Source organism: Neolamprologus multifasciatus, chromosome 6 (assembly GCF_963576455.1).
Source record: "Neolamprologus multifasciatus chromosome 6, fNeoMul1.2, whole genome shotgun sequence".
Classification (NCBI taxonomy): domain Eukaryota; kingdom Metazoa; phylum Chordata; class Actinopteri; order Cichliformes; family Cichlidae; genus Neolamprologus; species Neolamprologus multifasciatus.
The window spans coordinates 9,433,224-9,494,171 of NC_140444.1; the positions used below are offsets into that span (position 1 = coordinate 9,433,224).

The window sequence follows — 60,948 nt, forward strand, 5'->3', positions numbered from 1 at the left end:
TTTGGTGTATTACAATGGTTGCATGTATGTAGAAAGTATGAAAATGAGCAAACTTTCTTCATCTCAATCAACCTTAGAGATTACAAAAAAGTGTTTCTGTTATGCTGACTTGTATTTGCAAAAAATTAAATAACAAATTACACACCTGTAATCTATGTGATTTAACCTGCAATTAAAAATATAAATAAATACATAAGCGCGCAAACAGTCTGCAGACTTGTTCTAAACTAACTTTAAAAAGTTTTAATTTTTTGTGACTGGTATAAAAGTTGTGAATATTTGCATTTAAAAAAACTGTTTGTAATCATGCAGAATAATCCCTCTTATTCCATTTGCGTCTTAGCAATGAAACATAAGCTGCTATCATCTTTGTACAATCACAGATACAAAATGTTTTTATCTCAGAAATAAAATCAAAGACGCTTCTATCTTTATATAAAGTTGTAAATGGCAGTGAATTACAAGACTGCATGAATAATTTTTTTCAGTGGAGTATCTACATCTTCAGCAACGATTGTACACTCTGATGTTAAAAGGCTAAATAATGATTAGAAATAAACATTTTCCAAATATATTGGCGCAGCTGATTACTGCTGATCTGGCAAAGAAGATATAAATTTGGCTAGCTAAGTGTTGGGCGCGTGTTAGGCTATGTGGGTTTCAAAATGGGTAAAGTAAATCCTTCTTCAGCAGCTTATCTGAATATTCTTGAAATGAAAGCTATTCCAGTTTTCAAATGCTCAGCATTTTATATTAGTTTATGAATTACTGTGAACAAGTGCACATCGGAATCTCTAGTTAAAGTAAAAGGACACATCATTGCTCCTACTTTGGCAGCTTCTTTAATTAGTATCACAAAATAGTCCAACTTGTGTCACCAGTAAAGAGAAGCCTCCTGGACAATGGTGTTTTAGGCAGAATACATGTGAAACTGGCCAAAAAGCAAAAGAACACAGATATTGAAAAAGGGACAAAAAACAATGTGGAGAAAGGTGGTGTTTACGTGGGGAAAGGGACATTTGTGGATCACCGAACAAATTAAAATATACTGAGAGAGAGCATTCAAACATTGCTTTGGTAGTAAAGTGAGAAATTTGCTGAGAACAAAATGGAACAAGTGAGGCTATCACTCCATTTCGTAGCACCAACCCGTACCCTGTGGGTGCTGCGTGAGTAGAGCCAATTACTTCCTGCAACAGGACAATGACCCAAAGCACAGCCCCAATCTATGCACGAACTATTTAGAGAAGAAGCAGTCAGCTGGTATTCTGTCAGAAGTGGCAGTCAACCCATTTGAGCTGTTGTTGTAACAGCTTGACCATATGGTATGTAAGAAGTTCTCATCAAACAAGTCCAACCTGTGGATGGCGCTTCGGGAAGCATGGGGTGAAGTTTTTCCAGATTACCTCAACAAAATGACAGCGTGAATGCCAGGATAAAAAAAGTTTTTCAATTAAGAATCAGTGCTTCTTATCTTACCGGTGTCTTGACTACATGACCTATTAACTTTATTATTCAAACTTTTTAGCACAAGTGAGATGGATGTGTTTTTGCAGGGTTTTTTTTTCCCCAGCTAATGAAAAAAATAATTAGTTAAATTGCAGATTTAAGCAAGTAAATGAATCAAATGAACCACATTTCAGTGCTGTTTTGATTTTTTCTTACATAATTAAAACTGGCCGGGCAGATGTTAGCGAAACAGGTTTACACGACTAACTCTGGTATTTCCAGGGATTCATTAATGATAACGTGTTTTTTGTTACCATTTTGTCGTGTGTCTCTGTTATTGTGGAGGTTTGGCGTGACAGAGCCCACGCCCATGATGCAGCCTTTCCATTAGCCATTAGCCCATTAGCCCGTTAGCGCTCAGGCTGTTGGAACAGCTTGAATGTGTGATGCTAATGCTTCAGGGATCCAACCCAAACTGGAGCCTTGGCAAAGGGCCAAATAGGAGGAACGGTGCAACAATTTCCTGTACCTATTCTTCGCCTCGCTCTCAAATTATCAACTCACATTGTTGTTTCAGTGTTGTTGTGGGTTTTTTTCTTATTTGTCTGCTCTGAATTCTTTTAAGATGCAGGGTGCTTTAGCATCTTTAAGCTACACTTTTCATTGGAGGAGCAGCTCTTTTTCATCCCTGTGCCATATGTTAGTAAACAAGACTGATGAACATGTCTATCCAAATGTGGTGGAAACATTTTTCTCCTTCAATTCACTCGCCGTTGCCCACTGCAGTTTATCCCCGGTTTGTTTTCCAAGCATTTCTCATAAAAGTGATTTATCAAAAACACTTAATACCGAACTGCCGATGTTTCATCCTGAATGATTCCAAAGGCTGCTGAAGCTGGTGGTTTTTATGGCTCGGGCTGAAAAGGGTACCTCTCGGGGGCATGTTGTGTTAGCTTCTTGTAAAGTGGTAAGACACATACACACACATGCTCTCTAACACTATTGGTGTTGACTGGGGATGGGCGGTGGGGAAATGTCAGGAGGGATAGAGGTCATTGCCTTCCAAAGGGATAAACACACATTCCACATGGCTCCCTACTGCGTTATCATTTACTGCCCTATCGGACACATTTTGCCGCCTCTGAATGTATTTATATTTATAAACATATTCTTTATTTATTTTCTCTGAGGCCACTGTGCCGAGGAAATGATACTGAAATCTAACATTTGGAGAGCCATCGTGACTGCCAGAATGCAATTTGTGTTCTTTCTCCATGGAAAAAAGGGGGTCGTGATGCCCCGGGGCGGCCATTTCGTTCCCTGCAGTGACATTTTTAACAGGGTGCCTGCAGGACCCTGGGACGCAGCCTGAGCCACGTGCTCTCCGTCATGGCAGACGGCCTGCGCACTGTGGCGTGGACACACTCACTGTCTTTCCAGAGCTCTTTACCTGACTCAATATGTTGAACTGAGATTGGCTGCAAAAGGCTACGAATGCTGCAAAGAATCTCTATGAGAGGAAAGCATTCACAGGTCACTCTGTGTGCCGGTGCATTTTTGCTGGCGTTGAAAACTTTGGTAAGCGTGTAAAAGTATTGCATGAATGTCAAGCAAATGCTTCAATCGTAGAGGCAGGTCAAACACTCAGTGAATACACGACAAAAGAACACTCAGCTCAGGACGCCGCTCTTTGTCGCCTCACCGTGCTTTGCATCCGCAAAAGCAGACCTACAGCCGGGAAAACTTTAACGACTACAGTTGCTTCTTTTCATTAACAATGATGTATACCAGTTTTGTGTGAGCTCCCTGTTCCTGCCTATATTTATCAAAGCAACATTAGGAGTGTATCAGCATCAATTTGCCATCATGAAGCATGGAGGCTGCATACCACTCATGTGTGACCATTATACTAATGAGGTTAATGGTTCAGCTGTGCTTACCATAAGATGGATGCCCCCCAGTGGAACCTGCCCCTTTGTGTGTGTGTCTGTGTGCGTGTGTGCATCTGCGAGCTCGTTTATGTGAGCCCCTGCTTTTGCGGCGCACAGAACGAAGAAGCGAAGTGAAAAAGAAAAACTTCTTGTACTTTTTCCAACAAACAGGGTTTTGTCATGACATTTCATCTCCATCAACATTTCCTCACTCGCAAACGCACGCTTAGCTGGAGCCTCATTATCAGTCAGAGCTATGTATTGCTCTCTCTCTCCACCGTCCAGAATTATCTTTGAACTTTACAAACTAATGCGATGAACTGATGACTTCTTGTAGGCTATTACGAGAGGGCGAATTACTGGTGTCTATTTTTTGCTAATTACAAATGGTAAAACCAGTGAAGCCTTTTATAAGCTAGGATACTGTTTATGCCGTGCCACATGCTATTCAGTCTAAAAGTGAAACAACCCTCAGGATTGAGATTGCACCATTTCTTTAACAGATGGGAAGCCTCAGCCATCTGTATTGTTTTCTTTTCTTTCTTTTTTTTTTTTCATTGGGATTTAAATGTGTTTTAAGGTTGAGAAATACTCAAACTCCAGCAGTCTACCTGCTAACTCTTCTTCAGCAGCTTTAAAATAACACAGGGAGTTGAGAGATATGAGCCCCACAATTCAAACAAAGCGATTCAACTAATAAACATCCTCGTTATTGATTTTAACGCCTTCACGCAAACAATTATCTGGGTTCAGATTTGTTTGTTTTAGTGCATTTCTAATTTGAATTTCTACATCCACGCCGGTGTTGAGGGCCAATACTTGTTTGCACACAACCCCAAAACCACAGTATTGCTTCTTAATTAGATTTACAGGATATTAAAAACACAGTAGGTGCTCCTAAACGACGATCATTGGAGACAGTGCTGAAATAGCAGGCTATCATACATCTTTTTTTATATTGCTAGTCGAACCGTAACAATATCTGTTTTTGTTTTTATAAATGTATTCAATTACCGCCACCAATCTCAGAAAATATGAAGAATGTCAAATTAAGAGTGCAAATTTGGAAATACATGCTGCTGACTATTATCAATTTTATCATCTTCAGAATGGCGCTTTAATGAACAAATGAAGTTGGCCTCATTTACTGTTAATGCAGTCAAATGCTTTTTCTCAGTGGGTGCTACCCAATAAGCTGAGGAGAGGAAGGGCATCGGGTCTCTGGAGGGGTACAACTTTAATTGGATGATCTGAAAGTCCTTTTTTCCCAATTCCAAATGTAAACAAGGCATGTCATGGCACATCTAACACCAAATGAAGAAACCTCCTGAAAATGCCTCTCAGAAGTTTCACAGTTTTCTTCATGTTTAGTGTGTTTTTCTGTAGCTTTTTTTAAACTTTCTTTCATGGCATATAGGCAACAAACTGTAAATCAGAACGGCTGCGACTCAAGGCAACACCCAGGGCTCTGCACAGAGCCAAATATAACAACGAATCAGCCTTAAAGTAATCTAACTGTGTTATGTAATTATCTTTTGGCGATGAACCACTCAGTGAAGTAGATGAAAACGAAAAACTGCACAGAAATTAAGGATTATTATTGTTATTAAATAACTTGTAGGTTTTTGGAATTACTGAAAATTACTGGGAAAGGAAAACTGCAACTCTCCAGATCCCCAGCTAATGTACCAAGAGTGCTTATTTTGTCTGAACAACCAACATGTTTTATAAAAAGGAGCAAACTGTAAGCAAAAAATTACTTTGATTGACAACATGAGCATTAACGACAATACTAATTAGACATAATATGCACATTTAACCTTTATTGATTAAAAACAACAACAATATTATTAATAATAATATTAAAATAAAATTTGTACTTTATGCGCAGCTAAAAATTCCAGTTCCACTTCATGATTATCACAGTTTTTTAAAAAATCACAATGACAGCAAACTGTGGAAAAAAATGCTCATCTATAACTTTTATGTTCATTAAGCAAATTATAGTGATATTTGTTATTAAGATAAGAATGATATTTGGATATTGTGGCATTTTTGATTTCTATTCAAATAAATACATCATGACATCCATCCATGGTTATCATGACATTTATTGTTGCTATCTGTAATTCTCTCTCGCTATACATATATGTAGTTAATATGTGATATCAGCAATGGATGTCACGATCTTTTACTCTGTGGTCTTGATCCAAAGGTAAAATAGACATAAAGTAGCTCAATAAAATGCATGTGAAATTGTAAGGCTACAATCACTTGATGATTTTCATCTGTGTTCTACAAGGAGTCTAAATTTACTTTTAAAGAAACAAAACTGACAACATCTTATATTTATTAACTCGAGTTTCAGGCTTTTTCCTTCCATAAACGCTTCTCCAATTTAAAAGCAAATTGCACAGAAATGTATCTCAAGCACGAAAGAGAAAAACGTTTGTGCTTTGGGACCGTTTTATGGCCAAGACTACACGCCAGACTAATACGCATTTTGAGGAGTTCAATTTCTTCCCATGCAGATTATGAACTTGGAACAACAGCTAAGAATCGAATTGTTGTTCAAGGATGTAAATGCAGTGCTGTATCGTTGCGAAATTCAGAGGTCAGATTTGAAATCGGTGCGATCATCCAGCTTTACAAGCTGTTCTTTTCATTTTGAAGCTTGAAAAAGGAGGCATTACAGGTGAGCCAGTGTGACTGGATAAATAACTTACAACAGGCTTGAACCTTTAATATAGATAAACTTGAAATGGAAAAAAGACCAAAAATAAATAAATCCCTGGCTGAAGTACTACATTAGGTAAAATTATTACCTAATAATGGTACAGGGAAAGATCTGTCTGCAAAAAACACCAGTTACACTGAGGATACCAACAAATGTCTCCTATGCTGTTGTGTTGCACTCCTTGTCTACATATGGGTGATAATATTGGGCCTTTAAGTTTGTTTCCAAGTGCCTCAGCGAATGTGTTGAAGAACTGAGCTAAAGAGTGCTGAGGCAGTGAGTTAGCTTAGCCGACCCTTGGGCCTTTAAAGCTGCTGAGCACAGCACAGCACTTTGTGCACACATGCACACACACACACACACACACACACACATTCTCAGCCCTGATAGCACATAAAAAGTTTTCAACCCCTGAAAACACTCGTGTATGCACCGCTCCATCTCAGCTGAGTAATTTAACAAGACTTATATCAACGTCTCAAAGATGTGAAATATGCAATCGACAGACAACCAATTGTACAGGAAGAAAAGTGTTCCATAAAGTTCACGCTGGTGCCTGGTTTATTGGCTCTTTTAGGATCAGTGAAACTCATAGCCAATGGGAGAGCTGGAACACAGACGGCATATTAATTCATCGCTATTCGTTAGGACCGCCGCATGTGCTAAAGATGGTAATCTTAAGTAATTTGTTAGTGCTGCATCGGCGCTTTGACTTTTTAGAGAGCTACTTGACAGCAGCGTTAGCCCCTGGGCTCCAGTCTTGAAAAAAAAAGAAAAGAAACTATGCTCCAATTTGCAATTCATACACATTGGGGGAAATGTTTAATTCCATGGCCGTTATTCAACTCAGTTCATTAATTAAAGAAAAAACACTACCATTTTCTTCTCTGCTTTCCCGCCATCTTTTTGATGAGCTTTCTTCAGGAGTAATTGAGTCCGTTAATTAGACAGAATTAGGCTCTAATTATTCTAAAGGCCCAGTGCCGGAGGATAGAAGAAACCAAATGTGCCATATTTCACCGTCTTGCCACTCCAACTGCTCTCACTGAATCCCCTTTAACTCTCTTTGATGTCCCCTACACCGCCGGTTTCACAAGAAATGGATTAGATATCAGGCCTCTTAATTCTGCCGCTCTGCTCAACAGGAGAGCTCTTTTGACATTTGTGCTCACTTCTGCCTGATTTCAAGCCTGTGCTGCAGTAAATGCATTTCATTACAATGAGGTGTTTTATTTTCTCCAGCTCAGTCTTTATGTTATATTAAAAGGGACGGGCATCCGTCTTGTTTATGTCCTCCTTCAGCCTCTCAGTCAGTGGCAGTGCTTTGCCATATCACATTTTTACGGCCATACCTTTAAACGTTTCTTTGTCACGCTGAGTCTTGGGTTTAAAGACAATGAATTAATCTTTTGGAGCAGTGATTCAAAGGTAAGCTTTCTGTGCACATTACACATCACTGCTGGTGACTCTGTTTGACTTTTGTTTTGTGCTTTGAAAGAGTCACATGCCTGTGCAAATCACATACAAAGGCAAAAAAAATAAAAAATCAGGGATCTCCAGCTGACTTAATTGCATGTCTTGAAACATGTTTTCATTTTTCCTCTCAGTCGCACAAAATGAGACACCTCTCCGAGGCGATCTCTGTATTCATGGCCATTTCTGTCCAGAAACCATGAAATATCATCACACGGCCCTTACAGTCAGTCAGCCTTTGCTCATATGTAGTTATTGATTTCCAATATCATAAATCGCAACATATTAGAGAAAAACACAACACTGTGTTCCTCTACACTAAGCGCACCTCCCTTCCTCCTGTCGTAATACAAGCAATGCTTTATTAACGTTGTAATATTGTCTTTAGTTTGTATCCATTTACAGGCCACCAATACACGCATGACACACAAACACAGACACAGGAGCAGCCCCCCCCCCCCCCCCCCCCCGCCCCCCCCTACGCCCCCCCTACACAGCTGCTCTGCCGGAGTGTCTCATGCAGATGTTGAATTGGACAGACCACCCTGAAGCGTCGGGGCATACAGTGAGCTTCACTGCCGCCAAACCTGTCGTGATGGATCGGCCCACTCTAATGCCAACTACGACTTGCTACGAGATGGTTCACTCTCATTGGTCCAACTCCAAGCGTTAATGGCTGTTCCCAGATTGTAGCAAGAAAAGGCCCTTTAGCTGCTCTCATAAATATGGTAAAGAGGTAAAAAAAAAAAAAATGAACGAGAGAGAAAGACACTTGCACAAAAAAGCTCAGAATACAACCAGTTGTGATGATGTTCGAAAGAACACAGTAATCACGGTGCATAGCAGAGCCACTGTTTTATATTGTTAAGATTTTTGATTCAATATAACCTCAAGAATCACTAAAGCTTATATATCAGAGTGTTATAGCACTTCTCTGTGGTTCTCCAAGCTTTCTCTTATGTTCAAGGGTAAAACTGTCTCCCAGTATGAAAACAGCCATAAACCAAGCATTGTTCAGAGGTATTTTCTTCTATTTTCAGATGCCAGATGCTGCATGTTATATGAAATGCCCCCGTCGTATTTTTCACAGTGACAGCACCATAGCTTACTCTAAGGGGACTGGGGTTAGTTTATCCTCAACTGGTGTATTACTCTTTGAATGTCTCTAAGTTAAACTGCTGGTGACAGCTTATCAGTCAATGTAATGCACAATGCCTCTATGTGTGCGGAGCAGGGGAGTAATTCAATATCCCTATATGATTCAAGGCAAAAAGAGGGAAAAAGAGATTTATGCCTCCAACGGTGGCAAGGGACATTAATGTTGGTGGAGTCTGAACTTCCCGCAAGAAAAATCTAAGCCAGGCATCAGTCTTCCATTTGTAATTTATTCTAATATTAAATTGTGTTTGCGAGCAAAGACAAATGGAGAACTCAAACACATGCAAATCTGGGAGGGAGCCCGGATATGAAAATAAGGGCAGTAAATAATGTTAATATTTTTACTTTTTTTCCTCATGCTAGATGCAGTTCTTTTCTGTTTTGTCTTAGTTCTTAGTTTGTTGTATTTCAGGATTTTTCTTTACGGACAGACGGAACATACACTTTGTCATTTCTCTGTGATGTCGTTCCTGGTTATTCCTCTGTGTTTGTCCAGGGTTTCGATTTGGGATTCGCTTTGTTTTTGCACCTCTGCGAGGCCGCGCTCTCTCACAAGCGACCCGATCTCTGCCTTAGCCATCAAATCCCACTGCCGCGACCTCTGCCCCACAACTAAACCCTTTCTCCAACACCAGCCTTGATAATAAACATGGGTATCAGGGAGCAAATCACTGTGGAGTTCACGTGTGCTGATATGTGTGCATGCCTGCACAACTTCTCATTTCTTTGTGTGGATTTTCTCTGTTCTGCTGCATGTAATCTGAGTCGAAACTTTGCATGTGCATGCACCAAAAACTGACAACAGACTGAAATAGCACACGTAGGCCAATCGCACATACCGGCACATAGCACGCCAGACTTCTCCATCACTTCCAAACGTGGATGTCTGCCATTTTTTTTAATCCACAGCACTTTAGAGTTTATGAGCTGGGTCAAGACTGTTGGTCTCACAGGAACAACCTGGTCCCGTCTCACGATTTCGGAGTCAGAAGGAGAAGCACTTATAACATGCTGCACTCATTTGAAAAGCTGCACCTGTTCCACCACATGGATGAACATAAAGGCCTGGTTATCTATTTTTACATGCAACTCCCACACTAGTAGAATAGAGGTGCTGTTGTAAAACATGCAATTGGAGATTCTGTTGATTGGCTGGTAACTGCTTGTTGATAATAACCTCTTTGATCACTCTGTTTTTGTCATTTATTCACTCATCATTTAGTGAACTAAAATCCTTATGTAGTGTAAGTGGTTTCATAGAACCAGCTTCATGGTTATGGCTGTTTCTCCCTGCTTTATTAATGGTTAACAAATTTATTACAAAGATTTTTTTTTTTCTGGATACGTTCCAGAAATATCCGAATATATCTCCACAAACTGCTGGTTTTTGGAGAAGCTTTTAACAAAAATAACTTTGGGTTTGACTTTAGTAAGCTATTAATCTTCAAAATTGTGATATTTTGCTTTTTTCTAATTGTTAACAAATGACATCAACGTAATCCTAATAATATGTTTAATCTAAAGCATGTTACTAAAACCTGATCTTATATCTTATTCGTCATAACATACCATAGAACTATACTTTTGCTAAAGAAAATAGCTACGTGAGCATGGCAACATGCTCCCATAAATAAACAATCCAATAAACAGCCACACTGTAGTTTGAGTCAGCCCAACAGTTCTGCTGCCATAAATTTACTGTAAAGCTGCAGATGTGTATTAATCTGCAGCTGTAAATAGTTCCTGAACAAATGCACTTTATATTTTGGAGCAAGTAACGTGTTAAAAGATACAAGATATCCCAATATTGAGCAATCTGCACTGGAAGGAGATTTGGAAATGTGGAGCACTGGATGGAAGTACTGAAAGAGGTACTTGATGCCTCAGTTTGTGCTACACATGGCCTTATTTAGTGTAAGGCCATGTGTAGTTGTTGTATCATGTTCATTTTTCCATAGTTAAACTTTCTATAATGTCTAAAGTCACAGATCCAACATGTGACGCATGCAGATTGGCTGCAAGCTCTTACTGGCAATGCCCTAATTTATTATTGTATCAGAGTTCAAACTTTAAAATGCTGTCAGACATGTTTGAGCTGATTCAGATTATTCAAAAGATTTAAAAAACAAAAAACAAAAAAAAAAACTAAGCTTAAAATAACAAATGTGTATCTTTAGCTTTGGTGGTTGATCAACACACATACAGTGGTTAAAGATAATGCAACAAATTGCTGTCTGAAACGATTTAATGACACCTGTTAGGTGTTAGGACTGTTTCATGAATCTGCCGTTTTGTGTAAAGTAACATTCAATTTGCTGTGCTTTGAAAATTAATAAAAAGAAATCCAGTACCCACCTGTTTTATTAAATAATGTAGTGTTTGTTCAACTACTTAGTTATTGCTATAGGTAATATACTTGGAGCTGTGAAAAATGAGTGGTCACTTCTTCTTGTGGTCTTTGCTGATTAATTTAAAGACCAAATAAAATGATTTTTTTTTAATGTGAAAATTCACTCTTCACAGGTGAAGGATGTTTTCACAACCGGGCAGTTCAAAAGTTCCATAACAACGGACATTCATTTAAAGTTGAAAATATAAAACACTCCTAACCCAACAGCAGCAGACGGAGAGCAGAAAGAGGTACGAGATACTCTTGCAATAACTACTGCAACACACACTCATACTCCCGAATGGCCACACCAGTGGGTATGCAGGTGTTTGTAAGCACAGCAACACAAGCTGTGTGGTTCCTCGCAGCAGCTGATGAAACACAGCCAGCCTCCACCATTTAGTCAGCAATGAACTCCACATAATCAGATTAGCTAGTTTCCCTTATCTAAACATCTACAAGTGTTACTAACCTAACCTAATGCCACCTTATAGCCTGAGAAAAAAATCAGCACCCAGTTTCATGTTCTTTAAAGTGGCCATTGTCAGTTTACAGGCCATTTGAAATAATCGTGGTTAATACACATTGTTTCCAAAGGGCTTTTTCGAGAGCATGCCTGGAAGGAAAGCAGATACTCCCTTAATCCAACTGCCACTGAAGCATCATTAATTCCCTTAATGAATCTGTAACCTGAGAGCTGGTAACCTGTGAACTTGTCATCCTGGACACACATTTTGGAGCGAATCACAAAAAACAGGCTTATCTCTCATTTGTAAGGAACTGGCAGTGGAGGGCTTTGTTTTCTGGAGGGATATGAGCACGGTGCGGTCACGCCCATTAGTGAAGGCATTAGCAGAGTGGTGCGGCCAGGCCGTTTCCTGCCACACGGGGTTACGGTGTCACGCCTTGAGCTCTGATTGAGTTACAGTCCAGAGAGAGAAGGTCACGGTACCCCTCCAACACGTCTGCCACTCACATTTTACTCAGACTCTAGAGGTATGAAAACCCTCACATGACGAAATTACACACAAGTTACAGTCCCTGAAGAAAACCTCGGGTCATTTGAAACTAGCGAGTGCACAAGTTGTTTGTTCCAGGGTGTTTTGCAATTGTGCCATGTTTTATTAAGATTGGAGTTTAGTACAGCTAGGTATCAACCCTCAATGCGTTTTAATGCATCTGACGCAAAGTCTGTCAAACCTATGTTTGGATGATGAAATGCTTAAATCTGCGGACATGAAGGATAGCTCTAATGAGTTTGGTTCTACTTGATGAACAGTAGCTGCAGTGAGCCTGGATTCACAAAATTCATGATTGCAAACCAAAGTGGAAAAATAAACTGATTTAACACAGAACCTCCTTGAACTGTGTTTCTCCTCACAAACAGTGTGCTCAATTCTCATTCTTAGAATTATCTCTAGTGTTATGTTCACATCATGGCAAACTAATAACAAGTAGCGGAGTGGGAAAAACCATTCATGCCGGTTTCAAGTCTTGGATGAGTCTTTGATTTCTCCCTTTTGGCAAAAAGGTTTTGAACGTGTCAGCAAACTCTTGGCAAAATTTCAGTTACAGCTGAGTAAAATCAATTAAAATGTTATTAGCTTGTATTAATCTAGTTTGATTTCTACCAGATACCCACTGTACTCATGTGATTTAGAGTATTTATGGCTTCACATTTAAAGTAAGATGTGAACGCTCCCAGTGGGAGGTTTCCCATTTTGCCAACACTGCAACTATACTAAAATGTGAAACTTCAGTTTATAGTAGGTAAAGCTTTTGGCCTTTACTAATGTTCCTTGTGTGCAGTTATAAAAGTTAACAGAGGGTTTATGTAACCACTTAGATAAAGTAAGCATGGAAACTGAGAATATGCAGTTAATGCTGTAGCAATGGTTTTGACATTTGTTGATTATCCTTTTTACCATGAAAGAAAGTCAATAAAGTCAAGACTGTCATAGTCCTGAAAGCATGTACATTTTTAGAATATATATATATATATATATATATATATATATATATATATATATATATATATATATATATACACTGGTACACTGGACACTGGTACACCAGTGTCGATCTCAACATAACTGAAGTATGAGGGGGAATCAAAGATACTGTTGACTGACATATCTACTATACATGTGGGTTCCCTGCTGAACCAGAGCCTGAGACATCCACTAGTGACATGTTTTGTGTCAGGAAAAAAAGCCAAAATAAATGTATTTAACTTTTTTCCACAAATGAGGCAGATACACCAAAGGGCAGACTCTTGAGCTGAAAAATGATCTAACATGGAAAAAACAAACGCAGCAGTTCCTCTTGGTGCCACTTGAGACTGGTTCCAAAAGGTGCTCAATCCCCATAGACTCCAGTGTGAAAATGCCCAACTTTATAGTATGAGAAAGCATTTACAGCCTGATACAATGAATGCTTTTGGTCTCTATGGACCGTTTCATTTGACTGAATTTTTTAACTCATCCACTTGGATACTGGAGTTAGGGATGTGACTATTTTGGTTAAGTGTCTCAACAGAAGCAGGTTGAGCCAATTGGAGCCTGCCAGGTCTCATGTACCACCTCAAGTTATTAAATTGTTATTAAATTGGACCTCTTCACTGTATTTGTGCTACTGGTGCCTTTTGGAGCATTTTTAATGGATTATCTGATTAATGTCATTGCTTGTTTTGTTGCAGACATATGTGTGGTACCATCTAGTACTTTGTTCTCAAGTTTTGTTGAGTAAAATTCAATGTTTTAATTAGAGATGGACCGATCCGATATTACGTATCGGTATCGGTCCGATACTGACCCAAATTACTGGATCGGATATCGGCGAGAAATAAAAAATGTAATCCGATCCATTAAATATCAAAAAAGCACCTCACAAAACTTGCTATGCGGCATAACTCGGCTCATAACCGCAGCACGTAGCAGCAGTGTGCATCACGTGATAGAGTGGCTGTGTGTATTTGTAACCTTGCTAGCAAACCAGCATTTCATCTATGAGGAAGTTTTCCCAGAGAGAAGTAAAGCAAGTGTGTAAGTTCATCTCTGAATGTCTGTAAAGCATTCCCACGTTAAGCTTAACAACCATACCTGGAGCGACTGCCTCTCTCTCTCTCTCTCTCTCCTGCTGCTTCAATCCTGAAACAGCTTAATGATCAGCTGATCGGCTTTTCTGTCGCGAGTCCGTCTCTCTTCTTAGTTTTTGGCCCACTTCTCACCAGAAAGAGGAAACCAGCGGCTGAACAACAGCAGCACGTTTAAGCTTGATAAGCTGTTGTTAGAATTTATTTAATATTACTTTCTACACCAGGATCTTTTTCTACGTAGCTGACGGCTGGTAATTGTGCAGGGGCGGATCTAGCAAAGTTTAGCCAGGGGGGCCGATAGGGCATGAACAGGCAAAAGGGGGCACAAAGACATACTTTTCTTTCTTATTCTCATTTAAAATGTCAAGTTTTTAATAAATAATTATCTGACTCTTACACCCAAAGTTTTAATCTTGTGTAAAATATATAGAAGTCCATTACTGTATATAGTAACTGTTAAGTCTAATATACCCTAGTAAGCTATAGTACTTTTTCCTTTGGGAAGATACCATCTGTGCAGTCTGCAATTCTGTTGAAGAAAGATGTTGAATCTATTTAATTATTCTTGAAAAATAATTTATTTTTGTGCATTTTCCCCCTGCATCAAATTAAATTTGATTACATCGATTAAGCATCATGAGGTGGAGGGTGGTTCCCTATTTTTTTTTTTTTTTTGCTGGGAGTTTGCAACCCTATTAGTTAGGTTGCTTAAAATTTCTTCTAAGTACTCTTTAAAATACCAGAATAGGGAGGATGGAGCAGGTTTAACTTTATTAGATTGATCAGTGTTGCTGAACTATGACATATTTTGGACGCAGTGTATTTTTTACATACAGGTATAACAGAGTAGCTTTAGTGTTGTTATTTATTTAAACTTGAGTATAAACTTATACAAAATGCAGCAAGATATTAAAAAAACGTTTTGTTGATTAAAAAACACACTATATCGGATTCATATCGGTATCGGCAGCTATCCAAATTTATGATATCGGTATCGGTATCGGACATAAAAAAGTGGTATCATGCCATCTCTAGTTTTAATACACTGTTACTGGCACTAATGAACAGATTTGTGTATTTGCACTCCTACAGTTTATGAATGGAGCTTGCTAACAAGCTAGCTGGCTTGCTAACTTAGCACTTCACCCTTTCATCCAAATATGTCCATGTCTAGCTCCAAAAAAATCAACATGGGCATAGAAAAAATACTAACACTGAAGTCCTAAGTCAAAGAATGAAGTCATGGTGGTTAAGCCCTTCTGTCTATAGGATGCACTCATCACTAAGCTAATATAACCATTTCTTGTTTACCTGTGATCACAAAACATCTTTTAAGCAAAGAAAACCATATACGGCTGTCTAGTTTGAGGACCACATGTGAGTAAATACAGATACCAGCAAACAATCTACATCCACTTGCACAAAACATCACACAGAAAAGGAGTGTGCTAATTCTTGAATGTAGATGTACCTGCACACATGCACACACACACACTCACACACACACAATCAGATGATTGAGTTCTCTCCTCTTAATAAACCACTGATTCAGCATAAGTATAACCATTGATTGGTGACTTAATTCCCAATTCAAATTATCATCCTGGGTCCCTATCCAAGGTTGACATGAGCCTTGAGCTTCGGTGCGACTAAATTATACTCTGCTCCACTCCCTGTTAGCTACCCCCACCTCTCTCTTTCCCATACACACATACACACTCACACGCTCAGACTCCCAGTTCCCCCATCTTTCTCCCCTGTATACCTCTCTCTCAGTGCAGCCCAGGTGCTGATACAAGCAGAAATCCTCCACGCCCCATCACTCCCAGAACACATACGCACTTACAGACACACACAAACACACATACAAAGTAAGCACATACAAATACACCCCCACCCTGCTCACACACACACACACACACCTCCATTCCCTACACCTCCTCAGAAAAGCCGAGGGGAGGCAGCATTCGTCTCCTCTCTATTTGCTGTGTTAGCATGGACACGATATGAAGCACAGGATCACTGTAGTTTTTCTGCAGCATGCTGGTTGCAGTTTGTATGTGGAGGTGGGAGGCAGAAAATAAGAGATTATCAGTGTGATTCATTGGTGGCTGTAGTCTTAAGTCACCCAAGGTTGTGGCCCTTCTTCCTCAATGAGGATGTAGTGCCCAATAACAGCACTTTGTCAGAGAGAGAGCTGAAGGAGACAGAGGAGAAAAGACAAGCAGAGGAAGAGTGAAAAGTAGTAAACAAGATAAAGGAGGCAAAAGAGGAAGAGGAGGAGTGAATTGAGTCTGCTATTGTCTCTGCTTCATCAATATCCTCTTATATAAATGTCAGCTGTACCATTCCCTCATCACTGTTTCACCACCCCACTGGCTTTATCCTCTGGTACAAGGGGAGGGACATCGCTCTCTCTCATCTCTCTTTATCGCCTTTTCTCCCTCCCATCTCCCTAAATCGCTTTCCTCTTTCTCCCCTTTTACCCCTCTTTTCTTTCCCTCCTTTCTTTCTCTCCCTCTCCATGTGCCTCGTCTCTTTATCATTCTTCATCTCTCCTTCCCCTCCCTCCATCCTGTCTCTTTGCCTCTCATGGCGATGCGTCACTAGCCTGCCCCCATGAAACAAGTCAATTTTCTGCCAGCTCGGCGGATGAATAAATCTCCCTGGCTCTGCTCAGAGCGATGGGGATATTTATCTAAGTGGAGTGTGTCCTCCTCGGCTCAACGCCACCGACTTCTCATCTAAGCCCCCACCCTGTTCCCACCACCACCACTTCTTTTTTTTTACGGGAGGAGAAAAAAACTATGGAGAAAGCAATTGCTAAGGAGGAATGTGAAAGGTAAAAGAGGTAAATGAAAACACAAGAGAAAGGGAAGGAGAAGTAGATGGTGAGAGGACGGGAGCAAAGAGATCAAGGTGAGGAGAGATGGGGGAAAGAATTATGAGGTGAAAATATGAAGAAGATGGATAGAGGAGGAAATAAAGGAGCTGCTTCAAACAAAGCCTATAAAGCAGCAGCGTGGCGGAGATGTGAGGCAGGGGCATTAGTTGAGCCTGCTCGGGTTTAAACGGCAGGAACAGGCACAGATTTGGATGAATGGCAGTCCTACTCCTTCGGGCTATACTCATCTGTTCGGGAGAAAGAGAGAGCAGGTTATTGGACTCGCTGTGAACAATACCGAGATGAGAGCGAAGACAAAAACAGAGGCAGAGAATGAGCATTAGATTAAAAGTGATGATAGATAGTTGAGCATGTTGTGGTATTTTCCCTCCATTTGGATGAAAAATTATTAAAGGAGCCCGATAGGCAGCAACAGCAGATCCCAAATCCACTGATGCGTCCTGTGTTTGATTGGCAGGATAATCAGCACAAGGTGGATTAGGGTTCAACTTCTATCGCTTAAATTTTTAATGTGATATTGTATTTTGCAGTGTAACAAGTCCAAGGATTTAAAAAAGCTCTGGGCAGTAGCAGGGGCATTTGCAAGGAAAGAGGGGGGTCGCGCTTGTTACTTGCCACAGCATTAAAGCAAAGTAAATAGCTGTTGTGTCTCATTACCATTCATTTTTTAAAAGGGGACTGTTAGTATAATAAATGCCTGTACTATCTTCTTTGGGCCCTCCCCCTCTTTCAGTATTAGGAAGAGTAATACTATCATTCACGCTAGATAAAATGCAAGCAAATATTTCCTTCGCAATTAAAATGGTCAATTTTGCTTATGCACAACAGGCGCCATATAACACCAAGTTTTGGACTTAATTACCTACAATAACAGTGTGATATATTGGGTATATGGTTCTTTGCTGGGAGAGCATGATATGAAACAAGATGCTTTTAATAAAGTCATAAACACAAGCCTAGGCCCTGTGGAGCATATAATGTGTGAGTCTGCGTGGGAGTGTGCAGTCTTTAATTTGTTTGCACACAAAAAGACTTGGAGATGAAGACGAGCACGTACACGTGCAATCACGTGCACAGAAAGACACAAAAAGAGATCTCTGGTGATGAAACAAGCTCTTGGCCTTGAACTTGATATTTTTGTTGTAATTGTTGTGTGTGTTACATTAAAACAAACCATTTTCAATTGTGTAGCCTACAAATGCAGACTTGTTTTCCAATTATATTGGGGTTAAAGGTTGAGAACCTACCTCACCTTTGCTGCCTCAGGTTTTCTGTTGTTTATGTTCTTACTGATGGTTATTACCATTAACGGATTATAAAAGAGCCCATCAAAGCCTTTTTAAATAGGTCATATAATTAGTGCTGATTCTGAGGGATCTGTCTTAGCAATTATTTAATAAAGCTGTCATACATACTAAGAAACGTATACACTTTTAACCTTTAATGATTGATCATTTATTATTAGTAGTAGTAGGAAATTGTGCCATAAAAGTTGTTTCACGTGTCCAAGTTTTGCTATATATGTGAGAAAATTCTCTTAAACTTAAAAGGAAAGTGGTGCGAGAATTATTAAGGATTATATTTTTTAAATTTCCAGTAAAAACAGTTGACTAATTTTTCTGGATATTCAAAAGAATTTTTACTGGAACTCAACCAAAGAAGCACTTCCTGAAACTGACAGATTTATTGTTCGTCTTACTGACACCTAAACCATTAACTATCAATGGGAAGATTTTTTTTAATTATTATTATTTGGGTAAATTGACACTTTGTAATTATACGTTTAAATTACGTTAAATTGTTCTACTGCACATGCACAACCTGGCAACACATATGTTTCACATTTTAATGTACATGTTTGGCAAAGCGCTATAGGTTGCTACGCGTAATATTTCTGCTGTCACCACATTAGCATGACAAATGCAGGCACTTTTCATTAGAGACAAATGAAAGCTGTTCTGACACAATTATGGCAAAAACAATAACAGCGCCGTGTGAGCCACTCTATGATTGATAATACTGCAGGGGGGGATTCAGTGGTGTTGGACTTAACCAGGCTTTCCCTGAGGGGTTCTCCTTTGGCATTAATCAGACAAATCCCTTTGGCAACCTCTCCCCTCGCCATTTTTATTCATAAGCATTTGGCCCTAAGAAAGACATCACCAAGAATACAACAAGAGGTCAACATCATCTTTGCGCAATGTTAACCTCTGCATTGATGAAGCTAATTCACATTTCCTCAGTGCAGCCTACAGGGGTTCAGGAGAAGAGGGGGAGGAGGAGCAGAGGGAGGCACCAGGGTGTGTGTATGTTTACATGCATGTGTGTGCACGGGTGTGTGTGTCTGCTTGTGCCTCTGTGTGTGTCAGCAGCCACTTTGTAGTGAGACTCCCTCTTGACCTGGGCCCCTCCGCATGGGGTTTGTATTGATAGTGTTAGCTGAAAGGAGGCGAAAGTGAATGTTGTCCGAGCTCATTGGAATGACAAAGGGGGCATATGGTTGTGTGTGTGTTGGTGTATGGTCATGGCAGCCACCATATTCCTCTGTGCAGGGTTGCCAGGTGCTTCATGAACAGACCCACTGAGAGTCGACAAATCATGCACAAATCCAACAGACTGGCTCGTGGCTCTACTACCCAACAGGGGGTTATGTGTGGCTGTTTTTCTTCTTTTCCTTTCTTTTGCTGATTTTTCTTCTGAACAGAGTTATATAACAAGCCGCAAAAAAAAAGAAACCACACTAGAGATAAGTGTCAAACCGAGTCACTTGCTCATTATCTGTTAATCCTGCTAATCAGTAGCCCCCCCCCCCCCCCCTTTTTTTAAACACGGTAAAAACTCCACAGAGAACAAGAGAATAAAGATAACCTTATGTAGTAGCATTCCCTCCCACACAAAGCCACTTCTTCTGTCATGAATAGTCAGCTCCACCCTAATGACTATTCAATACAGTCTGCAGGCTGCAGATGAACGGCCAATCCACAGCAGCATCTGCTGCAGGCCTAAATCGCCAGACGCCAGCCTTGTAAGAGGGCCATTGCAGGCTAATTGAAAGACAGAGGCCATCACTCAAAGACAGTGTTTGTGTGTATATGTATGTGTGTGTTGAGAGGGAGACTTCACAGAGAGAACGGTGAAAGAGGAGAGAAAAGTGAAGAAAATAATTGACAATGGATGGAGTGAAGGAGGAATAGGGAATGAGGAGGAGAACGAAAGACATTCCTCCTCTCGGAAAGAACAGCTGACCTGTCAGCATTTGGTCTCGTGCGGCCATCTTGAAAAAGCCCCTGCGGGCATTGAATTAACACAACACAAACCCACTTTATGTAATGAGAGTGGCCCTGTGATCTTCTCATATTATAAATACGTGTTTGCATTATATAAGCTCCGGTGTTTATGCATCATTTATAAACCTCTCTTCAGTGGTTGAAGCTTGAGGTGATCAGATAACACTGATGATGAAGGATCACAGGTTAGAAAATGTGAAGCAGGTGATTGCAGCCAGCAACAAACAGTAAGTAACAAGTCATAAAAATCCAGTTTGATTTACAATGTTATATATGAGTAATCAACAGAAATGCAGCTGGTATTTACACTTGTGTATGTGACAAATTGGATTTTCGGTTGTTTTCCACCTCAAGGTCTCTTTATCCTCCTTTGCAAGTCTTTGCATCAAATAAGTATAAAAAGGGGAAAAAAAACAGCCTCCACAAACAAAAACTACAGGATTGTTGTCATAATTCTCCCCAGTTCTCCTCTGGCAGTTTTTATTACCAAAGGCTTTGAATAATCTTTTCCACCCTGCCCATTCCAAATAACACAATCCTTCAGCATCACTGCTTACTGTGTTTTATGGTGAAGTGTAGATGAGAAAGAAGGAACATTCAAATGAAGCACTATCTGCTGCCGGTCTATGGCATCCATAGTGGAGCGGAGGGATTCATCAGCCGCCCGAGAATCTGGGAGCGAGTGAAATAAGCGTGTGAAAACGTTTGCTGTAAAAGTATAAAACTAGCTGTCTTAAAATAAAAAGGAACAGATTGTGAAAGGAAGAATAAAAATGAGGTGAGACATGTTTTCAGTGAGGTTTAATGGTCAAAACTGGCATGGCATGGACGGTTTGTGATGGTCGCATATGTGCAGTTTCAGAATGTGCCTTCTGTAAATGAGGAAATGCTTATGTTCAGGCTGCGCCAACAACAAGTGTACAGGCCCCAAACCACACCAGCACGATCAGGAGCATGCAGCCATTCTGTAACTGGCTGGCAGAGCAGTGTGAGATGAGCAACTGTTCCACCAGGTAGGACACAATAAACAGATCTTATGGCCCCAGGTACAGTTGTTATTGTCATCCTAAGTAAACAAATAATCCTGGCACACCCGACACCAGCTAATATTCGGTATTACTACAGCCAGAGACCCCTAAGAAGGTTTCTTCTAGAAGAGAAGAAGGAAATAACTCAGCATTATGCACCCCACATGGGGTAACTTTTGTGCTTCTTGTATTTCTTGGGCGACTGTGCACCTGTTTTTTCTTTTCGTGCCTCGGGGATAATGCCATGACTTGTAATTTATCGACTGTTGTGTCTGTCCCCATTTTATGTTCCTTTTTATTTATTTGTGCAGGTTGTGTGTTGATAATCTGTCATTTTTAAAGGGACCGTTGACCCATTTTTTTTTAATTGGAATATTGACCAGTAGAGAGGAGTAACTTTATATTACTGGCATAAGTTTGAGGGCATTTGCTGAAATTTGCACTTTTTCTACTTTCCAGAGATAAATCATTTTTATTTTTTCATATTTATTAGACAGACACATTAGCATTTATGGACAAAATGTTATTAAATAGCAAATGAAATATTTCAGAAAAAAATGATTCTTTTGCCCCTTTTAATGTCCAACGAATTTTAATCACAAAATTATGTTTTACATGTCATACACAATATTTCCATAATTAACATTTTGAATGCACAATTTTAAATTATTGTGAACGGTTTTTGCATTATGGTATTTATGCTTACACTAAAGTTTTGTAGTGGTGGTGTTGGGGGGGGGGATCTAATCTCTTTTTCACAGTTTTTGAAATGTGTTTGTGGATTTTCTGCTGCCCCCCATTAGGTGGAGATAAACTGAATTTCAACTCAAAGTAGAACTCAAAGCTTACATTTATTTTGTTTTTAACAACAACATATTTTTTCTAATGACAGCACCTGACCCTTTGTTTTTTATACATAAGAAGTTGTTCCATTGTTATACCGAGATGCCACTGATAACAATAATGATGAATTTTGGAATTTTATGTTACACAAACATATAAAACTCTTATCTGATTTGTTAAGGTTATCCATTGTAATTGGTCATATTAGGCCATCCGAGCTTTTCGCGCCAAACGTGCACTCAGCACTCACTCTGCTTTGTACATTTAGATTTTATTCAGATTTTTAAAAAATATGTGTTATTATCACACTCTGAAGTATTTTTTGTTGCACTTTACCCATCCATGTGTCACTACTGTATTGTTTGTTTTTTTGTTGCTGCTGTTTTTTTTTATATTTTGCACACTGCAATAGATATATGTGTTAAATATCTGAAAATCTTGACACTTGAAAGCTAGACTAGCTAAATATCACTGGTGATTCGGGAGACCTTACCCTTAAATAGAATTCACGTGAAACTCAACAGTCTGCTGAGTGACACGGTGCGGTATCATAGTGATAATGGTGCTGCTTAAGATCCACTGTTGCTGTTCCAGCAGCACTGGCACTGCACTGTGAGGCAGGAAAAGCCGGGCCATTGGGGATTTGTCAGAGGCCTGTTATTACATCTCTAGTCACATAAAATATGGCTGCCTCTCTAGAGATCCAGCTGCCAGATAAATCCACTCTCCTCCAACCAGACTGGCCCTGGCGATGAAACCATCCAATAGGGTACCTCAGCGAGTGACCTCTGGTAATGACGTGTGATTTATACAGTACATGCTTTAAACAGAGAGACACATTTGAGCCAGGTTATCTCGCCCTCTCTCTATGTATCTATATCTGGTGTCATGTGAGATAACTGGCAGGCCTTTGGGAGACGAGGGAGACATGACACTCGTCTTTGGGGTCTCACAAAATGGCTACAATGTGGACAGTTTCCCCTGCAGCTGTCTAATCGCAGCCTAAGCCTGCAGTGAGCACTGTGTCTCCTCCTGCATGAGGTCACTAACACATATTGCAGGGTGGCACTTTAAGCTAACAGACCGCAGTGTGGATGGCCTAAATCAACACCTGGTTGGGAAGTAACAGAGCTATTGTATTCTGTATGCATTCATACATGTCAAGGAGCAGTAGATGAAAATATTCAGAGTGCATTAAACTAATACTGCTGGATTACAGTAAACCAATGTTTTCAGTGTTTATTACAGATAGAAATTCAATAACCATTTATTCCAATCTAATCAAAATTATAAAGCCAACATTAAGCTTTGGCTAATAAGAACAAAAAGTGTGGATAGAGTAATTTTTAGGACAGTCACTGATGCAGTTTGTACTGCCAAGAAATGTCCACTGCACAGTCTAGTAACTTAAGAGATTAAGTTCTCCGGCTAAAGGAGAGCCGAGAGGCAGGACATGTCATTGACCTTGGCAAGCAAGACACTGCAATGATGACACACCACTGCAAATATCTGTCTTTAATAAACAGGAGGGCATAGCACTGAACCAACACCATGATCCACCACAGCTTAGCTGGATAGAAAGAGACACATGTGAGGTAAAGTGGAAAAATTAAGGTGACTATATATTTTCCTTAATTATATAATTTCCTACAAATTCACCAGAATGTTTAAACATGTTTCATTTCATTCATTAATGGTTTTTTGGTCATATTTTTAGTAATAATAAAACTATCTAATGTTAATTATTTTTGGCTGGGTTATTGCAACATTGTCTGTTTGTTAGCAGTGGCTAATGTCCCTTCATATTACACACATCAATCAAACTCTGGTTTAAAAGCATTTAAGTTCATGTAATTATTATTTTTACGCTGCCAATGTTTTATTGTTTTTTTTATCTATTGGTCTCTCTATAATATTTACGTTTAAATAAAAGAAACTGGAAGAAAATGTGTTCAAAAATAGCTCCTTAAATTTCAACAAGCATCTAAAGAACAGTGACCACTGAAATTAGATCTTACCCCCCACCAGCAGCAAATATAAACTGTCTGCCTGATTTTTATTTCTTTTCTTTTTCTTTTTACAATCTGGTGAAGTTAAACAGGTCACATCATTGAAAGTCTTTTGCAAACTAACATTGTTTTTCTTTTTTCTTTTTTTAAGTCTCTTAATCTTTAAAAAATTAATAAATCTTAAATGCACAATTTGTTAAGAACAAATATTTTATTTTAATATAAATATAATAGATAAGGAAGGGAGCAGGCTCATTTAAAAAATATATTTCACATCCAATTTCTTTTTCTTTTTCCTTCTGCTCATCGTGGTTTACATTTTGTCTTCACCGCCATATATAAATGATATAAATGATAACCTGAATATACCGTTATGGGCAATACAAGCTGCCTAAATAGAAAAATAAGGTAATTTTAGAAAACACAGTCACCTAAGGATTTAATAAAACAGCTGAAAATAAAAATCCAAATATAAAAAACATCAATCTTGTACTGATTTTCTTTCTAATAATTCTAGATATGATCATAATTTGCTTTAAGTAATTTACAGGGACTTCCATCACCGAAATCTATAATCACCACGATACTGATTTGCTGCATCTTCGTTTGCTGTTAAAGTAAATAAATGCTCTTTATTGTAACAAACATGATACGCAATTAATAGCGACAGAACTAATAGACTTAAAATCCCCCTATCCGCAATGTATTTGTAATTAACTTAACTTTGTTCATTTAAAGGACTAAAGGAGAAGTTAAACAGACTATTGTGAAACAAAAAAAACTATTTTTTTTTTACCTTTTAAAACCACATCTTTAAAATCTGAAGTTTAATTCTAAATTAAAACAAACACTTTGCCGCACTATGCAAAATACCCTGCCGTCGATCTGTGTCCAGTGCCAAAATAAACCCATTCTGTCAAACCTGGAGGATGCGAGGAGATTTGAGAGGAAATGAAATATTTCTCGGAAGATATAAAAGGAGCCTTTTCGCCTGAGTTATGGCCCGGATTTGGCGTTGCTGAGAGGGATGCATGCTGCTCCTTCTATCTCGCCCCAGAGGAGGTATCATCAGAGCTGATATATAGCCCAGCTCTACATTACCTTTACAAAACAAAGGATCATCCACGCTTTGGGAGGAACGTATTCTTCTGACTAAAGCTGCGGAATCTGTAACTGAGTCGACTTGTTTTTTTGTTGTTTTTTAACCATCCAAATAGTCCAAATACTTTAAACAAACCTGCTGCTGAACTTAACTTTTAAAGCGTTAAAATTGGCTAAAGATTCGGATGTCTCTCAACCCTTCTTCCTTTTTCTTCCTCTCCCTCTCTCTGAGCTTCCCCTTATTTATCCCATATACCTATTCTGGTATCTCACCACACGACTAAATTAGACCAAAGATGATAAGAGCACAAAGCATTATAATTCCGCCCGGCTCCTCCTCCTTCCAGCCATGCGTCCTAATTAATGGGACACCCCCAGTTGCAAAAAGCCCTGCACTGGACTGCAACATAGTCAAAGAGTGAAAGGGAAGAGGGCGAAAGTGCCACTGGAGATAATTGATTACCCACCAATCAATGATAACTTGTTAGTAATCGTCAACTCTTTGGACCTCGCCATTTTCAGGGAGGCATCTCACTCCTGCGGACTTGCTGCTCGCGAGGATCGACACTTTGAACGCATCCCATTTTGGAATAAGATTTTCTTTCCCTCAATCTCCCCTCCTTATCTTTGTTTTTTTTTTCTACCTCCAAACTGTTATGTGACTTTTTTACCCTCGATACGTTCGCTCGTTTGTAACTGCTTAATACTTCAACCAAGTCCTATAAACTCTGCGTACAACCAATGATGACATCCAAAGAAGTCGCCAAATGTGATGCAGTGGAAAACAGGAGGCGAAGTCCGCTGGACCACTTGCCGCCTCCTGCAAACTCCAACAAGCCGCTGACCCCATTCAGCATTGAGGACATCCTGAACAAACCATCTGTGAAACGAAGTTATACAATTTGCGGCACAGCTCATCTAATTTCGTCTTCTGAGAAACATCGTCCCTCCAGCATCCCTCTGTCCAACCGGGGACTCCTCACCCAAACCTCCCCGCTCTGCGCGCTGGAGGAGCTGGCCAGCAAGACCTTCAAGGGGCTGGAAGTCAGCGTTTTGCAGGCTGCCGAAGGTAAATCTACAAGATGAAAAAAAGCACGACAAACATGTTTTGACTAATACGCCTGGAACTAGATTTTTAAACAACAAAAATTCGCTCAAACGTGTTTATTCAATAGCTCGAGACACTCTTTTCCAATTTAAGTGCGCATATTTTCCTTTTCACATATATATCTAAAAAAGGTGCGTTATTTTTTTTCCTCGGCCGCTCTTATCACCAGAGCCCTTTCTTTAATTTTATGGCCTCGTGTAAAGAGGAAGACCAATTGTCTGGTGTTCAGTATTTCCCAGTGGTGTCTGTGTAATATTGTTGTAACTGTCTACCTATTCCCACAAGGACTGAGAGGCATTTCTGTTTCAAAGACAGCATCATTTTCGTTGTTATGTCTGCGTTATGGGTACTTTTACGCGCATACTGCAGCAGTGCAGAAAACGCCCTGCACCTGTATCTATCAATGATTTTCACTCAGCCTCTCCTCTCCCTCACAGGCCGGGATGGGATGACTCTGTTCGGCCAGCGAACTACCCCGAAGAAGCGTCGGAAGTCTCGGACGGCTTTCACCAATCACCAAATCTATGAACTGGAAAAGCGCTTCCTGTATCAAAAGTACCTGTCCCCAGCCGACCGGGACCAGATCGCTCAGCAGCTGGGCCTGACAAACGCGCAGGTGATCACGTGGTTTCAGAACCGGAGGGCCAAGCTAAAACGGGATCTGGAGGAGATGAAGGCCGACGTGGAGTCGGCCAAGGCCATCGGCCAGGTCCCACTGGACAAGCTCGCCAAACTGGCGGACCTGGAAAAATGCGCCAATGGCACGCTGGGCCACCCGCGAGCCGAGTCCCCCGCGCGGGGAGGCCAGCAGGAGCACGAGCTCTCTCAGAAACTGAGGACGTCGCCGCTGTCTCCATTCTCAGACCACACAACTAGTAAAGAGTGCTCAGAGGACGAGGACGTGGAGATTGATGTGGATGACTGATGGCGCATCGAGGAGCTTGAAGGTCAAGAAACACAAAAAGACGATAAAATAATCCCGCGGAGGACTTGTAACTTACTGCTTATATTGTATACCATATCTCGGAACATGTACCAAAATGTAATGACTTTTATATTGGCACAGATACTATTCATAGTGAAGCATGAACACAGAACAAGAATTATGCAGTGATATTTTACAATGTATTCATTAGCAAACTGTTACTTCTTTCGATCAAAGCAATATGGTCTGAAATGACACGAGTAACTTATTTTTTTACAGTATAAACCAACACACACACACACACACACACACACACACACACACACACACACATTGTTTTATTGCTTTTCCCGATAGCCCCACGCATCACAGTGAAGTGCTCCAGTTTTCCATATTTTTGCATGTAAATGCATGATTTGATTTGTGATCATTATCTATTTATTTTTACTTTTTTAATTTAATTGCTTTTGTATTTTCTGAGAGCCAAATCGCGATTCAGTCACTTTGTCACTGCCGGCTCTTCTCCTCTCCATTATCATTATCATTTGACTGTAACCCCTGGCTTCAGTTCATATTCTGCGTCCCGATGCTGCAGTGCATGATGAAGATGATGATGACGGTCGGAAAGGCAAAACTCGGACACTCACAGTTACAACGCGTTTTGTGGAAATGCTCGAGCGATGGCGAGAAACAGCGGTTGATATTGCGGTGATTTTGACAAGCTACTTTTTAGATTTATTGTTTGGATACAATAGATTTACAGTTATAAATTTGTTATGTTTTGTACACCTGTAAGTGCCTTTCTGAAATCAGGACATTATTTGAAAACCAATGCACAGACTGTAATGTATATAGGCTACTATGGGAATAAAATGGCTTTTCTGAATAATTCTTTTATGTTGCAGTTCTTGAAATATTGTTTAGGTTTTTGTTGTGGATATAATAGCCCCTTTTAATTTATTTATTGAGGGCAGAAAAAATGATTTTAGAAACGGCTCCCCTTGCCAAATCTGGGCGTGTAAGCTCGTCAACAGCGGCCTATTTAGAGTTACTATTTTGTTCCTTTGTGTCCTTTTCTACTAAGATGCTCTAAACATTTTGTGGCCCGGAATCTCACATCCCCTTTCACATCCTAAATGCGTATCGTGGCTTCTTGACCCTTAGACGTGTTTCTCCATTCGTGGCAAAAATTTATGTGAGAAACACAAATCTGGTGCCGGAGAAAAAAAGACGAGGAAGCCACAAAAACACAAAGTTTTGGGCCAGTTTCCCCGGGCCTTTATAGACCTTTTTTGTTCTGCGGGACTGGGCCGTAATTTTGAGCGTAAAGCATGAAAAGTGGGGACAAATGAGCAGCGTTCCCTGATGGGACGAGCCACAAAGGAGCAGGGCCGGTCCCCCGCAGGCAGCAATACTGAGACAAGTGTGTCCCACCGCACAAAAAGGACGCAAACGTTTGGAAGCCATATGGTTTTTGAAATTTCCTCACAATTTCAGACAATTTGATGGATTGAGTTAACCCTCCTTTTAAACAGTTTAACTGGGTGCGAACAAAGGCCATAATGCCTACATAGACTCTCCCTTCATGAGGGCATCTGCGGCTATTAATGTCTAGCCCCTTTCTTTGCTTGGCGTTTTGAACAAGTCAATGAATTACAATGAAACTGCCCCTTTTTTGAGAGCCGCTTGTCTTTCTGCGCTTTTTAGCTTTGGAATAATATGTTTGACTTCTGTCCAAGAACGTTTTCTAAACAAGAAATGGATTTTTGTTGGAAGTGTTTTTAATGTTAAGTAGGGAGCCATAAAGAGTTTGGGCTGTGACATTTATGCCAAAGTCTGGTTAGGGAGTCCTTTGTTTGTTTTCTTCTCATCTCTTTTTTCTTGGTCTGCCTTTTTATTTCTTTTGTCTTTAAGGAGTTTAATGAAGCTGAAAACATGGTGATGTGAGAAAGAAAGAGTGTCCAGAAGAGAAGCTCAAAAGGCAAACTCCCATTTAACCCTCTTTGTTAACAGAAACGATAAGTAGAGCTGTCTTCTTGTTAGATGTTTTATAGAGGTTGCTTTTTTATATTTTACTTTTATTTTAACCAAGTCAACCTAAATAAGCTAAATAAGTTTATAGGCCTGGGAGATGTTAATGTGACCAAAGCTTTTGTAAATTCTCTGTAGATAAATTAGAATCTTTAAAAAAAAAATCATTAGCCTAAAATTTGCTTTAATGCCCTTATACTGCATTTATAAATAGTACGGTTTATAACAGGGAGCAAATACAAGTGTTTATTAGTATAACAGCTCAAGTGGACTAACTGGAAGCTGATATATAAACTGATATTAATTTGCAGCCTAATAAACATGCTGATGATAACACAGAATATGCACAAAAGAAGAAATTTTAATTGCTGGCAAATATTGTACTGTAAAATTCACGGAATATTATTACAACTGCATTATATTGTTTTATAAATTATTTATAAAATGATTATGTGCACTTTATACATGCAAAATAAGGCGGTAAGGTGGTGTACATAGTATTCATCAAGGTTTAAATTCTAGATAACACTTCAATTGAAAAGTACCTCCAAAAGAAAAAAATCAATTCAGTTCAATTATTCTGAAAATTGATCTGCAAATATGAACATGTCAGTCTTTAATTTATTTTGTGTGTGTATGTGTGTGTGTGTGTGTGGTGGGAGGGTGGCGGGTGCCTATGTGCGTGCTCTGGAGCCTATTCTGAATCAAGCATATTTATGAAGGGAGAGAGTGTTAAGGCAGGTAAGTTTATGGATTTCACTTGCTTATTTTATGAGGGGTTGTCAGGCGGGCCCGGTGATAAGTAATACTACAGTCTGAGGGACCACTTCGTGGTAATTAATCTGGAGGTCTTAAGTGTATTTCAGTATTTCACTTCAAGATAGAAAAAATCACTACTTCAATCGTCCGGAAAATTGAAGTTTGATGCATGAGTCCCTACTGAAACAATAGTACAGCCCTCTCTCTTTTCATCTCTTCCCCTCCCCTTTTTATACTCTCTCCTTTATTATTTGCACCTTGTGGAAAACAGTGTCAGGGGCAAAGTGTACACTCATATTTGAGGCAATAGTCAGGTGACAGCAAAGAGAGCACTGAAATTAAATTGTTTAATGTTTACTACCTTGTTCTCCTTTTAAAAATATGACACTAACTTAGAAGAAAAAGGTTTTTTAATCTATTGTTTGATTATTTAAATTCATTATTTGAATCCATAGGCTTCAAATAATCCTTGAATGCATTATTATTACTATTATTGTTATTATTATTATTATTATTATTGTTGTTGTTGTTGTTGTTGTTGTTGTTGATGATGAATAAGTATTAAAAAGGAGATCTGTAAATGACCTGATATTTGGCTCGAATTAAATGACTCTATATATCTAAATAGAGCCAAAATGTAGAGTTTTAATCATAGCCTTCCTGTGGAGCCAGTTAATACTTCAAACTTCAATTTTACGGGCGATTGAACTAAGCATGTTCCTGACAGAATTGATGTATGTATTAATTTCCTTTAACTGTTGATTAATTAGGCTGCGCTGAAGGCTCAAATGGAACGGTTTGTTCAGAAATTTGCATATTAATCAAATTCTAGTTGATCATTCAAATAATCAAGGCTGTGTGAAATCGGGGATGTAGCAAGAAAACATCAACTATATTTGGTCTGACTTAGCTTCTGCTGTTTGTCCACTGTACTATAATCAGATAGAAAGAGTCAGTCGGCTTATTTGGACTAAATTGCTAATCCAGAGTTTTGCAACAAATGTACAGATACATTAAAACTCAAAGTGGAAAAAAAAGAAAAACCTTTGCGCTGCTGTGCTTTATAAATAAACGAGAATGGGAGAAGTGGGTGGCAGAGAAGAAAAGTGTTGCATCAAGTACTGCATTTTATACATTTTGGATTCTTAAAATTAGAATAAAATTAGAATAATAAAGATTTTTACATATTGCTGGGTTTTCAGAAGGGTGCTTCAGATCACAGGTGAATGATTTATGGAGGAGAAAGGATAGTTTCAAAAATGTTTTGCAATTATAGTTAAGCGCTGTGACTCATCTAAAAGGTAATCAGAAGTCTGCAGGTAGATAAATTATAAACCATGTAGACCGCTTTACCTGAAAAAAATGTAGGAGTTATTAAATTCAATGATTCATGAACTGTTTACTTTGGAGCATTTCTTCAACTAGCGATGGCGGTGGTTGAAGTCTAAAATTAATATAGATTATGTTCCAACAGCATCTACTTATACTATTTAGAAAGTATTTTTTAAGCAGAAACAATGCTGTAAAGAAACTCCTCTACACATTAAAAATAATGTGTAGAGGAGTCCATGATGTGCTGCTAAAATCCATTAGCAGCACATGAATATATGTCCCTGAAGGAAAGATGAAGGATAAAGTAAAGAAAATGTTAGATCTGTGGCCTCAGGTGGGAGTTATTTAGCACATATATTGATGATTTCTATGTGGTGCATTTTCACTAAAGTCATCTGGAAGCTCATCCAATTGTAAATATCTCATCATTTAATCATATGAGGTCAAAATACATTTGGGTGAACAAAAAGGAAAACAAAAGCAAAACAAACAAACTTACTATCCATAACGTTACATACCAATTTAAGCCATCTTTTTAAAAAAAAAAAAAAAGTGTAGCTGATGACAAGCTACAAGCTGCAGCCAGCTCCAGCTTAGCTTCTGAGACAAACAGAGACACCTGCTGGTGTCAACGGGATAGTGACCTGCACTTCACTGAGCAGCAAACCAGCCATGCTGTGTGTAATGTGTCTCTGTGTGTATGAAAGAGTGTGTGTATGAGAGTGGTTGTATATTATAAAGCTGCAATTGAATTATCAAATATGATACATATTTTTAGATTGCTTTATTTGAACGATCAAAATCAGGCTGGTGGAACAGTTCATACAAGACTTGTAATGAAAACATAAAATTAGAGGTGGAATGTAATCGTAATGGTAAACAGTATCTAAAAAGACATAAAGCAAGATTTAAAAGGAAGCAGATATTGAGTATGTAACCTCCATCGTCCTTAAGAAAATTGTGTTGTTGTTTTTTTTAATAAAAATAAAATAAATAACCAATAACATAAAAAATAGTAATTTCTACTATAGTATAGTATAGTATGAATTTAATAACTTGATTCCTACATCTTATTTCTCTAAGCCTTTCTTTCAGTGAATATCTCTTATCAGACTTACTGAAGAGCTAATGATGCCATATTGAGGATAATAACAGATTTCTTATTTTACTTCGTACACTTGCATGAAATCATCCTCATTTCCTGCAGTCTTACTACATCTTCACCTTGTAAAAATCCATCTAATGAGTTTCTACCCTGACATGCTCTTGGAATAATGAATGATATTAATACTAAACACACGCCTTGCGTGTTGAAAGAACGATTGTTGATCTTTTAATATTTTCAAAATAGAAATACCTCAGGTATGAGTCATTCTTTCAAATGCATACATAAAGTGAAAATCCACAAGTGTAGCACTCAAGTATAACAAGTATGGTTGTGGGTTAATAAATGGTATTTGTACTAATTGGGCAGGTCAAGCGGTGCTTAAGTAAAAGTCAAGATATGAACCTATGAAAAGTGCTAACTGTCATATTTAAATTGTATAATACTGGATATTTTATGTAGTGTGAACTTGGGTATTTTAGACCACGTACAATAATTCAACATTGCATGTGAATAACATTAAACCTTTGGTTTCATCAAAAATGTAACAATCACCTCATCCTCTCACTACACACAGACTCTATTTCTTGGCCTTTCACAACCAGACATGCTTTCTGTTGTTTTCTTGTTAATATGCTGTAATGACTAGTTTCACGCTACTTTACCTCGGCATTTTTCACATTTATCACTTCTTTATCACCATTTCTTTTTCACCCTCTCTCTTTTCAGTGTCTGTGATCTGATGTGTATGACTATTTTCATGTGTACATGTTAGTTAGTGTTTGTATGCATTCTTGTGCCGATGAAAAGAGCCTACTAACATGCACATAAGAACATAATCGAGCACATGTGAACACACATCACATATATAAACACATTTAGAATAATGAAAAATATATTTACTATATATGAAATAAATAAAAATATTAAAATAGTATTAAATATATTAATAATATAAACACATTTATTAAGCGGAACCATTAGAATATCTGATAAACACCTGTTCTAACGTATATAGGTAAGTTTGGCAGTTAGAGTAACTAAAAATGCTTTTTCATAAACATTTAGTTTATTTTTCAATATGACAGCATTTTATCTGACATTAGAACAGAGATTATAAATGATTAGTCATATATATATATATATATATATATATATATATATATATATATATATATATATATACATATATTCTCATTGACTTGACAACCTTATTGTTGACAAGTAAAATTTCACATGTCAGGCCTGTTACCGTGCAGTTTTATGAACCATATTCAACATCAGGTACTGCCATTGCCCATCTTAGCAATCTCTATATACTCATTATGAACAAATGCTAAACATCAACTCCTGAATCAAGAGTTCTGAGACAATCAGCACTTTAACAGCCCATTGTATCGAACGGTCTAATCAGTTTTTTCTGAGTTGATCCTACATAATCGTGTCAGCGTCCCAGTGGCAATTTGATGTTGTCACTGAGAAGGAGTTAATAAAATAAGTAAGCAATAAATAAGCGTCTATCTAATTTTTTTCCCTCTAAAATATGTGGCCCTCCTTTGGGACACGTTTAATCAATAATTATCCATTTTTTTATTTATTTGAATTCGTCATTATTCAATACTTTGTTTTTTAACTAATTTGACCATATAATTTATTTTTGCTTTGGTTGATAGTCAGTAGGGTTTAGACTTTTTATGTATTTCTTTCTATTAAAGAGGGAAAAACAGCCCCTCGGTGTTCATGGCTCTGTAAAGATGTTTCAGTACTTACCCTTGCTTTTATGTGGGAAAACGGATACCTGGTGGGATCTAAAACTATGCAAAAACTCGTTTACAAACGTTTTAACAAGCTTGCGCATTTTAGCGCAACAATGGCGCTCACCAACATCCTCTCTGTCGCGGATGATACGTCATCAAAGTTGGCGGTATTTTGAAAAGCGAGTAGCGTCTAGTGTTGTGGTCCGTGAAGTAGGGAACTGTTGTTAAACATGGTAAGACTGATCGTCGTCTAAATAAACTCTCGTCATTTACACGTGCTTAATATAACACACGATATTATATAATGTTTACATGCCTTGCTAACGTGCGTTTACGTACATTCAACTTTTCACCTTAGCCTGTAGCTAACAAGCTCTAGAAGAAATTGTACCTACTTGCACCGCTCCAGTTTTTCTTTAGATTAAAACGTACACAAATCTGCGTCTTTGTTGTTTACGTGTTCAGGCAGACGGCCGGGCCGCAGCGCAGCTGTCAGAAGCCGCCGAGTCTGAGCTGCTGGACATTTGTGAGGAGCAGTTTGCGCAGCTGGAAAAGGTACATGTGAATCCAGTGTATCCAAAAACTTTTTGTCTTACCATACATATTGTTTTGGGGGGATTGGGATAGTATGGAGCCACTGCAACAAGTGGGGTGACCAGGAGGTGGTACAACGTGAGAAATATATTACTGAAGTTGATATGATTTTTTGCCACTTTTATTTTCACACAAATGTTTCTACATAAGATTCAAAAAGTTGATTCTGTTCTTGAAGAAGTCACTTAGATTAGTGATGAAACAGTTCTTCTGCTGAAAACTACATTTTCTTAACTGGTTGACTGAGCATACATCAAGATATGCACGTTAAGGTTTTGGCAAAATTTGTTCAGAGTTACTACATTATAATTCAGTACAGTTTTCCACTTTCTTGTATAATTAGAAAAATACTATGAATAGAAACTAAATGTTTTTTTCCATAGTCTTATTTGATATGCCTATACTCTGTTGTTTAGCTGTTAACACTCTTACCTGTTATGTTTTTTTATCTTAGATTTGGTTCTTTCAGGTAATCATCATTAGGTTTCAGTATCGATGCATTCAGAGATCTGCAACTTTTCTTGAACCACATTTCTTTTGAGAATCAAAATAGTTGACTAGGCTAGTAAACTAGAACCAACCAAAATCTGACCACATCACATATGTAAATATGTTTTTAAAATGTGTAGATAATTTATCTCTAGTCCCTTGTCACATACTTTGTTATATAAGACCATATTAAACTTCACTAAATGGGTAAAATGATAAACTGTGTTTCTGTCTTACAGCTTCAGAATGAGATCATACTGTGTGAGCCAGATTTTTGTGAGAATCCTCAAGAACAGGTGAGATGATTGTTTCCAAATGTTCACTTGTTCATTGCTTTCGCTGCTTTAACCTCCTAAGACCCAACCTCTTTCTCTTTGCTATTTGGGCTGATTGGGACCTGATGAATGTAAAAACAAAGAATTATCTTTTTACCTGATTTTCTGTACAAGGACCTGATATCCACATATGAGGACGTTCAAATTAAATTTCAATAGAACGGTGGCAATATAATGTCCTCGTAAGTGGATATCAGGCCCTTGTAGAGCAAATTTAAGAATTGTGGTCTAGACAACCCAAAATGTGATGTCCACATATGTGGACGCCAGGTCCTAGGAGGTTAATGTTACAGAAAAAATGTGGAAATCCATAATTTTATATATCTGAGAAAATTCATATCTTTTTTTAACATGGTTTTCATTTGTCAGTTTTTTTAATGTAAAAAAATAACTGTAAGAAAAAAAAAAGTATATACTCCACCACAGACCCAATATGTGAGTAATTCCAGTTTGTTACCTGAATAATGCATAAACATTACAATTTTCACCAGATAAACCATGCTAATCTCCATAGTAATACTCTTGCCTACTTTATTTAGACTCCAGTAGCTTCTGATTCTTCTAATAGCCTGATACCCACGTATTAGGAACAATTAGGAGCTTTTGTCTCGTAGTTTGTATTGTAAATTGGAACTGTGATAAAGTATTGCAAACTCTCTTTTGTTGCGGTTTTGGTCTGACTTTCAAAATTGTTACACCTCTGACATTTCTTTACGTGTGTGCTGATTAATTGGATGATGGTTGCGTCAATGGGTTCCTTTGGCCTATCAGCAAATAAAATATCTTAATCAATTGCAGCCATTACATTACAGCATCAAATTTGTCTTTGTACTTGATCATTCAAAGAGGTTTCTTTATTTTCCCAACACAAACGAGAAAATGAACAACAAAAACTAAATAATAGAAAATGCCAACAAAACATTGGATTAATCATCAACCATACTGCAAATTTCAAGCAGCTACCAGCCCAGCATTTCACAATCTTTGCATCATTAATATTAACATCTTTTACATGTATCATGGGTACAGGACATATGAATTTTGCATAAAATGACTTAATGAGGAGGCCAAGATGGCACCTTTGGTTTCCAGTGAAGCAGTAATCATAAATATGTTCTATGTGAAAGGTGTTTACAGAGGCGAGATACGTTACAAAAAGAGCAATTAGTTTTAGTAGTTTGTATAGTCATAAACAGCTCATTAGTGCTATTCAAGCAGTAAAAAATGTAAACATTGTGAGCATCAGCAGTGGCAACACTAAAAGGAACAGCTGAGTGTGCTTTAAATGGTGAGGTTAGAGACTCCAGCTGGCAATAACATAGCATTTCATGCCTGGTCAAATGCACCCTTGGCTCCATAGTGTAGTGGTTTACACATTTGCTTAACAAGCAAAAAAATCCCATGCTTGATCCCAGGAGGAGATGCACATCTCTTTGGAGTTGCGTCAGGATGGGCATCCAGTGTAAAAACCTGCCAGATTAAATATTTGTAGAGCTTCCTGCTGTGCCGACTCCTTGTAAATCAGGGAGCAACCAAGAGTAGCTGCTGATAAAGTGAGTTTTGTGTTTGTTTTATTTGATGTCAGACAGCTTCACTGTGGCTCATCATTGTAATTTGTATTCCTCGTGACTTTTTTTCCTCCTATAGTCAGTAAAAAGACTGATTGCAACAGAAGCTGAGCTGAAGCAGTGGTCGACAATGGAACCACAATGTAAGTTATCAGTTCTGGTCAACTGGTGATTTCAGGTTTCTAAAAAGAAAATAAAGAAATAAATCATAAATGTTGTGTACTTTATCTTTTAATACAATTGACCTTTTTTATTTTTCATGCAGTGCTGGCAGAAAATCCAGAGATTTTGCTCGAAGCAGGAAAAGAAGAGGTGTGGTTAAGTTAAACAGTGAACTATTGCCTTTGCTCATTTACATGCATCACTCACTTTATGTAATCTTTACTTTTTCCATAGATGCACAAGCTGTGCTCGGAACTTGAGATGGTTGCTTCCTGTTATGAAGCCAAAAGAGACAAACTGAAAGAGACTAAGGAACTGTATGTAACCCTTTTGTTACACTGTACATATTACATTACTTACTGTCCTTCTTCTGGTTTTATGGATGCTTTTCAGGATTGAATGAAGGAGACCATCCAGAGACTTTCCCTTTGCTATACTTTGTGTATAGTTGTGAAAATGTGATGCTTGTGTGTTTTAGTGAGCTAAAATGGCTGGAGGAGAAGAAACAGGTGCTGGCTGCCGCCAGTGGTCACAGTAAACGACTTCAAATTGAAAAGGAGAAGTTGTCAGAACATACGTGAGTAGGATTGCAGCGTCACACTAAACCAAAAGGGGTCAGGTGTTTATTTACACAGAATAGAGCAGAAAACAGAAATGCTTCAAGGGTAATATAAGTTAATTCAGTTGAATTCAATTTTATTTATACAGCGCCAAATCACAACAGCAGTCGCCTCAAAGTGCTTTGTATTGTAAGGTAGACCCTACACTAATACATACAGAGAAAAACCCAACAATCGTATGACCCCCTATGAGCAAGCACTTTGGCGACAGTGGGAAGGAAAAACTCCCTTTTAACAGGAAGAAAAATCCGGCAGAACCAGGCTCAGGGAGGGGCGGGGCCATCTGCTGCAGCTGGTTGGGGTGAGTGAAGGAAAACAGGAAAAAAAAGACATGCTGTGGAAGAGAGACAGAGATTAATAACAAGTATGATTCATTGCAGAGAGGTCTATTAACACATAGTGAGTGAGAAAGGTGACTGAAAAGGAAATACTCAATGCATCATGGGAATCTCCCAGCATCCTACGTCTATTGCAGCATAACTAAGAGAGGATTCAGGATCACCTGATCCAGCCCTAACTATATGCTTTAGCAAAAAGGAAAGTTTTAAGCCTAATCTTAAAAGTAGAAAAGTAAATCTTATAAACTTAGAAGAAGAGTAAAATGTTGATGCATGTGCATGCATTCTACAGGATACTGCAGGACATCAAGGAAAAGATACAGAAAATGAAGGTCTACCAGGAAAGGCTGATGGAGAGCTTGGGGTACATCCTGGAGAAGCACGTTCCTCTCCCTCAGGAGGATTCCAGTATAAACAAGAAGAAGAAGGTGTAGATTATGGCTTTGCATGTGAAAAGTGCCTTATTATGAATTCATTGCACCTTACAGTCTTTTATCTTAATTTTCAGAACGTTCCTCATGAGATTCATGAAAACTTGATTTCACTCAATGAAATTCTGGAGGTGAGTTTTCTCATACAAAAAAAACCGAACTGTTTAACTCGAGTTTTTTTATGTAATTGAAAAAAATCTCAGTCTTTGGCTTTGGACATGTAGGTGAATGAAACAGGTGATGAGGTTTGATATTGAGGAGAGAAATGTGAAAGGAAAGATGGACTGCATAGAGGCCCCCTGTGTTGGTGTCACGGGAGAATGTAGCTTGGCAGCATTGGATGGTAGTCTGTATGATGACTTTGGGCATGAAGAAGAGGAAGCGGGTGAAGGGAAGTTGAAGTTGAAGAAGGAAGAATGTTGTGGAGAGTGCAGGAAGGGGTTGAGGCAGGCTGTCAGTGGTACGGAAGTGTTGCCAGATGGCTGGCAAAGTAGAGCTAATGTTCTGGGGGAAACTGCCCAAAGGGTATCCTCTGGACAGAAGAAAAAAGACAAGGACACTTGGTTTTGGAAGGAGGAAGTAAAAAAAAATCTGTTCAAATGCAGAGGTTAGCAAAGAAAAAGTGGGTTAGTCAGGGAGATGAAGAAAATGGATGAGTGCTGGGAGGTTAGCAATGAGAGAAGTGGCAAAGTACAAGGCTTGAGTTATATGTGAGGTTGGACACTAAGAAAGGTGAAAATGACTTGTGTGAAGCATGTGATGTGATATGTAAGATGTTATCACAGAAATGGAAATGTGCTAGCAAGTGAAGAGAGTGTAGTGAGCGCCTGAAGGAGCTCATGAATGAAGAAAATGAGAAAACACAATCCTGAAGAGTAAGAGGATCCCTGAGGAATGGAGTACAGATTTTCAAGTACAAGGGTGATGTGCATCTCTGTAGCAATTATAGAGGGATAAAGTTGATGAGGCATACCTTGAAGATATGGGAAAGTGTTTTCGAAACTAGGTTGAGAAGAGAGGAGATGATTGGTGAGCAGCAGCATGGCTCCTTGACCAGAAATAGCACTACAGAGTCAATGTTTGCTTTTATAGTATTAATGGAGAAATATCGAAGGTCGAAAGGAGTTGTACTGTGTGTTTGTATATCTACAAACAGGGTATGATAGGGTGCCAAGAGAGGAAGTGTGGTACAGCATGAGGAAGTCATGTGAGGCTGGTGCCAGACATGTACGATAACAGCCAGACTTTGGTGGGGTGTGCGGTAGGAGTGAAAGATGAGTTCAAGGTGGGGTGAATTACATTAGGGAATGGAGTAGTAAAACATTAGGCAGGGGAAAAAAAACTAAATTTTCATCCCAATATTTGAAATACTTCTGTTTTGAAGATAGCTTCACACATAGTGTTTCTTTTTTTCACATCAACCACCGACACTTTTGTATGTGACTGAAAAGTATCCTGGATATTGAGATAAATGATAGATTTTGCTGAAGATAATTTAATTATCTCCGATAAACCCCCCCAGTTATCAACCTCGAGGAAAGAGCTGGCACTCCACCAACTTTTATGGAAAACATATCCTAGGAGATGTGGTTCTTTAGCTATGAGTCATTTCTTAATGGCTACTTTTCTTGGGACAATGCTTGATGATAGCATCAGTGTTGTTAACTCTGTTCAGGTGGATGCTTTTGAGGTATGCACATAGGAGAGGCATTTAACAAAACAGATATTTGATCTATTATAGCAGAATAAATATGTGTTTAATTATTAACAGCTGCATATTTCTTATGTCAACAAGTCACATGTAAATTAGCCCTACGTTTGTTGGCTGTGGTGGAACTGGAAATTATAAAAACCCATTTTTAATGTTACATTTTCTATAGAGATGCTGTTTAAGGCCCTATTTTAACCACACAAGTGCAAAGAAAGCAGCAGGTCTGACGCATGTGGACTGTGTGGGTGTGTCATGTTGCTTTTGTTTATCAAAGTAAGGACAAAAAGGCTGACGTAAGTGCTATAAAAGCGAGAGTGTAGTGATTAATCGATTCACAGTAATGATCACCCATGGCAGCAAAAGCTGTTGTGTACCAAAAGGCATGATATCAACTTAAGCTTTAGACCTGAGGGCAGCTTTTATGATTTTCTTTTTTTTTCTTTTTAACTTGTTCTGTGATTGAATGTTTCTGTTCTTGATAATCATGTAAATATCCTATATTTTTGTTAGTGGCCATTACCTATTCCTTCAATAAGTAAAGGAAGTAAAGGCAAAATAAAACTCCAAACTTATAAAACTGTTTAAACTTGTACCTTTACTGCAAATATGCTTCAGCCTGGTTTTCATCTCCCTTTTTATAAACCTGCAGATTCTCATGAACAAGACTCTGAACACACCGCACGACCCCTATGTGGCGATAGATGACACATTCTGGCCACCGTATGTAGAAATGCTGCTCCGTTATGGAATTGCAGTGAGACACCATGAGAATAACTTTAAGATCCGCTTGGAAACCTTTTTCTGAAGCACTGGTGCATTAAAAATCTAAAGCACTGTGCTGAAACTGAGTCTGCTTGTGCAGGGAAATCATTATGCATGTTTTTGTAAGCTAGTGGGAAGTCTATGGTGGAGAAACAGTGATGCTAGGGCGTTCCTGAATTTACTATATGCATGTGTAACATTTCTATGTACATACTTTTTTATGGTTGTCTATTTAGACTTCTTAAATACTGTTTAGTTAAAATGTCTTGTAAGCGTACCTATTTTTCTAGTTCTATTTTTACATATTCAAATGTTATTCAAATGTATGAGTGTTTTATCCAAAGTATGTGTTTCTAGAAATCCCATGTGTATGTCTGTTTTTCATGAGAATTTATATTTATCAGCATAAATTTAAATTAATCTTAATTTTGGTTTCATTTAACAGTTTTCTATTATGTTTGAAAATTAGGAAAAGATGTTCAGTAATGGGGTGTGTGTATTTTGTTTGTGTTTATACATTTTCTTGTCCATGTTTAATAAATTTGGAAACTTTAGATGTGGTGTTGCTATGTAATTATATTTCTGAAGAAATTATCTCTGGGTATCTTCATACTGTTGTACAAAAACAACTAGCATAATGTAAATGTTTTAGTGAGGTAATCATTTCTTCGTGAAAATGTTTAAAACTATGTTTGTACTTACAAACAATGTAAAGAAAATAAAATACGAATTGACAAAGTGAAATCGTGAAGATATTCCACACAATATATGCAATGATCGATGGTTTCAGCTACCAAGTACTTAAAATACTTAGACGGTTTTTTGTGTTTATTTTTTATTTTTTATTTTTTGTAATTGCAGAGATTTGTTTAGGGCTTTGCTTTTAAGGCTAAGCTTCCAGTTTCTTGGCGGAAATGTTAAAATTATTTCGTCAGAAACGTTTTGCGTCATTCAACGTCACGCCTCCCATCCAATCCGGTGAGGCCGCCGCGTCAGCTATAGAATACCTGTGGGCGGAGAAGCGATTCCGGTTCCGGGTGTTTTCATATCCCAGTCGGAGGCGATCATACCTCTGATTATGCTATTTTATCGGAAACTTTTCTCGATTGACCACTGAATAAATTAGAATTCTTTTAATTAAGATTGCCCGATCAAAGCCGACACCATGGCGACACGCTCGGAGAGAGAGAAGGCCCAAAAACTCAACGAACAGCACCAGGCCATCCTGTCCAAAATGCTGAGAGAGGAAGACAACAAGTACTGCGCCGACTGCGAGGCGAAAGGTGCGGTGTTCGTTTTGTCGGCGATTTTATTGTTTAACTGTACAAAGTTAGCAATTTCACTCAGAATCAAACAGTAACGGTAACTAACAGTATAACATCCGCGCTTCTTAGCTTAGCTTAGCTAACTGGCCCAAGCTAGTCACCTGACATTCTTCCCTTTAAGCTAAACTAAGTGGTTAACCAGCATGCTAACTTCTCTAAAGCTACATAAGCTCCCCACAGGGCTTCTCCCTCGTCGCCGTATGCTTAGTTACCGGAATTTGCAAGCAGTAAACAAACTGTGTCAGGTCTTTCTAAGAAACTTCAGCCAACTTTTTTTTAATTAGATCATTGACAAAGAATGTAGAACTTGCATCCTACGTTTCAAGTCACAACAAAGACTAGCATGTTTGAGTGTTTCTTCCGGCGTTTTTGTATCTTCACCTCCCAAACTGGGTTGAACTGTCATTAACAGGTCCAAGATGGGCATCCTGGAATCTGGGGGTATTTATCTGCATCCGATGTGCTGGCATCCACAGGAACCTGGGAGTGCACATATCCAGAGTGAAATCAGTCAACCTGGACCAATGGACAACAGAACAAATCCAGGTACTGATTTCTTGTTTTTGCACTTTTCCTGTGTGCATTACTGAACTGACCTACCGGGCAGTAGCCCTGGGGGCTGAGAGGTCAAGGGACTCTGGGTCTAAGTCCCTCTTTGGACTGATTTGCTTACTGGCACAACATGAATACAAAAAATGCAAAACAGCTTAAAGGTGTACCATAACGTCTCTACACTGAAAATAAAGAAGAAAATGTAAATGAATACAAGAACTGAATGCATTTCTCCTTTTTTAAATGTGACATTTAAATGTCTTTGCCAAGTATTCCGTTATTGGCTCTCTAATCCTTTTATATGTACAGTAAGCATAAATATGGTTAGAAACTGTGAAATGTTTTTTGGATTGGGCATATGTGTTCTCCACTAAATGTAACCTTCCTCGATGGTTTAGAGCTGTTACAATATTGCTGATTTGTCATTTGCACTTCAGTAAACTTGGCCAGACACAAAAACAGGAAATTCTGTTCAGTGGCTAAAGACATCATTTGTTGTCCGTAATGTGAGTCAAGCTTTAATTTTCATTATGCACTGTCATCACGACTATCAATACCCTTCATTTATGTCATTTAGAATTTACCTTAATAACCACGTTTTAAACTGCAAATTACTGTACAAGTGAACTTGCTGTCATACTAACAACTAGTTGACATTTTAATGACAGCTTCAAAATACCCAGGCTTGTGTTGTTAAATACTTAATTGCCAGGAATATTGAAGAAATATTGGTGTCAAACATCAGTCAATGACTAAAACCAAAACTGATTGCAGTATTTTTAACCGTAACAATATAAACTATTCAGTCAAACTACATAAGTTGGCTTATCACCTGGGGGCTATTTTCTCATATCTGAAAAGTGCCACATAAGGTATTGTACACCCATTTTTATCCCTTGTGCCATATTTGTTATGAGCGAACCTATCATGTGTTTAGTCAATTGATTGCCCCAATGAAACACTGTATCCTAACATTATCCATTTCGTTTACATCTTTGTCTTCTCTTTAGAGTATACAGGACATGGGTAATACCAAGGCCAGGCGGCTTTATGAGGCCAACCTTCCAGATAGCTTTAGAAGACCTCAAACAGACCAGTATCCTTCGCTTAGAGCAAATCCACAAATGTAACAAAAAAGTGCCATGCAGCATATGTTTAACCATTTTTTCCCTTTTCTTGGAGTTACATTTTTTTCTTAACCTTGACCTCAGAGCAGTGGAATTCTTCATCAGGGATAAATATGAGAAGAAGAAATACTACAGCAAGAATGTGACCAATGGCACCAGTGTATGTATCGACGAAACATTTCATGAAATTATTCATTTATTGTACTATTTTCTAAGTTTAGTCTGTTCTTGGAGCAAATGTAACCCACATAATTTCCTTAGTTAATAATAAAGTATTCTGATTCTGATTTAGATCTTCATAATGTTTTGTACTCACTCATTCTTCTTTCTTTTATTCTTTTTTTTTATCAGCCAAAAGATAGTAAGAAAGAAAGGGAGCCCGACAGAGGAAGTAAGGTGTCATCTTACACCAAGGTAAGTCTCGCATGTATTCCAGTAATAATAAAGCTGTCTCAATATGCCCTTTAGCATTGTTTTCCTATCCACACTAAGTTTGTTCTGCTTTTGAATTTTACAACCATTTCATTTTTTTAAAGAGTGAAGAGTCCAAGCCAGTTCCCAAAATCAGCCCTGCTAAGACTGCAGAACCCTCTGTGAACCTACTAGGCCTTGGTGAGTGTGAAAATGATTCAAGTTTAGCACCACTGCCAGAGGTCATCCTTATTGGGGGATTTAGTGAGAGTAGAATGTGCTGTGGAAAAGTTCTGACTAATATATTGTGTGCAGAATTAGGATAATTAATATGTCTGAGTTTATTTGTTTTTATTTTTAAGTATAGATAAGTTTCCAAGGTGATATCTGCATGTAGTACATGACATCTAGCAATCAAAATACACTGTAATTTACACTGTAAAATCACTGTTTATGTGATGGTGGTTACCTCTACACTTTGCTCAGCTCTGCATCTTGATGCTGTGGTGTTACCTGAGATTGTTTACGTTTTGGTTCAGCGTTAAAGATTGTCTCCACCCTTAGCTGTACCATCTTCAATCATGTGGCTCTGCATGTGTTTACCAAACAATGGAGGAGAGAGAAAGTACCATATTTAAAGGGTTTGGTTGCGTCACCTATCAGCATATCTGTAACACAGCAACTAAACCATCTCACTTGTAAATGATAGATAGCAACACCACTTGGTCTTCTCCGCTGTCTGTATCAACATTGCGCTGACGTCTTTTCAACACGCTGCTGTTACGTGTGGCTGTGATGTTATTTCTGTTGCTTTCAATTTAAAAAACCACTGAAAGGTTTTTTGAGTTGAAAAGAGGAAGTGCTTCGGCTGCTGCAGCAGACATGTAACTTCTTGTTTCTACTTTAAATCTTGATGTTTATCTAGAGTATGAATTTTGTTGGATCAGTATTAAGTAAGTGTAGCAGGAAATGGTAACATTAGTTTCAAGTTTCAAGTTTTATTTGTCATATGCAAGTTAGCACAGGGTCAGCATTGCAATGAAATGTGTTTGACGAGCAGCAGTCACTCAGCAGCATGATACAGTACAGAAAATATAATAAAATAAAATATAAAAATAGTAAGGAGCTAAATATTAGAGAGACATGGTAAAAGAGAAAAGATGACTAAATATATATGTATCTATAAATATAAATATATGTACACTAGTGATTAAATAAGAAAATCTTGAAAAGAAATATGACGGGAGGGCAGATGGGATATTGCACAGGAATGAGCAGCAGAAAATTACAGTATTGCACTTTAAATATAAATATCAATGACAATAAAGTGAAGTAAATGCTGTTAGGAGAAGGGGCAACACTGGATTGCACAACATATCTCTGCCATCCTTGCACCAAGTATAGGTTTTCTTTTCGCTTGATTGCTAGATCACTTAAAGTCGGTCTTTAGTACATGCAAGGTTTTCTGGCATGGATAGATTTTAGCATCTTCTTCCAAAGCGCTATTAACTAAAGCACTTTTTTTTTCTTGTGTAGAATTTTTTTTCATTTATTAATGCGCTTTTGACATCTTTGATTTCTCAAATGGTCAGAAATAAAGGAGAATGCATAAACACATACATGTTTCCTTTACAGTATGAGGACAAGCTCTGTTTGCATAAATAGTCACTCCCCAAAAGCTCGTTCTGAGCCAAGAGGAACTCAGATGTGAATGGAAATGGAAGTTATGTAGATTTTTCTGTCTTAATGTTCAGTTGTTTTGTTTGAACAGTGTGCGCCTTTGTCATCAAATTGTGAAATCTTCACATTAGTTCTTGCTTTTAAATTTCTGTACTTTATTTTTTTTTTCAGCATTATAGCTATGATCGGTTTTTGGTTCATAGGAATAATTCATTTTATTAAAGAGGCTTCCTTTATTTACAGTTAAAAGAAGATGCTGTTGTGTTTTTGACTGGCTTAAGGGTTGCTTGCATTATTTGGATATCATGTTTACTGTTATTTTTCTTCTGTGGCTAGTGAGCTAAATGGGCTAAGCTGATTAATTTTTTATTGCGTTAGCTGTTGTTCTCCCTGCGTGGGCAGCTTTGTAGCTGTGGGAGGTTTTTACAGTTCAATATTTAAAAAAGAAAAGAAAACACAATTTTATGAAAGCAGTTCTGTTCACTTTTAACACCCTTTCTATGTCAATTAGCCTGTTCTATAAGGATTATATTCCTGAACTTTAAATAAAGATCTTTTAATTAATGCAGACCACAATCAGGAAATGGTCAGTGGGTAGTGGGAACTATTATTTCCTGATGTATTTTTAAAGTTCCACCTGTAAAACTAATTTTTCCTTTTTTCTGTCACAGACGCACCAGCAGCTGCATCAGCTAACAACGGTAGCACGAGCACAAGCCAGAACAATGACCTGGATATATTCGGCCCCATGGTCTCCAATCCCCTGCCCTCATCCACATCCACAGCTCAGTTTTCTCAGGTAAAATTGAGAAAGCATTTCCCAGTTCAGATTTAAATCCAAATTCCGATTATTGCTCAGCGGGGCTTAACAGTCACTGTTGCCTGGTTGTAAAACTGAAATTAAATGTGCAGTAAAAAATAAAAAGGCAAATGATAACCATCAGCGTCAATAGCCCACATGACAGCATCACCAGTACTGAGAGACGGTGAGTTTAAATGAAAGAGAGGCAGAAACACACTTCAGAATATGAATGCAGTAAATCAGGCACTCTTGACTTAACATTGAAATGGGGCTTAATGCAGTGTTTACTTTTATTATCACCGCATTCATTAATTTTGGTTAATCAAAGAATTTATCAGTTAGGTATAAAATTTAAATATATTAATACTTAGTCAATTTACTCAATAATTATCTTTTGTTTCCTATATTATAGAGACAAACCCTTCAGGGGGTGTCGGCTACTAACATCTCACTAATAGATCACAGCTGAATTATTCAGAGTAATCATGCAGGATAGGCCCATTTTGTATTTATGATCTACATTTATACATAGCTAAAAGAGGCCCCCCAACAAGACCGCCCAAACAGTACTGTTATTGATAGATCTACTGCTGTTTGGTAATGATAGTTGTCTGCTAATTTGTAAATTTTATTTAGTTGCGTTTGTACAGCACACAATAAAACCGTGTGAGCCATAGATTTGTCACAAAAATGGGTGCTTTTTTTGTCATCGGACCTTAAATCTTCTAAACATCTCAATCTCTTTCCTGCCTCCAGGTGAGCTCCAATAACTCGGCAAGCACTCCGACACAAGCTCCAGCAGCTGGAGTGTCAGGAGGAGTAGCCAACTCAGGGTCATTACAGGGAGACCTCGACCTGTTTAGTGAGAGCAGTAGCACCACTAAAGCTGATGACGCAGCCAAGAAGCCCCTGTCCAAGGACTCCATCTTGTCTCTGTATGGAACTAACAGCATGTCCCAGCAGCCCCCCACCGGTAAGGATTTACACACAAACTGAAATAACACCAGTGCCATATTGTAAATTCAACCCTGTTACGAAGAAAAATCAATTTTACGTAGAAACAGTCATGCTTAAAACTTTAACCACAACTCTTTTTGACCTATGAGTCCTTTTTAGTTTTTATTGGATTAATTTAGATTTTTCGTGTATTTGTTTGTTCAGATTGACTACATTAGTCTACATTAACAGCTTTAGTTTTGTCACCTAATAGATGCAATTCTTTCCCTGCCATTGATGAGCTAGAAGATGCAGAAACCCTGGATTCTTATTTGTTATTTAAATGCAATGCAGTATTTTCAGGTCATTGATCCACTGAATTGAAAATAAACAGTTTCTTTTTTTGTAAACTGCCTCCTTTTCCCTGCAGTACCTTAGCAACACACCAGAGGGCCACAGCCCACACTTTGGGAACCGCTGCCCTTGACTAGTACTTTGCTTGTTAAAGTAATGCAAATGTGGTGACATCACATGATCCACAAGGAACAAGTAGATACCTGTATTTTGCAACTCAGTCTCACAGAGCTTTGCTGACTTATCTTCCTGCTTAACTAACAGACTCCTTAAAACACACAAGCAAGTTTTCAAAACAGACCCATACCTCAAAAACTAACTTGTCTTTTTTATGTTCTTGCCTCCTCTCAGCTGGTATGTTCATGGGCCCCTCTCAGATGCAGTTTCCTGTCCAGGCAGCAGCTGGTTACCAGGCCTTCCCTGGTATGGGTACAGCCATGCCACCCACTACTGTCATGGGTGCCATGATGGCTCAGAGCGGTGCACCCATGATGGGGCCCAGTCCAGGAATGATGGTTGGGATGACGATGCCTAATGGCTTCATGGGGAACGCGCAAGCCGCCGGTATGATGGGCATGGCCCCCAGGATGATGGGACCACAGGGTGGTGCAATGCCTACAGGGATGATGCCTGCTCAGGGCATGTATGCCATCCAGCCTGGCCAGCAGGCTCAGTGGAACATGGGGCAGGTAAGGAAATAGCTTAGCTGTACTGCAGCATTGTGTGAGGTTATTTAACAAGAGACCTCATGTTAAGACTTGTGCTACTGGTTTCAAGTATGTCACAGTGACAGGAGACTTTTTCTTTCTCAAATGTGACCACACCCAGAAGAGTTGGTGCATTGCACAATAGTCCATTGTGAAGCCCTCTACTGTACAGTTTGTAGAGATAGAGCATCCAGTATTCACTAGATGGCAGCACAAGCATGCAGCAGATTTGTAACTATGCACCAAATCCCTAATATATACTGTAAGTAGTTTAGTTGTAAGTGTGGACACTCAAACTGAAGATAAACTCAAAGCAATCTGTACACATGCTATAAAAATTGCATGCTGTCTGTATACAATTATTTCCCATAATGCAGTGTACGCAGAAATTGTAGGAGCTGCTCACAGCTGTAAAGACTAATCTATTATTAGCATAAAACATTACATTATTTAGAGTTTTATTACAGTTAGCACGCAGGGTGGAATTGGGACACAGTCAGAACTTCAGTAATGAACTACTAGCGGGTGGATGGGTAGTAGTATAATGTTGTCCCAGTTAATCTTCAGTGATTATTTCTAATCCAGGCAAGGCGTGGTAATAAGTCAGATGTAGGTGATCCTGCTCTAGTGTTATTCACACTAACCTCTGTAACATCCCCAGGTGAACCAGCAGATGTCAGGGCTGACTCTGAATGGTGCGGGTGGTCAGATGGCCTTTGGTCAACCTCCGTCAGCTATGGGCGGGTGGGCTCCCGCCGGTTCTGGCCAGACTCTGAGCACACAGCTATGGAAGTGAGCCTTCATGCGGGTCGGTGGTTGGGCAGAGTAAAAGTCGAGGTTGCAGGATGTGCTTCTCCGTACCTCACTATGAACTGATGCCCATTTCAATCACGGACCAGCCTTCAGAACATGAAAATTGTATCTCTTTTTTTTTTCTCTCTCTCCTTCTCCCTTTTCTGTCTCTCTTTCTCTCTATTGTGTGAGTGAATTGGGAGTCATACAGGATTACAGCCTGGCAGTTTCTGCCTGTCGTATGGTTTTTGATCATAACTTTTATTTTCCTTTTTTGGAAAAAATGACAAGGAAACAACAGTCCCATCATCAACATCGACATATCAGAAAAGCTGCAGGACCAGTTAAACAAGCTTTTATTGTATCACTGTATCATTATAAGATTATAGAACATTTAAATGAATAGTATTTAAAGGGAGAAGGGTATGACTATGAGGTCAGTTGACACTGCTCCCAGATGTACAGCGCTGTATAACCTTCTTTTAAAGTACTTGTGGTTCCCCTATAAAATTAAAGTGATAATAAATAATTTCCTTTTACGTGTGTTCTGTAAAACAGATGTCAACATTTTTTTTTTATGTCTCAAATTGGTGAAATGTAATTGTTGCATTTGTTCCACTTTTATTTCTCACATTTGTCTAACATTCGATCTAGTTCTGCTGTGGCCCTAAAAATAAACACAGTGAACTTAATAATCTTCGCAACATGTACCCTGGATGCATTCTTGTTAGCGGACTCACACAAAGCACTTTGGCCTTGTACATAGATGAAGCACGAGACTCCCTCTTCACAAATCCACTAGTCTGCATTCCTATAGTGCTTCTCGATCCTGGGCCAAGCATTCAGGCCCAAAGTTCATAAAATCATGAACTAAACTGAAGTTCCTGATTTGATGTGTTTTTGTTACTTAGTCCTTACAATTTTAGGACACAGGTTACATTTATGAATTGTTTTCATGGAGGCAGTTGTTCAAAAAGTGTTGGTTTTTCACACTTGGGTGGGGTTACTGATTACATGCAAACTATTCCTGAGACTAACTGAACCACACCCAGAGCCACCCCTTCAAAATAGACAGTGGGTACTTTGCAAACCAAGAACATCCTCACGTGAGGTGGTTATAATTCAGAACCAGTAATGTACACTTCCATCTTCTTATTGAAGCAATACTTATTGAATCCCTTTTGGGAGTTTCTTCAAACTTGGCACAATCAGTTTTCTCATGAGTTGCTATGACCACGAGTCACTTGAACTCATGGTCACTGTGTCTTGAATCTAATTTTTAATAACCATAATTCAATATTTCAAAACGATGACTAAACTAATTATATCCAAAAGGTCATGTATCACAGCTTGACATCACATTGTTCTGCAAAAACATCTTTCATAACATTATCCAGAACCTGAAATTGGGAATAGGATAGAAGGAATTTACCATATTTTACATTTGAAGTCATGATACTACCTACCTACACACGAGTAAACTCGAATTTTACTGCTTGGTAGAGACATGTAGCCTCTGGTTGCTATTCTAATTCCCAACATCGAGAGTATCTGACATTTAGCACAGCACAGCTCTCTAAAAGACTATGCTGCTGCTGTCCTCTAGATGACAGTGTTGAGACAGTGGAAAGTTTTAGCTGGACAGAAGTATTTCACAGCGACTTTAAAAAAAAAAAGGGATTTAAGACCCAAACTACACTGCACCATAGTGTGGACCGCGAGTCCCTTTGTGAACCAAAGGCGTTTTTCTGCTATGAGTCACTCCTCCTCTTGTAGAACAGAGTGGAAGAGGTTCGCTGGACTGTGGTCACATTATTTCAGTAACTTGTTCTCTGTGCACTGCTAGTAATGCCAACACATGGTAGCCCTTCACTTGAGCTAGAGGCTTTTATTTAACAATAGAGCTCTGTATAGCAGCACAATGAATCTAAACCAACACACAAAGCATCTTCAAGTAAGTCAAGTTAGAGCTTGTCTGCTGAACACTGATGGATATTCACTTCAGCAACACAATGTAGATGTGACTATGCCATGCTCAGTTATACTGTATTACTGTTATAAAGTTTAAGTTAGGTGCATGAGAGTAAGTCTCTCAGTAAAGAAGCAACTTCTTACTTACAAAGTGTGGTGGTAACAAGCAACTGGTGGCAGTGTAACATTAATCTTTGTAATAGAAGGCCGAGTTATATGATAAGTCTTTGCCCCAAATCTCCTGTCTTACTATGATAAGCTGTGTGCTTACTATTCTGCGGATATACGCTCATGGTGTAATGTGTATTTACGTATTTGATTTTATTTATAGGGGATTTAACTTGGTAACTTGCTGAGTTTTCTCCCTTCCTAACATTGCTTGTGCAGTATTACATACAGTATATAAATTTTTTATATAGCTGGTGCAGTGAATGCTCTTTTGTTGAAGTTAATTTGTGGGCCTTGCAGGAGCTGGAAAATCATAGTCAGACTATGTGTTTACAGCCAGTACCAGTTTTGTGGGGAAAATATGCTTCAGTCTGCCCCAGAGTAGTTTTGATCAAGTGGTTTTTGTCTTTTTCATCCGGTAGTTATTCCGAGTTTTGTGTTTGTTAAATGGTATTTTAATTGTGTTATTTTCAGTACACAAGACATGTCTTTTGTTTCTCCACCTATTGCATGCTAGGATATGTTCCTCTACACATCCACCCAGCTTATGGGAAACTTTTAAAAGTGGATGTGGTTTGAAAAATCAGTTTTACAGTCATTGGAGAAAAATGCTACAGGATCAAAGCTATTCTTTGGCATAAGCTCCCTCTTTCATAGTAGTAAACATGGTTGTAAGCACAGCTTTGCCTAAATAGGTGCATACTGGTCTTCACGCTGTGGCTTATCAAACCAGCTCTACCTGTTAAACAGCCACCATTCAGTTAAGTCGGAAGGATATGTGTCCCTGAAAGGTGTTCAGTGGTGAGAATGTGCTGGAAGCGAATACTCTGCTTGCACAGGATGATCAAAACACTTACAGAGGCTTGAAAAATAACATGTAGCTCATGCTTGGCAGGGCTTGAAAGCCCCTTGAATTTGTTTGGCCTTGTTCCACTCTATATCTCAACTGTTTCTGCGCCCTGCTGCAACTCCAACCCAGTTTGAAAACTTTCACAGTAAGGTCTGATGCCATGAAGCGTTTGAGACCTTTAGCAAAGAGGTTAGGCATTCCTCTCAGCTTGTGTGGCAAACTGTTCCAATGCTCCAGAATAGAGTCCGCCATCCGAGTGAAGAATGTTCCGGCTTTCACCAGCCCCTTAATGGACTTTTTGACCCTGAACCATTAACAGTGCTGCCAATTAGTACATCAGGCTGTTTCAGACATCTTTAATACTTAACTAAACATTTTTCTGATAGGAAAGGTTAATGTACTTTAGTTAAATTCTACATTGATATACAGCAGGCCTAGTGAAGTGTTGAATAAACTCTGTTTTCTTAATGTAATCTTGTTATCAATTGGGTCAAGAAGTAGTTTTGAAAGGGTGCAGTAAAGCTTCTGTACTATGTCTGTGCTAATGGCCTGCTAGCAGCCAGCTAACTTAGCTAAGCACAAAGACTGGAAACTGCTAGCCTGCTAGTCAGGAAGAAAGCAAAGTGTTTTGTCCAGTGTGATGAATTGCTGTTGACTGTGGAAATTCAAAACTGTGCCAATAGATAAGCTGTTATTAAAAAGAATTATGACTACAACTAAAGGTTACCGTTGCAGTTTATGTTAAATGTTACATGCAAGGTATTGTGTGAAGGTTTCTTGTATGGATTAACACACTAATCGTGATAACGCTGTTCTACCTTCTAGCTAATGTATGATGAAGGGTAAGTTACCGCCTGGATGGGGCACATCTGACTATGAAGCCAAGAGACACTTCATGCTCATACTTTGACTTGTTACTCATGAAGTAGGCCTGCAGTAAACAACTTTTCTTTATGATCCTATTTTTTATTTTTTTTATCCTAATAGGGACCAGCATGGACTTCTTTTTAAAACCAAAGTAATATTTCCCTTGTAGCAAGTAGAAAACATACGGGTTTAAGATGCTTCCAGATGTCTTCACTTTTCCCTTGAATTAACTTGAATGTTCATCTTTTATATACAGTCTGTGATTCCGCGGATGGTGAAACTAGCTTAGCCTTGGCACTCAGCACCACCTAAAAGCTGGGATGTCCTTTTCTGTCTAAGTTAAATATTATAACAGATAAGTTGTTAAAACAAGTAGTGAAGACAGCCAGAGATTAGTGATACTATTGCAGTGATACTGCAATAGTATCACTGCACATCCCACCACTGTAGGATGTGGAAAGGTTTCTTTTACACAAAGAGCAAAACCACTAAAGTATTCAGCCAATGCTGACTTTAACAATCAGTTCATTATTAGTTTGATTGAGCAGAATTTCTGTTATATGCCAAGTGTCTTCTTCTTTTACTCTACAAGCCCCAGGCTAGCCTTGAATGGCAAGCAGCCACAGCGAGAAATGCAGAAATCCCTGTTTGCAACTTGGCAGCGCTTTTTATGGGGTTCCTTTATGCAGCCACGTGCAGGCAGTTATTAACCTGTTCATGCTGCACATGACATGACAGCTATTTATTGTAACATTCATTGTAAGGTGAGGCTCCTCTACAAATTAAACCAAATTGCTTAAACACTTCCTCTTCCAGTTATGTGGGAAAGTCAGTGGTTTATAAATCTTTCATAAAATTGCAGTAATAATATATAATGTTTGGTCCTCTGTTATAAAGTAATTGATTGTAAAGATTTCGGTCAATGTCATGGCCCACTTGTCCCAGATTATGGAGGAAACTTATATAGACTGAGGGTGATTTAAATTTTTGCAATTCAGCCAACAGTGGATGTCTTCATTACAGCCTACAGCCTCTAGGATGGCACATCCATACATGCCATTTCCAAAAGGTTTTCCTCCGTCACCCAACACAGTTTCAAGACTAAGAAGCACTGCCACAACCATACAAAATGACCTGCAGTCAGAGACCATTGTTTGGTCTGTTGCCAGAATTGGCAGGTACATCCCTGAGCACATGATGCATTAACAGGTCAGGAGAAGCTGTGGAGAATGCTCTGCTGCTTACATCATACTTAGCTGGTTTGATGATGGGTCAGTAGATCAGAGCTCTACGGGCTAGACAACAGCCCCCCGACTGCCATTAGGGATCTGGATAAAATCCTTGGATCCATTGACACAACAATGCACAACCTCATGTGGCGAGAGTATGCAAGCAGGAGATTTCCAAGGTCAACATCCGTCGTCTCATTAGGAGCACCGACATTGTCAGGCATGCATATAAGCACATGGGGGCCATACAAACTACTGTGTACAATTGTTGCTACAATGAAATTCTGGCAAAATGGACTAGCCCGCTGCTTCATTTTTTCACTTTGATTTTCTTGGTGTCTTTGAATTCAGCCCTTTGTAGACTGATAATTTTCATGTACATCAAATGATGTGAATCATCCTCTTACCCAATCCATGTCCGTATACACATCCAGCATGTTTTTTTTCCCCATTGAGACCTGATTTTTGAGCAGTATAAAGGATAGGTCTAGCCACCATGACATTTTGTAGCCTTGAAATGACATTAAGCAACTTGTATAGCCACACGCTAAAGCATACAGTGCCTCATGGTTTACTGTTACTAGTTTCATAATTTACAAAAGTGTACCATGCTGCATTAGATAGTGACTGAGATCCTAAGACAGCACAGTGGTGCAATGGTTAGAACAGTTGCCTCACAGCAAAAGGATCCTGGGTTGGAATCCACCAGCCAATCGGGGCTTGTCTTTATTGATCTGCATGTTGTCCCTCTGCCTGCATAGGTTAGTTCTGGATACTTGACCTTTCTCCCACAGTCCAAAAACATGTCTGTTAGGTTAATTTGTGATTCTAAATTGGCTGTAAGTGCAAATGATTGTCTACCTGCCCTGATAGACTGGTGCTCTACTCCACCTCTGGGACTGCTGGGATAGGCTCCATCAGTCTTGAACTGGATAAGCAGTGAAGAATCAATAGAGACCATGAATTCTTCAGGAAAGTTTTTACAGAGTTTATAGATCAAATGAGCAATAGGGTCATTATTTCACAAACTCCAGTGACTTTATTTTGCAACCGGGGGAGTCCCCTTTTTTCTAGTCAATAGAAAGACTGCAGGTTCAAAGCACTTAAGTGGGGGCTTCAAATTTCAGACCCAGATGAATCTTTTTAATGCATTTCAATCTTCACAAACGCTTTCAAGCACATCAGCAGTATACTGTCATTTTAAGCAGTAATAGATGCAAAGGCTGACCTGCCCTAAGGTAACATTTGTAATGTAATGGTATGAGATTAGACCCTTTGGATTATTATCAGAACATGTGTATGTTAGGAAACTTTGTATTGTCTAAGTCTGAGACTCAGAACTGCTGCTGGACCCTCTGGCACAGATTTTTGATTATGCACTACAAATATAAAAGTTGCTTGATGAAAAAAGGAAAGCATCATAGCACATTTTAATCACTGAAAAAAAACATTCATTACAAATTGTCAGTCAGTTGCTTTCCAGAGTTTTCCAAAGATGGGTCCAGCGGGTTAGCAATAATCTGAGTAAAATAGTCTGGAGTTGGTTCAACGTGTTTTTATGACCTCTGCTGTGAATTTTTATCTTTATACCAGTGTGGACAGACTCTGATGTGCAACAAAAATGGGTCCAAATATGGGTGAGAGAATCTCCTTAGAGAGGGGTAGAAGTTGCAATTTAATCCACTTCTCTTCTTGCCAACAAGCATTACACCATCACTTGAGAATTCGCTCTTATTTCAGAGGCTGTGACTTAACGCACACACAAAAAGGCAGAAATCTTGTCTCTCTTTCTTTCTTTCACACGAAACATACAATAAGCTAGCAGCAACCCCGCCCTTAACAGTTTTTCATCATGACAGCCCACACTGGTCATTTGGCTTCCCTCAGACTTAAAAGGGGGCAGAGTTCAGTACTGATAGCACAGTGTTTGCACAATGACTCTCTTTGTTCAGTTAAAGGCTGTTTGTATTTCCACTCTGTGTTTCTGTCCTGGCCGGTGTGTGTTCTTGTTTCCCGGTGACAGTGGTTACACAGACTTCATATAAAAACTTTTGAAAACCCACATGGGGCAAGGATTAGTCAGCCATCTGGGTGTGTCTTTCTCTGAGTAAGACTTGGGATCATTTGCTTTATTTGAGTTTCTTGTCATGTTTTGAATTTTTCTAACATCAAGTTTGCCATAGATTTCTGCCCGGCTTCTCCTCTAAGTCCCAGTGCTTTCCACACTGAGCTGTTAACCATTGTTCACCCTTTCCTGAAAGCAGTGCTGTTACGTAACACAGATTTCCACAAGCCCATATCCCACCTCCCAGAAGTTATCGGTTGCCATAGCAACTGCATAAACAGAGCAATGTTATGGAGGGGGAAAAATGTGTACTCTGAGTATGTTCTGAAAGGTCAGTGAAGTGACAAAACAACACAACTCTTATATTCACTGGCAGATTTATTTTTCAGAGACATCACACACAGAAACACACACAGTACATCGGGAATTTTGTCTTCTGATTTGCAAACTTGGATCGTGAAACATTTTTTTTTCAACATTTTTCAGTACAGTTTCCTCTCATTTAATAGCTTTTATTTGTGGGAGTATGCGTGTGTGTGAGTGTGCGTGTGTCTAAGAACAGCTTGTCCTGCCAGCTGGAGCTCCTAGCTGGAAGTGCACACAGTGGTGGTTGTGACTGTGGTACTTCAGCCCCCTGTTAAAAGAAGAAAAAAAAATTATGCTGTGCTTCTAGCTTTTATTACAGGAACCCATCAAGTCTTCGTGGTATTTGTTAAATGAGACATTACTTACATGTACCAATTGGTCTAACAGTGAGAAAAGAAGTACAGTGCAAGAAATGAGTGCATTTTCACGTAAGGAGTCTCAAAAGCACATTCACCTGTGTCTATCTGGACTCTTCTGATTCCAACAGGCTCCTGTAGGTTGCAATTTCCTGCTCCAGCCTTGACTTGATATCCAGCAGCATCTTGTAGTCCTGGCCCTGTTGCTCAATGCTGGCACGGACGTTGGCTAGCTCTGCTTCAAGCATGTTGATTTGGTTCTGGAAGCTGGCGAGCATGGCGCTGTATCGAGCCTCTGTCTCTGCTAACGTGTTCTCCAAAGCCCCTTTCTGTTAAAGTGGGAGGAAAAGCAGAATTAGGGCACACAAGTAGTGACGCCTAAATCATGTTATCTGTACGTGCAAACAATTCAGTGTGTTAGGTATATTTGTTCTTAGGTATATATGTTTTTCTATACCGTTTTATCTCCCTTTATGAAAGTATAAAAGGCAAATGCATTTAAGTGCACGTGTCTTTTTCTCCCTGAGTGTGTTTGTTGCAGGGAGTGTTCAGTGACTAACTCCAGCTGAGCACAGATAATCTGTGGGAGTACAGCTTCTGAGCCATCCAGTTCAGCATTCCTTCAGCTTTCTTTAAACTCTTTTATGTCTCCCAGAATCTGGACAGATGTCTGTGAAATGTTTTCCTGACCATGAGGCCCTCCCTCTGTCCTTCACTGCTCCAATCATTCTTATCTCACTCACTCGCTCTCTCTCCTTCTTCATTCTTGCAAAAAAACCCTATCCTTTCCTGCCCTCCCTCTGCTCCACACCCTCTGTCATCGTCCCTTTCTTCAATTCTTTTAGACAAGACAGCAATGTGGGGGTTTTGATCATATAAGGCAATATCAGTGAGATGTGAATAGATGGTTTGGGGTTTCATGTTTTTCTTACCATACTAAGCTGAGACTGCAGCTCAATCTCCAAGCCCTGCAGTGTGCGCCGTAGGTCACTGATCTCTGTCTTGGACGTCTGGATTGTCTCTGTGTGGATGGTTATCTCTTTTGTCAGGGTTGCCGACTGAAGCAGGAAATAAAGACAAAGTTAGATGATAGTAGTTACTCATCTTGGCTTCAGAGATTGTCTTTAATTACAGGATAGACTGCCGCAGGCCTAAACCTAGTCATTTGCAACGTGTGGGATATAATGACTTTGTTTATGTGAAAATCTTTTTACCTTGTCATTAAACCAGGCTTCCTGATCGCGACGATGTTTATCGGTAATTGCTTCATACTGTGCACGGATCTCCTCCAGAACTTTGTTCAGGTCTTGCTGAGGTGCAGCATCTACCTCTACGTTGACATTGCCTGTAAGCTGAGAACGCAGTGCTGCCAGCTCCTGAACAAACAGAGAAAAAAGAGGGATTTAGATCTGTTTGAGTGTTTCAGTTTATTCAGCTCTATAGAATAGATGTTTTTTGTTTTTTTTTTACATCTAGCAGTGTGTATATAACTGATGGCTTGTAAATTCAAGATATCTATAAATCACCTCTGCATGATTTTTCTTCAGGTAGGCCAGCTCATCTTGCAGGCCTTCGATCTGCATCTCCAGGTCAGCCTTTGTCAGGGTGGTCTGGTCGAGCAGGCGACGGAGGTTGGCAATGTCAGCCTCAACTGACTGGCGCATCATCAGCTCATGCTCGAATCTAATCATTTTTTAAAAGTAGAGAACACTGATATGAGACAACAGCCACTTTAAGCCATTGTGTTTAATCTTACAAGGACAGTCAGTCCACAAAATTATAACAGTTCTTGCTTACTTGGTCTTGAAGTCATCAGCAGCCAGTTTGGAGTTATCAATCTGGAGCAGGATGTTGGCATTTTCCATTGTGGCGGCATGGATCTTAAGAGAAGAACAACATTGTGAGTTAGTATCGGTTACATCACTTTACATTTGTTAGCTTAGGCTGGTTTTGATTTTGATCTGTTGCTAGCTTTGCATACTTATGTTAACTGTTAACATGCAGTTCCTCTGTGCTGCAACACCGTCTGAAGTGTTGCAGCTAAACTAAATGATCACAAACAGTGTCACTCAAAATGTTTCAGTTTTCCTTGTTTAATTTGAGATTTTGCAATTAATACATATTTGTTAACTGTCCACTAAAACACCAAGTATTCAGTAGCACAATAGATTATGCAGTCTGTCATTATGCCTATCATGTAACTTGATTTTTAAAACGCTTCCTTGTTAACCATTTACAGCACAACAGATATTTGAATTTTCTGGTATTTAAGCAGTTAAGCTGGTGCACACATACCTTGTCCCTCAGGCCGTTGATGATGTCCCAGTACTTGCTGTAGTCCTTCTCAGCTGCTGGTCCCTTCTTCTCATAGTACTCTCTGATCTGTTTCTCCAGCTTGGCATTGGCTGCCTCCAGAGAGCGGACCTTCTCCAGGTAGGAGGCCAGACGATCATTCAGGTTCTGCATGGTGGCCTTCTCGTTCAGGTGCACTGTTCCCTGGTCCAGGGCGCCTGACAGGTCAAAGCCACCGCCACCCATGCCCAGGCCGCCACCCATCCCCATGCCGCCACCCATCCCCATGCCGCCTGATGAGGACACAAAACGTGCACTGGAAGCAGAGATGCGAGGTGTTGATCTGAGGCTGAACCCAGACACACTATGGGCCTTCTGGGGAGCAGCACTTGATGTGAAAGTGCGGGTTTGTCTGATGATAGACATGATGGCTGTCTGCTGGTCAAGAGAGGACGCTAAAAAGAAAGAACCGTTACACAGCTGTAGACTGCGGCAGGACTCTGGGGTTTGATGGAGAGAGGCAGGCTGTTGATATAGTGCTGCTGGTGTGGGGCGGGCCTGGATGGGAGGGGCAAGGTGGAGAAGTGGGCAGGGAGTTTTCTGTTACAGCTTTAAAGCGACATTTGTTTTCTGTTAAGGACCAGGGTTTGGTTTCTGCACACCC

General features: G+C 39.1%; 4 protein-coding genes across 4 annotated transcripts; 3 read left to right on the plus strand and 1 right to left on the minus strand.

The window, feature by feature from the left end:
- Positions 1-25,386: 25,386 nt before the first annotated feature.
- lbx1b (ladybird homeobox 1b) lies at positions 25,387-28,372 on the plus strand. Its single transcript, XM_085161691.1, has 2 exons — positions 25,387-26,476; positions 26,953-28,372. The coding sequence occupies exons 1-2, from the start codon at positions 26,149-26,151 to the stop codon at positions 27,438-27,440; spliced, it is 816 nt and encodes a 271-aa protein (XP_085017817.1). The 5' UTR covers positions 25,387-26,148; the 3' UTR covers positions 27,441-28,372.
- A 6,156-nt stretch (positions 28,373-34,528) lies between these two features.
- On the plus strand, positions 34,529-42,176 carry cenpk (centromere protein K). Its single transcript, XM_085161440.1, has 10 exons — positions 34,529-34,657; positions 34,890-34,979; positions 35,747-35,803; positions 37,490-37,553; positions 37,676-37,722; positions 37,807-37,889; positions 38,051-38,149; positions 38,823-38,958; positions 39,039-39,092; positions 41,322-42,176. Exons 1-10 carry the CDS (start codon positions 34,655-34,657, stop codon positions 41,475-41,477), a joined length of 789 nt encoding a protein of 262 aa, XP_085017566.1. The 5' UTR covers positions 34,529-34,654; the 3' UTR covers positions 41,478-42,176.
- Positions 42,177-42,429: 253 nt separating this feature from the next.
- Positions 42,430-50,649, plus strand: LOC146516375 (stromal membrane-associated protein 1-like). The gene is made up of 10 exons (XM_085161431.1): positions 42,430-42,717; positions 43,172-43,305; positions 44,322-44,407; positions 44,523-44,598; positions 44,790-44,852; positions 44,975-45,050; positions 47,201-47,328; positions 48,088-48,304; positions 48,973-49,310; positions 49,990-50,649. The coding sequence occupies exons 1-10, from the start codon at positions 42,600-42,602 to the stop codon at positions 50,122-50,124; spliced, it is 1,371 nt and encodes a 456-aa protein (XP_085017557.1). The 5' UTR covers positions 42,430-42,599; the 3' UTR covers positions 50,125-50,649.
- Positions 50,650-57,630: 6,981 nt separating this feature from the next.
- Positions 57,631-60,710, minus strand: LOC146516376 (keratin, type I cytoskeletal 19-like). The gene is made up of 7 exons (XM_085161436.1): positions 60,288-60,710; positions 59,790-59,872; positions 59,519-59,675; positions 59,207-59,368; positions 58,925-59,050; positions 58,091-58,321; positions 57,631-57,904 (listed from the first exon to the last, which is right to left on the minus strand). The coding sequence occupies exons 1-6, from the start codon at positions 60,708-60,710 to the stop codon at positions 58,097-58,099; spliced, it is 1,176 nt and encodes a 391-aa protein (XP_085017562.1). The 3' UTR covers positions 57,631-57,904; positions 58,091-58,096.
- Between the last annotated feature and the right edge of the window lie 238 nt (positions 60,711-60,948).

Bases quoted from the DNA above. Each gene is read 5' to 3' on its own strand.
- lbx1b (XM_085161691.1), top strand. From the start codon at position 26,149: ATGATGACATCCAAAGAAGTCGCCAAATGTGATGCAGTGGAAAACAGG. The intron at 26,477-26,952 runs GTAAATCTACAA...TCTCCCTCACAG, and splicing joins CGTTTTGCAGGCTGCCGAAG to GCCGGGATGGGATGACTCTG.
- LOC146516375 (XM_085161431.1), top strand. From the start codon at position 42,600: ATGGCGACACGCTCGGAGAGAGAGAAGGCCCAAAAACTCAACGAACAG. The intron at 42,718-43,171 runs GTGCGGTGTTCG...TGTCATTAACAG, and splicing joins CGCCGACTGCGAGGCGAAAG to GTCCAAGATGGGCATCCTGG. The intron at 48,305-48,972 runs GTAAGGATTTAC...GCCTCCTCTCAG, and splicing joins GTCCCAGCAGCCCCCCACCG to CTGGTATGTTCATGGGCCCC.
- cenpk (XM_085161440.1), top strand. The intron at 37,554-37,675 runs GTAAGTTATCAG...TTTTTCATGCAG, and splicing joins GTCGACAATGGAACCACAAT to TGCTGGCAGAAAATCCAGAG. The intron at 38,959-39,038 runs GTGTAGATTATG...CTTAATTTTCAG, and splicing joins GTATAAACAAGAAGAAGAAG to AACGTTCCTCATGAGATTCA.
- LOC146516376 (XM_085161436.1), bottom strand. From the start codon at position 60,710: ATGTCTATCATCAGACAAACCCGCACTTTCACATCAAGTGCTGCTCCC. The intron at 59,676-59,789 runs GTAAGCAAGAAC...AAAAATGATTAG, and splicing joins GCTGATGACTTCAAGACCAA to ATTCGAGCATGAGCTGATGA. The intron at 59,369-59,518 runs GTGATTTATAGA...CTGTTTGTTCAG, and splicing joins TGAAGAAAAATCATGCAGAG to GAGCTGGCAGCACTGCGTTC.